This window comes from Mustela lutreola, chromosome 5 (assembly GCF_030435805.1).
Source record: "Mustela lutreola isolate mMusLut2 chromosome 5, mMusLut2.pri, whole genome shotgun sequence".
Taxonomy (NCBI): Eukaryota; Metazoa; Chordata; class Mammalia; order Carnivora; family Mustelidae; genus Mustela; species Mustela lutreola.
The window spans coordinates 88119976-88177280 of NC_081294.1; the positions used below are offsets into that span (position 1 = coordinate 88119976).

At 39.9% G+C, this 57305-nt stretch overlaps 1 long non-coding RNA gene across 1 annotated transcript; it reads left to right on the forward strand.

The window, feature by feature from the left end:
* Positions 1-747: 747 nt before the first annotated feature.
* On the forward strand, positions 748-53267 carry LOC131831384 (uncharacterized). Its single transcript, XR_009353626.1, has 4 exons — positions 748-803; positions 12501-12652; positions 51449-51596; positions 53075-53267. It is a non-coding gene; the product is annotated as an uncharacterized LOC131831384 (long non-coding RNA).
* Positions 53268-57305: the final 4038 nt, after the last annotated feature.

The window sequence follows — 57305 nt, forward strand, 5'->3', positions numbered from 1 at the left end:
GTGTCACTGTCCTAGAGCCAGCCTTGCCACACCCCCAAAACTAAACAACCCAACTCCTCACCCTGCCTGGTGGATTATTAAAAGTGGTGGGAAAAGCCTCCCGTGGTGGGCACAGATAGTCATCTCTTTATCATCTACTGTAGAATTGGGGGCCATCAGCCTCATCCCTTAGTCCCCCTCCTTTTATTTGATCAGCAGGCATTCACATTATCATTTTCATTTCTCTGCCCCCCCACTGTTGTCACGTTTGTCCAAGACATCATTATCTCTTGCCTCTGCCAATACATATGCTTGAGCCTTGAACAACAGGGCTCTGAACTCTGGGCCCGATTAAACACGGATGTTTTTCTCTGCAAACGCTTTGTGGATTCCGTTTGGCCTACGGCTTGGTCTGTCGTGTTCAGGGTGGCTGAACAGAGGCCCGGTGGCCGCAGGAAGAGGCTCGGGCAGAAGCCCTGACTTCAGGCCCGCACCACGGGGCCCCACGGAGCAAGAGTCCCGGTGACGCCCGAAGGGGAGCCGCGTGAGGTGACGTCTGGGGGCCGCCCGCGGAGGCGGACAGGCGGCGGCCATCTTCTCAGTCGGCGGCGCCTGCGCCACGAGGCTGAGCTCCGGAGGGCGGTCCGCTGAGTCGGCGTCTAGGGTTTGATCGCTCGCGTCAGCGCGACCTCCACACGCAAGTCCGGGAAGGGGCGCCGCCGGCCGCTTGGTTGGCGTCTTCAGGCGACGCCGAGGACCGCCCGCTGGCGGGAGCGGCGCCGACGGAGCCACGTGCTCCCCGCCGAGCCGCCGCCCGGAGAGAGGTCAGTGCAGGCGGCCCAGAGGGCCGGGCGTCCACGCGGCCTCCCCCTGAGTGGGATCAGGCGACGGTGGGAGCTCCTGCTGGGGCGCCGGGGGAGGGGCACTGCAGGGGCTACGTTCGCCCCGTGTTACTGGTTGTCCCAGGAGGCAGACTGTGGTTCCGAAGGCTGCGACCGGAAAAGAGGTTGCCGGGTGTGGGAGGCCGGAGGAAGGGGCGTCCCGGCGGCTGTTCTTCCACAGTATCGAAGCAAGAGACAGACCTGCACCACTGCCGCCCGCTGCGCTGACTATACCCAGACTCTTTACAGTATAATATTGTAAACGTATTTTCTCTTATCTTTGATTTTCCTAATAACATTTTGTTTTCTCTACACTGTCATGGCAATACAGTGTATAATACATATACCGTACAAAATGCTTTAATCAAGTGTTTATGTTATTGGTAAAGCTTCCAGTGAACACTAGGCTGTTAGTGTAAGTTTTGGGGGAGTCAGAATTTACAGACAGATTTTTGACTGCATGGGTTTTGGTGTCTCAGGGGCACCAAACTCCCATGCTGCTCAGAGGTAAACTGTACACCCTTGTGTTTGGCTTCACGGTACCCCCAGGCTAATCCGTTCTCCCCTGAGCAGTTTCTCACCTATTTGAAATGCTTCAGTGAGCTTTTAAATAAAACCTGCTGTACTTAACCGTACCTGCACCACATGACCCTTTATCCTGCTCTCCCTCTTGCTGGCTGTTTCTGGCTTCTCTGTTCTCCTTTTACTTGAAGATTCCAAATACTTTCTGGCCTCAGGGTTTTCACCTATGCTATGCCCCCTTTCTGGAACTTCAGCTAATATTCAGCCAGCATGCTCCCATTCAGTTACACAATTTGTGAAAACCGTGAAATAACGTCTCCACCTCATTGCTAAGCACTGCTACCATGTCCCATCACACTCTTGCATACACCTGCCCACCTTGTCCCTTTCCTGGAATCCCCTGGACTTCCAGGCTGCCCAGAAACTAAAGGAGTCATGCCTGGCTGGCCCTCTATGAGGTCTGCAAGACCCGGCATGAGATAGGACTCAGCTGGAGAAACAAAGCCAAGCAGAGATAGATGTTAGATTTGTTGCCAAGAATTGGATTAGGTAGTGTTGGGGGATGGCAAGGCAAGTCAGAAATCCATGGAGCAGGAAGGGCAGACTGGAAATTTCAGGTACCAGCTGCCACAGCACTTTGTTAGAGAATTTTTCTTCTGGGAAGCCTCAGTTCTGTTCTTAAGGCCTTCCACTTGACTGAATCAGGCCCACCAAGATGATATAGGATAATCTCCTTTACCTAAAGTCAAGTAATTGTGAACAGTAATTGCATCTACAAAATACCTTCACAGCATTACTGATGTTAGTGTTTGAATGACTAGGGATTGGTGACACATAAAACTGGCCATCAAAGATGTTGTTCCAGCAGCTTGTCTCCCTTATTGGTAGTTCAATATATTTAATTTCATCCGTCCCTAAACTGTCCCTTTCTCTCCTCCCTAGCTCTTTAGATGGTGAATACCTTTTCTCCTTTCCCTCCTTCAGGACCCCACTTTAAATACCATCTTCTCACCAACCATCTCCTCACCTCCTCATTATCCTCTGTGTAGGTACCTGCCCAACCCCAGAAGGACCTGTACTCTATTGTTTCTCTTCACTGAGCTTACCACAAGTTAACTATGTGTTCTGTTTGTTAACTGATTTTTGCCTCTTGTTGGCACAAAACCTTGTGTCCCATGAGTGCTGAGACTTCCATTTGTACCACACTGTTTGCCACAAGCTAAAACTGTCCTGACAGACCCATAGCAGGAGCTCCGTTAATATTTGTTAAATGAGTAAATGTAATCAGAGATGGCTGTGATTTGAGACACAAGGACCCAGCTTGATATCCATTTTTACATAGCCTTTTTGCCTTGTCCTGAAGCTAGCTTCTCTGTTCAAAGTCTCACTCACCAAAGTCATTGTTTTGGCGCAAGCAGAGGCTCAGGGCAAATACATGGGTGAATCATTGCTTTTAGAGAAAACCATGGAGAGCTGGCTGACAGAAATTAAAAGAGCCACGATGTGGGTTCCTTCAACAACCGTTTTTATTCACGTATACGGCCCTCAGTCTTCCCTCTGATGTCTGACCCAAGTCAGCTCCCACTAGAGGGTAATTGGTTGGAATTGCTGCTTTGGTAGTAATTAACTGCCAAGCAGAGTAGAGAGGACTCAAGAACTGATGTTAAGGAGATGGCCCTCCTTTTTTAGCAGGCCCTGAAGTAGGACATGATCAAATCGAAAGCTCAGATGTAGAACCTCAGTAACCGAAGTGGGCTCTCTTAACTACATCTCATCAAGAATCACGGAAGCATCTTCCAAATTGCTCAGAACTTCATCCGTTCTCTACTGTCCATCTTTTAAATCTTTTTCTTCTCTTCTGATCCAATGGCATATCTAATAGATATCAACCCTTAGCTTCCTTATTCTGTGTATGGGATATCGGATGGCAATGTGTGCTCTATCAGTGGACTTCCTCCTATGTGGAATAAAGGCTTTATGGCTTTCCTTGGTGAAGAGGATATTCCTCCCCCCACCACTTACTTGCTAACACATATAGGGATTCTGAGTCACCAGTGAAAAAGCCTTTAGGAGATTTGTGCATTTGATGGCCTTTGCCTCATTCTCATTTCATATGATAAAAAGAGGCAAATAGATGTTGTCTTAGAAGAGCTTTATATGTTGGAGCAAAAACAGACAATTTTAGAAAATGGTAAAACTATTTCTGTCCACAGTAAAATTGCATGGTTTTGTTTAAGTCGTCATGATGACTCTAGATCAGGGAGCGTGGAGTATGATTCAGAGTGTATCTGTGATACACTGTCCTATAGATGATCTAAAACAAGCCATTAAGCAAAAATATTCATACAAAATTCCCTCCATATTCCTAATTTTGTTCAGTTGCCCTTCTCATTCTGTTCACCTGCCATGAGAACATGAATAATATAATGTGATATGGCTAAGGTCAGTCAGGAGAATATGACATCTACTTGCAGGACATAGATACCTGCCCAAGACCAAACTGGGAAGTAGTTGAAGTTTAGAGTTGAGGCCTCCAGTCCAAATATAGACTTTTTTCACTTTAAGATTTTTTTTGTTTTTCTCCTCAGGAACCAAAAGTTCCTTGCTCTTTCTCTTTAAGACATAACTCAGATCCTTTATAATACTGCCCATAATCACATTGCCTGTCTCTAAATTCCTGTAACACAGTTGGCCACTCTTATGCCAACTTGTCCTGTTATTTTTCATTATAGATTAATTTCTTTGTTGCCAACTTAAATTATGAATTCCTGAAGGGCATGGCTCTATTTTCTCTGTCTTTGTTTCCAGGCACCCCATGGCATAGATATTTTGCCAGTTTCTTCTGGGCGAAAAATGAGGTTGTGGCAGAGAATACTTGGTTGTTCATCAAAATTTGCTTTTGCTTCTATCTAGATGCACAGCTAGACTGCATTTCCCAGCCTCCTCTGCAGGGAAGCTGAGCACTGTGGTGGTCTGTGCCACTTCTGGGCTTATTCCTAGAATTTATGTTTCCCTTCCCTGTGCTACTTTTTTTCTTCTTCTGGTAAAAAATGAGTTCTTAGGGATTGGCAAAACCACCAGATGGAAAGAGCTTAGGTCCTATAGTGATCTTGTTGAGTAAGCTGCCCACAGACCAGAAACATCTGCTTTGGACTTTTGGTGCCCATGAAATGAGCTGCGGTTTTGTGTGAGCTGTCATGTTTGTGGGTTTATTTTTTATAGTGGCTACCAGTCGTTCTCCTGCACCTAGTAATTTTAGTAGAAAGAGCTGGAACTTAGCTCTGCCACAATGACCAAACTATGTGATTTAAGGTAAGTTAATTAATTTCCCTGAGCCTCAACTTCATCACCTGTAAAATGTATGTGATTAAGCAACTGCCTCAATCAGTATGTTGTGAGAATTAGATATGTGAATGCGATCCCTTACAACAGTGCCTGGTACCTCATGGGCACTCAATGAATATTAGTTCAGTACCACTCTGATGTGTGCTTAGGATTAGAACTCTTGTATCTTCACCCCTAGCACAGATCTAAGATTTTAAGTTAGAGTATGCAAGGACTTCACATTAGGCCAAACTGTGTCTAAACAGATAATTAGAGATAATTATGCTGCTATTTAGGTCAAAGGCACTCTTCTTTCTAGGCTGAGCTATTCAGTACCTAAGGAGTAAGTCTGATCGTCCATTAGGTATTAATTAGGTATTAATGATTAAATGACATGTTGTTCACCTAATCATTGACTGCAGGAGAACTGGGGGAGGTAGACATTTGGTTGATTTGGTCAAGTTAAATTTAGAGGACTGAAATAGTTACCGTTTCTGCTGTTGGGTCCCCTGGACTCTTAAGGGTTCTCAAACACAGCAGTCTCTCATGCTGGATACAATAAGCAAGACTGAATACAGCAAAATTTAATTAGGCATATATTTGCAGGTTGAATAAATCCTTGATACCTACTTTTAGACAGTTTTAGGCTCTTGCATTAATGTGTTTATTCCTCTCTAGTTAACATCTGTCTTCATGTTCAAGGTTTGGACATATAACTTATTATAATCTCCAAAATCTATTCCTTTTATTTTCAGGAGATTTAACATTTTTTTGAAGATGGGATGTGGAGAGTAGGAGTCTCTAGTAATTTTTCCTAACACAAAAGTTGTATCTCAAAATAAAACTTTAAGATTTGAAGTCATGCTCTTCTTTGCTACAGTTTTCTCCTAAGAAAGTACCAGAGATTTGGCATTCTTTAATTTTTTATATAACGAAAAAATGAAAGGTTTTTTAAAGGCCAGTTTCTTAAGTCTATCACCCAAATCTGGAAACCAGGCCAGAAAAGATTTTTAAAACTGACCACATATAGGTGGATATTTACTATAGCATGACTTGTAGTTTAAAAAGCAGACAGCCTCCCCTCCACAATAAACCCATCTATTGTCCATGAAGAGGGAAATGGTTGGTTAAATTACACACATGCACCCACATGTAGTATAATTCCACATTTATAAAAACAAACAAAACCAAAATTCAAACAAAAACAAACTCCCTATATTTGTGATTATATACTTAATATAATTAGTAATATAATATATCTTTAGGGAAAACTATTTAAAAAACATAAAACTTTTCCTGTTGATTATTCAGGGCCATGGATAGTTAGGGCTTGTGACTGGAATGTGTTAACTTTTTTGTGGATTCCTACATTGTTTGACAGATACAATAGGAAGGTATTACTATTGCAATTTTAAATAATTTAGAACTCTTAAGAGGTCTTTAAATGTGAAAGGCATTCCTGAAATGTAGGAAGATATGAGTACCCACAGAAACTGCTATTTTAACACTTCTTAGGATTTTACAAAGCTTTAGTGTACTTACAAAGCTTTTGTGTACCAACTCATCCTGGAATCTACAGATTTTCACGTAACTGACCTTGTATCAGAAATAGACAATGCTAGGGATAGTCATGAAAGCAACAGTCATGTTCATTTTTTTTTTTTTTAATATTTTATTTATTGACAGAGAGAGAGAGAGATCACAAGTAGGCAGAGAGGCAAGCAGAGAGAGAGGAGAAAGCAGGAGGAGAGAGGAGGAAGCAGGCTCTCTGCTGAGCAGAGAGCCCGATGCGGGGCTCGATCCCAGGATCACTGAGATCATGACCTGAGCCGAAGGCAGAGGCTTAACCCACTGAGCCACCCAGGCGCCCCCAGTCATGTTCATTTAAAAAGCAATATGAAACAGGCAGAGTATGTTACAACTTTGAATATAAAAATAGCTTACAATGAGTTGATCTGAAATCAATTAAAATAAATCTTTGAGTTATTAGTAAGAAAAAGTATTCCACATTCCATTAATTGGAAGAAAGGAAAGGAGAGAAGAAGGAAAGGAGAAAAAAGAAGGAAAGAAGAAGGAAGGAAGGAAGGAAGGAAAGAAGGAAGGAAGGAAAGAAAGAAGGAAGGAAGGAAGAGGACAACTAATTTGGTAGCTTGACTGCCATTTCTGCTGCTGGTGATTGTAGGAGGTCTCAGGCATTGGGGTCAGAAGTAGAAGAGAAACAGATGTGATGGCAGCAGCCCAATGTTTCAGAGCATCTCATGAGGTACAACATAGAGCTGAGTTATCAGACTAAGTGGGATTTGAGGACTTGGCTATCCCCTCTTCCCTCATCAAATCATGATAAATTTAATTGGGACCAGGGCTCTCGAATTGCTGTAGCCTTTCAGTTGGGTTGGTCCACTTCCATGACCATTACAGATGAGCCACAACCCACGGGTATTGTGCATGCAATATACTGCCAGCTGAAGTGGAAAATTACACCCTGCCACAGAGGGGCCCAGGTGTCTTGTGAGTTCATGGAGTGACTGACTATGGATGTCTCACAGATGACATTCATCATCACTCCAAATTTATGAGCAGCTACCAATTAGAAGTAGGTACACAACACAGAATCCCTCCCCAGCATTGTGATGAGGAAGGGAATATAACCTGGATTGGGAAGCACAGAAGTTTAACATATACCAGGAATGGAAAGGCTAGAGAGGATAAGAGGAGTGGATCCCAAAGAGAAGGCACAGTTGTCCTGCCTATTCAAAATGGGCTGGAAAGTAGAAGAGAATATAAAATATAAATGATACCAGTTGGGAGGATGGTCTTAAGGAAACCATAGAGAAAGCAACATGATTAGAAGTGAGGATTATGATTCCATCCCTTAACTTTGGATTGTTTAAGAGAGAAGTACATTTTAAGAATAGGCCATGGAAGGGACTCTTTGTCCAAACAGATAATATCAAGAATTTGCATCGACTTTATTATCTTGGTGACGGACAGATGACTTTGTTAACCTAAAGAAAGTTAGGGCTTTTCAGGGCAGGCTGGCCAGAAATCCTGCCCCTCAGCAAGTTTAGATTTCCTCTCCAAATCTCACTTATTTGCTTAGGGCCAGATCCAACCTTTTGTTCTCAAACAATGTTCTATTCTAAAGTTCTTCTGAGGAGAATCCTGCCTCCTGGATGGGCCTGACATCTCAAAAAGCAAGTAAAAAAGACTTCCAAGGAGTCACACAGAGTGAGAATCTGGCCCATCAATTTTCTGGGTTGGTTGGTTTTTTGTTTTTTTAAACACAGCTTGTAAAGGAAGCCAGAGGCTGTGTAGCTCAGCCTAGCGTGCAGGACGGCTGGCTTCGAGCAAAGTCGCAGCCAGACTCAGGTGACCCTGTGCTCTTCCTGCAGCTTGCTGAAGTGAAGCCTTCCACTAAGGGTTCAAAGAGAGGGTATACCATTTTGATTTGGGCATTTGTTTAATGTTTCCTAATCACACATATATCTTTTAGCTGTCCACTTCAGACTTTTGTCTGAATTGCTTATTCTTACAGAGTATAAAGTACAGTTTTTTAACTTGTCTATTTAGAACCAGTGAAAATGCGGACCTAATATAAAAAATGGTGTGTGTGCATATATATACATCTTCATACATAAAATGACCATAATGTTACATGTTAACTAGATTTTTTATCTAAATGATAACAGATTGGAGAATAAAAATTCATCCAAGAGGTCACTCTGAAGTGGGAGAACCTGTAGGCAAACTAACATGGAGCAGAGACTGGAACTGGGTGCCTTAGTCAGTTAAGCATCCGGCTCTTGATTTCAGCTTAGGTCCTGATCTCAGGGTCATGAGATTGAGCCCTGTGTCAGGCTCTGAGTGTGGAGCCTGCTTAGGATTCTCTCTGTCCCTTTGTCCCTCCCCACTCTAACCACACACACACTCTTTCTCTCTTTAAAAAAAAAAAAAAATTGGAAATGCAAGAAAAAAATTAATAGGTGTAACTCTTACATTCTTTGCAATAAGTGCCTTCTCCACTTCCTCCTTCTTGGATTTCTCATCCTGAGTTCTTATAAATTTCTCCTAACATAAAACTGTTTTGAGTTGATGTCCTTAATTACACAAACTAGGAAGGCAAAGAAAGTTGAAGAACTATTTTAAGCTAAATTACTTTAAATTAAAATATTATGAATGAGTCTGAAAATATTTAAAACATCTAATGGTTTGAAACAAAGATTATGCATAGCTTTAGCACAATTAAAACTCAAAGAATTCCTCTAATTATTTTCCCATGTTAATGTAGGTGACCAGTCCAAGGTCTCTTATCTAGTTAGTTTGAACAGATTGGAAGTGAAGGATCTCCCAATTTTTAAGCTAATATTCTTTCTACTTAGCTCTGTGGTCTTGGGAATAGTTAATGAATCTTTTCATGCTTCAGTTTCCTCAACGGTGAAATGGGCATCATGATGATACATAATTCATAGAACTCTTGAGAATTAAGTAACATATATAAAGTCTAGAGAAGAGCACCTAATACATGATAGGCCCTCTATAAATATTAGCTATATTGCTTACCACCTTGCCTTTCTATTAGTTTACTATGAAAAACAGTGTTTGAAATTAATCCTTTTGAGTGTTTAGCTACTGGAAATATAGAATCAGTGATGACAGTATATCTTGGATGGGAATCAGATTTTTTTTGTTTCTTTTCTTTCCTATTCCCAAAAATGATTTTGTAGAGCATCTTCTTTATTCAAGCCTGATTACTTCTTAGATAATAAAAATTGTCATGATTAAATAGACAAAATGCGTGGGAGAAAGAATATGTTTTCTCTCTCCTCTCCTAAAGTAGACATTGAGTCCAGGGTGTGCTATTCACTGCCATCATAATTATCATGAAAGGTGATTTGGAATAAGTTGAGCCGACAAACCGAACTAGGGAAAAACACAGATCCATTATTCATAAATCACTCAAAATGCCACCTCCTCAGTGAAATGCTCTCCAATCCCACCATCAGAACGAATTGCTCCCTGGTCAGGGTTCCAGGCCATCTGTGTTTATACTTCACTTCTGGGACTCATCAGTTTTCCCTGTGCCTTGTTCTTCCATTGCACTGAAGTTTAGACTCACAAAAGCAGACTCTGTGCCATATCCATCTTTGTTTCCAGAATCAAGACTACCTCACAGCGCTTACAAGTATGCAGTCGTATCTATTGAATCAAATTCTTAGACCTTATTTTGAAATAAGTGAGCATATAAGCTTCTTTTATTTTTTTTAAGATTTATTTATTTATTAGAGAGAGCACGAGTTGGGGGGGGATAGAAGGAGAGGGAGAGGATCTCTAGCAGACTCTGTGCTGAGCACAGAACCCTGGCTCTGAGATCATGACCTGAGCAGAAACCAGAAGTCTGACACTTAACTGACTGCACCACCCAGATACTCTGAGAATATAAGCTTCTTTTAAAACTACTGTTATTTATTGAGCATGTATCATGGCTTCAAAACTGCTAAATTCATAATGACTGTGTTAAACATCATTATTTTCATTTAATAGATGAGAATAACTAAGGCTCAGGAAGGGTAAGGGCTTTGTTCAAGGTTATACTGTAAGTGGCAGAAACAGAATGTAAACGCCAATTCTGTCTAATACCGCTCCTTGGCAAGAAGAAAATAAGGATTGGACACTCCTTATTTTTAATACTTGATCCCTTATAATCCATCCTGAAGCAGGTTCCCACTATAGGAATGCTTTCTCTTTAGGACGGTCATTTTGCAATATTTTACCTCCATGTAACACCACATGTTTTATACGAACAGCACTAACACCAAGAAGACTGCCAGTCCCCTCCCCACTGGGCAATGCAGAACATCCAGGCATATGAGCCCTGTGAAAAGTTCTTGTGGACCGACATGATCTTTTGGATCGGTCTGACTTTGTTTTGTTGCTGTCAGTGACTTGCTCCTTCCTCTGTTTTGATACACCTTATGTAGGCTATCACAACAATGCCCATACCGGTAGAACTTGTCTGCATCTGCTCATGGGATTGGCTTCCAACGACTTCACCTCAGAGCTGCAACATAAACCAACTCTTTTCCAGCTGGAAACCTAACCAGCCCTGCACAAGTGTACTACACGCATATCTGAGACAAGTCTGTTCAACTCCACTTGACATTTCAAAGGCTATACTTTGAAAAGTGTACTGAACCCTTTAAATATGCTGCTTCCCTCAGTTTCTTCAATTACACAATTTTAAAGTTCTTCTTTTTAATCTTTTTCTTAAATTTTTATTTATTTACTTGAGAGAGACAGCAGAGAGACAGAGCATGCACACAAGCTGAGGGCAGGAGCAGAGGGAGAGGGAGAAGCAGGTTCTCCACCGAGCAGGGAGCCCGAAGTAGGGCTCAATCCCAGGACCTCAGGATCATGACATGAGCCAAAAGCAGATGCCTAACTAACTGAGCCACCCAGGTGTTCCTTCTTTTTAATCTCTTAGCCATTTTATAACTTTGTGTTGGATTATCCTTTGCAAGAGCATTTGCATTTAATTTTCTCACACTAATCAGAACGGTGTGCATTTTAGTTATGTGTGTGTCGGGAGTTAGGAAAGCCAATAAATTAACCACATATTAATAAGTAAATCAAAATAGAAAATATAGTAATGGAATATATGTCTTAAGATGATTTAGCCCCCTAATTCAATGCTACCCACTACCCCATCCAACTATAGCTTTCTTTTTTCTCTAAGTGCTGTGGCCACCCATGGGAAAACAAATAAATGTTGCGAATTAAAAAGAGACTTTTTCTTCCAACAAATAAAGACCAGAGCATCTCCTATTTTCAGTGTAGAATCAGTGTGAAATTAAGACGCTCACATTAACAGAGCAATAGAAGCTACCCTGGGGGAAATGAAAGATGACAGCCAGCCATCGAAAGCAACAGAGGGAATAGAAGTCCTTCATGGTAGAACCCAGCACGCAGCCCTTCCCTCCAAAGGCAAGCTCTGAGTGCAGGATCCTGGAGCAGGGGCGGTGGAGGGGTGGGGGGGGAGTGTCCGAATGTCCTGCCCCTCCCCCTGAGGAAGCCAGGGTCGGGTCTGCAGTTATCACTGCTCACAGCAGACAGGCAGCTTCCCTGCCAGGCCCACTCTTCATTCTCAGTGGGTTTGTTCAGCTCCATTTCCTGGAGAGAGCATCTCCTCACAGTAACTTCTATCACATGCTGTGAGCTTGCCTACGTTTGGGGCATGACATATTGATTTGCGGCACAATTATGTGGCCTGTCAAGGGGTGACCAGAGAATCCCGCAGATGCTTCCCTGCAGATCGCCCTTTCCAAACTCGCTGTTTCATAGACCAGCAAATCCCAGTGGAGTAAAGAGTTTAACACCAATGTGAATTTTCAAAGGAAAAGCATCAAAGGTGTTTCCTCTTCCTCATCTTCTTGTTCTCCTAAGTGTCTAAGTATAAGACAAGAACAAAGGGAGGAAGGGAGGAAACAGGAAAATAGGGACAGGACCTAAACTACAGACGCAGCCTCGCACAGGTAGCAGCAAGAAAGCCATGGTTCTGTGACCTCATAGAACACACCTGGCCTTGGTCATTCTCAGTCTGCCATAAATCTCAACAAATAAACTAGAAAGTTCTTCTTTCCTCAGGGTCCTATAGACTTAAAAAATATCACAGTTTGCTGAATCCTGGAAACATTGGTACTGCGAATGGCACAGCCCAACACAGTTGACAGGGCCAAAAGAAAGCAAGTCAGGTCTTGGTTTCTAATTATCCTTCTCTCCTTAATTTTTAATTGGCAGATCACTGTACAGGAGTAGTTCTCTTCATCTCTAAGAATGGACATGGCGAGTGCATTCCATTGGTATGGAGAGAGTGTGTGGGGGCATAAATTTGAGTTGTGTGAAGAATACATTCCATTGGGTGCATATCCGGACCATGAAGGATCGCTCTGGTGAGTCCTATGAAAATGTGGTGGTTGATTTTCTTACTGTGATGACTTTCAGTGTATAAAATTTAAAAGAGGTGATAAACTAGACTGCTTGCTGCTGGGATATGTGCATGCATGTTTTTATTATTCCATGTAATTCTGAGAGCCTCATAACGTTTTGTACAGACAGAGTTTAAATTATACCATTATGGTCTTTCTTCACCTTGACCTTAAATCTCCTTCATTCCCTCATGGGGCTGGTGTTTGCCTTGTCCCCATCCAGTCTGTCATGCGGCATAGCATTCTCTCTGTGTCTAGTGCACCCTGATCTCACAGTGTGAGGCCCCGTCACTCCACATTTTCATTTAATTTTTATTTCACTTTTAGTTAAAGATAGAGTTGCATTCATTTAATCCTGTTTAGGTTTGCCCAGTCTTCAACTTCAACCTCCCCCCTCATCTGCAGACTGCATGCTGTCTCCCAGCTGCCTTCCGCTGACATGGCCATGATATTAGGAGGCAGGTCAGAACACTACAGTTGTCACAGGGCATCTTTACTCAAAGGTGTCTGCTCTTGGCTATTTGGACCTGATATATTTCAGTGTATTCTTGGTATGTGGGAGCATTTAAGTTCCAGAGTGATCGATGTCATATGATTACATAAAGAGATCATTGATTTTTAAATAAGTTGCTACATTTTTCTTTCTTTTCCTTCCCTTTCCTTCCCTCCCCTCCCCTTTCTTTTCCTTTCTTTTCTCTTCCCTTCCTTTCCCTTCCTATCCTATCCTCTCTCTCTCTCTCTCTCTCATTTATCAGTACTGAGTTGGCTCCTCTTCAGACATCCATGTCATACTTGGTGAGCACGACAAGGGGCAGAGAACTCTGCTCTGGTAGACTCTGTTGCATGAGAAAGACTCATTAGAAATAGAAATGTGGGGGAGTGCCTCCTTGTCCTCACTGTCCCTGAGCTGTCCTGCCTAGCAGGTGCCACCTCCTACTCGATTGCAAACAAGAAGCTCACAATAGTTCTCCAGCAGCAACTCTGTTGTCATTATCACCAAGTGAGGTTTGGAGCCAGGCAGCCCAAATGCCATTCTAAGTTTGTAAAACATGCAAGGATACGTAAGACAGGGGTGAGTCTGCAGAACTCAGCACACGTGCTCTGAAAACAGGGAGGAAGCCCCAGGCAGAACTCATGAAAATGGACTGTGCAGGAAGTCCCTGAAAAATAATGAGGACCAGATGGATCTAATCATTTGGGAGAGGGAAGGGTGATGATCTTGAGCAGATTTATCCTCTTGATTCATCAGGTCACAAGGCCCGGCCACATTCTTTACAATATCTGTTGACCCATGCACCATCCCTTTTTGCAGTTCATATGCTGTTAGCTTTTTTTTTTTTTTTTTAAACATACTGTTTTAAGACTCACTTGGGCACCTTGGAGAGACAAACACCATGAACCATTTCACAGCTCAGCTTTCCAAAAATAAGCGCATGCAACTATGTGAAATTATTCTGAGTTTCTAAAAAGCAGATGAAAAGTACAAAAAGTATGAGGAGTGAAGGGTTGTTCTATTACCTTATGTACACTGTCACAGTGAAAATTCTTGCCATTTCACCATTTCGGTGGCTTTTGTTCCATTTGCAAAACTAACCAGCCCCATATATATAGTCTCTTGATTTATGGATGTATTTTGTCAACACTTTCATATTTTTAGAATCAGGTATACATTGCATAATTAAATGAAAAGCAACCTGCCAGCTCCCAGAAATATAAGTTGTCCTTTGTGGTAATTTCCTGAACATGTATCAGTGTAAGCATGTATAAAGGTAGCTGTCTGGATATTGCTGTCTCCAATAAGATGCTTGCTATTATTGTGCCACCTGTGGTTGAATTTCATTGAGAATTGTCATTCATTAATTGCCATATGAAATACCTTAAAAAAATTACTACGATCTAGCAGGGAAATGAGAAGTTATTAAATGCAGAAGGTTGTCATCTGCCAGACGGTTTAGAAACAGGCAGTGGGAACCACCAATCACTCAAAATAAAGCACAGATTTCATTTTTCTGCATGTGGCTGTCCAATTTTCCCAGCACCATTTATTGAAAAGGCTGTCTTTTTTCCATTGGACATTCTTTCCTGCTTTGTCGAAGATTAGTTGACCATAGATTTGAGGGTCTATTTCTGGGCTCTCTATTCTGTTCCATTGATCTATGTGTCTGTTTTTGTGCCAGTACCATGCTGTCTTGATGATGACAGCTTTGTAATAGAGCCTGAAGTCCGGAATTGTGATGCCACCAACGTTGGCTTTCTTTTTCAATATCCCTTTGGCTATTCGAGGTCTTTTCTGGTTCCATATAAATTGAAATTGGACCATTCCCTTACACCACACACAAAAATAGACTCAAAATGGATGAAGGACCTCAATGTACGAAAGGAATCCATCAAAATCCTTGAGGAGAACACGGGCAGCAACCTCTTCGACCTCTGCCGCAGCAACATCTTCCTAGGAACAACGCAAAAGGCAAGGGAAGCAAGGGAAAAAATGAACTACTGGGATTTCATCAAGATCAAAAGCTTTTGCACAGCAAAGGAAACAGTTAACAAAATCAAAAGACAACTGACAGAATGGGAGAAGATATTTGCAAACGACATATCAGATAAAGGACTAGTGTCCAGAATCTATAAAGAACTTAGCAAACTCAACACCCAAAGAACAAATAATCCAATCAAGAAATGGGCAGAGGACATGAACAGACATTTCTGCAAAGAAGACATCCAGATGGCGAACAGACACATGAAAAAGTGCTCCATATCACTCGGCATCAGGGAAATACAAATCAAAACCACAATGAGATATCACCTCACACCAGTCAGAATGGCTAAAATCAACAAGTCAGGAAATGACAGATGCTGGCGAGGATGCGGAGAAAGGGGAACCCTCCTACACTGTTGGTGGGAATGCAAGCTGGTGCAGCCACTCTGGAAAACAGCATGGAGGTTCCTCAAAATGTTGAAAATAGAACTGCCCTATGACCCAGCAATTGCACTATTGGGTATTTACCCTAAATATACAAATGTAGTGATCCAAAGGGGCACATGCACCCAAATGTTTATAGCAGCAATGTCCACAATAGCCAAACTATGGAAAGAACCTAGATGCCCATCAACAGATGAATGGATCAAGAAGATGTGGTATATATACACAATGGAATACTATGCAGCCATCAAAAGAAATGAAATCTTGCCATTTGCAACAACATGGATGGAACTAGAGCGTATCATGCTTAGCGAAATAAGTCAAGCAGAGAAAGACAACTATCATATGATCTCCCTGATATGAGGAAGTGGTGATACAACATGGAGGCTTAAGTGGGTAGAAGAAGAATAAATGAAACAAGATGGGATTGGGAGGGAGACAAACCATAAGTGACTCTTAATCTCACAAAACAAACTGAGGGTTGCCGGGGGGGAGGGGGTTTGGGAGAAGGGGGTGGGATTATGGACATTGGGGAGGGTATGTGATTTGGTGAGTGCTGTGAAGTGTGTAAACCTGGTGATTCACAGACCTGTACCCCTGGGGATAAAAATATATGTTTATAAAAAATAAAAAATTAAAAAAAAAAATAAATAAATAAATAAATAAATAAATACATGAAAAAAAAAAAAAAAAAAATAAAGCACAGATTTTCCAAAGCTTGGTTTGGAATGACATGATGCATTCAGGTGCTAGTTAGGATTATCACCAGGGGATTGACTGAGGCCAACAGCTTCTGACTAAAGTTAGAACGAAATTGGTGGATTCCTAAAATGTTGAAGTCAATTAAACAATACCAACTAACCACCTAGCAAGTTTAACAAGATAGGGGAAGCAGGTAAAATCACATGGATCTTCAGGTACTCCGAGTAAGTCCACAAGATGCTAAGAATTTCAGCGTTGTGATTGCAGGTTATAATAGATCTAGAGTAAGTTTTATAGTTGTTTTAGATCAATGATATTTGCAAATTCTTTCAGTTGTTGTTTGTCCTGGAAGCTTTTAATCTCTCCTTCTATTTAGATCAATGATACATCTTCAAGTCCTGTGGAAACAACAGAATTGAATGAGAGAATTCATTGATAATACCATGGTTGATGGTGGGAAAAACGACAAGATTATAATCTCACTTTTACTTTGGCACTGAACATGAGTTGGCAATGTTTTCTTTGGGCTATGACTGAGAATATATTTCTTTCATTATGTCTTTACATTCATCTCAGTAGAGCTAACTGAACTTGAATACCTCTAAAGACCTGTCTTACTCTTGCAGTGATGTCCCATGCTTTGGTAAATAAGCACAAATACTACAGGTTCCATTTATTTGTTGGCCTCACTCTTTCTTAGGCCAAGCAGCCAGAACAATTCATAGGCGTAGATTTCATTAAAAACAAAAGAAAAACAAAAACAAAAACAAAACTTGGTGCCATTGTTGAGGAGAAGATGCAATCTTTGGCCACACCTCTCATTTAAAATACATGTCTGGAGTACTGTGCCACGGCTCCCAGCCCATTTGCCCTTATGTAGGATGACCTACAGTTTCAATTTGCCTGGGGCAGTCTCAGTGTGTGTCTATGGTCCAAGTGTCCCTTCTACTTGAACCTTTTTCCAGACAAAAGCATCCCTTATTGGATAGTAAATAATACAATCACTCTACTCATGTATAACATGCTAAGGAGACTAAAGAAAAAAAAAAATTCTCAAGAAAACAGATGTCAGTCCACTAAAACTCCTCACATGTGTGGAGTCTACCAACTACCCAGAGAAAAATCAATACCAGTCTTGTACATTGTTCTGTCAAAGCAAAAAGCATCAATATAAAACCCGGCAGTATCCCCAGGACATGGCTTTAGTATATACTGATCAAACATCTGGTGACAGAACATGTACCTTGTTGTATGCTATGTGGAATTCAGGTTAGTGGACAAGGAAAATTACTATGTGTCATTATGCGGGTACTCCTTTCTCACAAAGCTCAAAGGTGCAACCTCAGCCTGACTGTGTGCATATAGGCCTGAGAACACACAGCCATCCAGGAGGCTGAACGTGGTGTAATCACGACTCACTCCCTCCTTCAGATGACACATGTTGAAAAAAGGCAGCAACAGAGTGCAAATCTGGCATATTCCTGCCTAAGGATGCTAAGTGTGCAGAAATGCATGGCCCACATACCTCTAACAGGTATTCTTGGAAAAGATGACATGCTTTGTTCTACTTAGAAGTATTAAAACATTCTGCTGTTAACAGTAATACCAGAAAGGTATCTTGTACAGTAGTTCATTTCTAAATGGAAACTCTTATCTAGAGTAGCTAGAAAACTCAAGTACAGAAAACTAATCCAGGCTTCTCTGATGGAAAGAGAGGAAAAGAATAGTGCAGAGCCTTCTCATTGCTTCAGGAGTTTCACTTCTCTCAGGGATCACATCACTTGACTGCGTTGTCCTTTCTTTTAATGCAAAAGTAAATTTAGGTACCACATTTCTGGTTTTTTGTTCCTAAGGTAATTTCATTTGTATACATTTACTTTCTTTTCTAGAGCTTTGTTGTAACATTAATTAGATTGCACAATTGTTTTCAAGTTTTTCTTTCACCTTTACCCCGTTACCAGTTATGATAATTGGAACTTGAAATTTTTATGCTCCTGGCAAATTTTAGATGTACCAGTTTAGTTTAACTGGGTGGCTGATGTTTGAAGAAGGCAAAAAGATTGACTGCCTCCTCTTCCCTCTGGAGAAAAATCTGGATTGCGAATGGGGCTGAGCATCCCAGCCTCCCATATACCCTTAGATCATGATTTTTATTAATCCCAGATCGAGATATATCTCTTTATGAGGAGAACTGGAAAGAAACAGACAGGACAAGATGGGCAGTTTTGTCAGTCTAAGACACCTCAGGTTTTTGGGTCTCTCCCTCCCCTCCCAATCCCAGATAACCCCACCCTCCACATCCACCCCAGCTTGGCATTTTTAATGTCTGTGGGATTTTCCATTTCCTGCGTGGCTGGTGCAGAGCTATGAGGTATCCAGTGGTGTCCTCATGACCTGAAAGGACTTAAGCATGAAGTCCAGGAAGGGACTAGAGAGACAGTTTCTCTCTCTTATGTACTGAGAAGCCATTTTACAGCAGATAAAATTAGATTCTCTCAAAGGATTTTTTAAAACCCAGAATTCTAGTTGGCAAGATTGTTGTAAATTTTCCATTTTCCTCTTTGATTCTCAAATAAGCATGCAAGATAGGGAGGCCTGTATAATCCCTTAAGATCATTTCAATTTGAAGATATATTGACACTCATAAATTTTCTACTTGGTGACTTTTCATTCAGTTGAGCATCTGATTATGCTAGATAGTTTTGATAATGCTGTGCTTTCCATATAAACCTGGGATCCATTTTTTAATAAGTAATTTCAGACTTGCAAACCAGAACCAGCATATGCAGAACTAAACAAACTCCTTTTGTCTGGTTAGCTGCAGTCCATGCTGAGTATGTTCTCTGCGCATGTTAACAAAGAACGCAGTAAGTTTTGAGCTGCGGTTATCTGCTAGTAGGCTCTGCACTGTATTGCTGCTAAACAGGAGACTGGAGGGCTATTTTCCAAGAGAGAGGAGACAAGAACAGAGAGAGAGAATGGCAAAGGAATTCTTCCTCAGAGGGTCATTATTCCAGATGTACCACATTCCTTAGCGTAGACTTGCTTCTTTCCTCAAACATTAACTCATCTTGTTTGATGTAGCAGACATTCCAAGTTAGTATTTCTCAACATCAGCACTATCAAGTTTTATTATTATTATTATTATTATTATTATTATTGGACTTGCACCTTGTAGACTGTTTAGTAGCACACACACCCCACCGCTACGCATGCCAATGGCCTCCCCATCCAGCTGTGACTATCAGAAATGACTCCAAATATCACCAGGGCATGTATAGTAACTGTGGACTGTATAGAGCATCGTGAGAGCACAGAAGACAGTTGAGGCCAAACTAGGGGAACAGGATGACCTGGGCCATAAAGGCAAGAAAGTGTGATATGAGAAAAGTGTTGGTGTGGCTGGCATCTATAAGTCAGGGCTACCTGTGATGAGGGAGAAAGGTGAAAGAGAGGCAGGCACCAGACCATGGAAGGCTAGTTTCTTCTGTTTGCTCCTTGAGAACTAAATTTAGCTCATATCCACACCTTAGTCATGCCATTTAAAAAACCTCACATAAAAGATTATTTTAAATCTTGGCAGCAGAATCATAGCAGCATTTTTGTAGAAGATGAATTAAGTCATATTTATGGATCAAGTTTATTCTGTTAGGGCCAAATACATATAGTTGAATTATTTTTTCCTAGTATTGGTAGTGCATTCTTTGAAAACTACTTGGAATATGTTCATATCCTCACTCTATCATAAATCCTTGCTCCAAATACTTTTTTTCTCAACAGGTGCATTGGCATCCATGTTGATTTCTAGCTGTGCTTGGTCTTACATCAAAATGCTGGCTTTGTCTGAGCAAGTCTGAGAGAAGAGATTTATCCTTCTGCATTCTATTTCAGGCAGAGCCATTGACTCAGGGAGTGAGACACTTGACCTACTTGTGGCTCACTTAAGCCCAGCAGGAGAGCTGCAAAAGTGGGGCCTCTGATTCTAATAGCATCAGCACTGACATTTCCTGGCAAAAGGAGATTTAAATTTAAATAGAATGGAACTCTAGCATCATCATTTTGTTACCTTCTCTTGGGTGAGTTAGTCCTGTGAAAGTTTTGTTAAAGCAAATGAAGTTTTAAAACCCATGATAAATTAGAGTCTAATGAGATTCTGAAACAATTTTCCTTTTCTTTCCACAAAAACCAAATGTCTGCTGGGAATGTGGTGTCTCCCTTTGGTCTCCTTCTTTGTTGAAGCATTTGGGAAAATTCCAGTTCACTTCTACATACACTTATGGCATCCCCTCTGAGCTAACCATTGGATCATGAATACAGCCTAATGAACAGAAGGTGAATGAAGACCTGATACACTGAAGAAAGAAACAGATCATTTTGAGTCAGTGTAGTAAATGCATGTCTGAGGGAAAAACAGAAAGAAATAACTAATCTAGTGGGAGTGGTTTGCAGTAGAGAATCTGTAGGAGGGAGAGGCAAGGCATCCTAGAAGAAATACTCTGGGAGCTGCCTGTGCAAAGTTGACAGGTAGCTGCCAGGTAACGAAGAGGGGCAGTTGTTCCTGCAGAGAGAAGAGCAAGAACTGGCAGATAGCAATGAATGCAGAGGATGGAAGCAAGAAGTGAGGAAGGCATGAGGGGCTGGGAATGAGGCCAGCAGCCCCCTCAAAACGAATGTGGACTGTATCCCATATGTGCTGGATCATAATATGATAAAATCAGAGTTTTGTTTTTTGTTTTTTGTTTTTTTTAAAGATTTTATTTTTAAGCGATTTCTTTTTTTTTTTTTTTTTTTAAAACAGATGAGCTATTTGCTTTATTTATTTATTTTTTTTTTACAGATTTTATTTATTTCTTTGACAGAGAGAAATCACAAGTAGATGGAGAGGCAGGCAGAGAGAAAGAGAGAGAGAGAGAGAGAGGGAAGCAGGCTCCCTGCTGAGCAGAGAGCCCGATGCGGGACTCGATCCCAGGACCCTGAGATCATGACCTGAGCTGAAGGCAGCGGCTTAACCCACTGAGCCACCCAGGCGCCCCTTTTAAGCGATTTCTACACCCAATGTGGGGCCTGTACTCACAACTCCAAGATCAAGAGTCACATGCTCTTCCAACTGAACCAGCCAGGCGCCCCTGGGTATTTTAGAGAAATCACTAGTAGGTAGGTGGAAAATAGGTTTGAAAGTGATATAGCCACACGTAAGGAAACTAGTTAATGGTTTGTCATTATTGCTGAGGTCACGTAAGTCTGTACTTACAAAGTGGCAGTGGGTTTAGATGGAATAGCTTCGAGAAACACTTAGGCAGGTTGGCTTGGTGACTAAATGAGCTTTAAGATCTTCGAAACTATTATTAAGAGGAAAGATGGAAAGTGTGTATTTTAAGGACACATTGAAGTTATTATAATTGCTCCACCTGCAAATAACCATCCATGATTTTTGATGAACACTCAGTCAAATAACTAGGAGTTAAAATAAAGTAACTTGAAATGGGGATGGGGAAGGTGGGCAAAGTTGGGAAAGAAAGGATAAGAAAGCATAAAAATAGGAGTAGAAGGCGAACTTAAAGTAACTTCCTACTGGTGCTATAAATATGATTTTTATTAGAATTGTCAAAGAAAGAAGCATAGAGCACATGTGTAAAGTTTGCTCCTTCTTTAAGTGAAATAGTCTCATGTCTGCTGAAGAACTGTGGGCATGGTAGTGCTTGATACATGATCATTGATTATAGACCTAATGGAAGGAAGGAGAGTGGGGAAAGGAGAGCAGAGTAACAAGATGAAATTATGCCCATAGGGAAACAGGCTCAGTAATAACAGGAATGCTTGAAGAAAGATTTAAAGAAACACTTCTCAAATAATGATGATCACACCCTGAAAAATCACAGTAGCCTCAGTGAAGTGGTCAAGAGCTGAGATCCTAGAGCCCTACTGCCTTTGTTGGAATCCTGAGTCTACAAGTTAATAGCTCTATGAACTTGAGCAACTCCCTTACCTACTCAGAGACTCAGTGTCCCCATATACAAAATAGGGGGACAGTTGGAAGAGTACCTGTATTATTAGGCTTCGTGAGGATGAAGTGTTTGCACATATAATGTGCTTAGAACAGCAGCTGGCACAAAGAACAGATCTGGCACAAAGCAAGATCTATTTAATATGGACTGTTTTATTAATAATATTCTTAGAGCTGAAATTGGTTGAATATGGCAGTACTTCTAATTTTTTGATTGTTTGGGAATCAGGGGAGGTGCAGATTCCAGTTCTTTGAGACCACGCCAGTGGTTTTGAGGTTCTTATCATTCTAAGGAATTGATTTATAAGCAAAGTCACCTGACAGTCTTGCCCATGACCTCCAATCACAAGGTACAGATATTTTAAAGTGACAGGCAATCCACCAAGAATGTAGCTTGCTCACAGTAGGGTTCATGATGCAATGGAGGCTGCCTGTTCTTCTGTAGGAAATCTACTTCCTTTCCAGTCATTTGGCAATTGCAGGACAGGGAAGGGTTGGGACACATTGTCTATAAGTGCCTGAGGTTTCCGAAAAGATGGTGTGATACTCCTCTAAACAGTCATTCAGAATACAATTACCATATATTTGTTGAATTGGACTTAGCCCAATTTAGCTCAGTTTCAAGAAAAGGAGATCATTTTTGGCAGCTGCAGACAGAGTACGAAATATTAGGACATACAAGACTAATTTCAATTCCATGGCATGGAATCTGCAAATTATCATTTGCTTTTGAAATGAGCTACTGGCTGAGTCCTGGAAATGGCTGCCAGACACATGCAAAATAACCCAATTCAAAGGGAATATTTTTGTACTGAAAGATTGAGGACATAAGTGTTTGCTTTACTGAGTATAATTGTCTTAAAGGAAGCAATGATGGGGAAGGAAAGCAGCCATTTTGCAGCATTTACAATCCACAACACAAGGGAAATTATGCTTTCCATCTAATGCTCCCTTTTAAACATAGGAAAAACAGGAGAATATACCTTTCCAACAGCAAATTGCCTTAGCTGTTGCATGCCTCGATTAATACAACTAGAAGAACACCTTCCAATAATGAGATTTTCACAAAGAACCAACTGCTTGTTTTGGCACACGTGTAAGTAAAGGCGTTGATCGAAGATTTCATTTTTGCCTGTTGACTGCGCTCCCACCTTCTCCCAAGTACTTGCCAACTGTGATGCCTTTAACTCCTAAAAGCCAGTGAGTTCCAGTTAACTGTAAAATGTCACATCCTTCTGCATTTCACTGAAGCTTTAGGGTATGTGTGCACGTGTGGTTTGATTTGTATTTGGTTTAAAGTAGCATCAAGTAGAATACCTTCTTTTAATATGACTGTTATCTTTTAGATAGGGGGACTATTGCAGGGCAGAAAAGAGAAGACTCAAATTGTGTGTGTGTGTGTGTGTGTATTGTCTGTGCAGCGTATGTTGGGCACTCCCACAGACTATCACAACAAAGGCATCGTGTACAATTAAACTACCTCCCAGCACTTATATTAGACTGCTGTTTTTGCAATAACTAATCCTTATTCTAAAGCATGCAACTACGGTTTTCCCCTCTATTAGGGCTCTTCTCTCTCTTTCAGCTCTGTGTCCCCTCCTCTTCTCTTACCCCCCAGCCCCGCAAATTCCTCCATCTTATGTCTATGCCCTGTTTTCGATATTCTTTGAACAGGGATGATTAAGAAGTATTTACTAATGTCATTTTACAGAGCTTTCCAAAGTCTAAATGATAAATAATGCTTATTTAGATCCACATCAGACCTGGCACTTCTCTAAGGAATAATCCTTAGGCTCAAGGTGTTTACAGACTGCAGAGAAAAATGAAACATATTTGAATCATAAACTCTGAGAATTGAAAGAAGCTGAGAAGCTATGTGATCAGCTTTCTTATTCCGTGGAGGTAATCTCTCCGCAGAATAAGAAACATAGTGATAAACTGTGACTCAACCCAGGCTCCTGGGGTTCCTAGGCTGGGGGAATGACTGCCATTGATCTAGTTAATGCACATTTCTCTTGAATCATGGGATAAAATTGGATTCTCACACTTTTTCCCACTGGCCCTAGTTTTGCTAAACTGATTTTTCTTCTGTATGTGAGCTCTTCAAATATTAGAAGTTTTCTTTTAATACCAGAGGTATGTCCTAGACTTTCTTCTCACTCTGTCCACTTCCCTAAGCAATCTTACCTGTTTGTAGTTTTATAACTCTCAGTATCATGGCGACTCTCAAATGTTTCTCTCCAGCTCAGTTCTCTCTCTTGAACATCAAGTCTGAGTGTTCACTTACTTGCTCTCTATGTCTCACAAGTCCCTCAAATTCTGTGGTCTTCAGCATCTCCCTCTGGTCCCAAAACTATCTTCTTCTGGGTCCCCTGTGTTAATGACACCCTGACCCACCTACGTGCTCAAACCAAAGAGTCGTCTTTGACTCCTTATTCCCTCTCCTCCCAGGAAAGAAACAGCCACTGAGGCTTTTTGAACTTAAGTGACATAATAAAATTGATTTTTTAAAAGAAAAATTCATTTGTAGTAGTATTTCAAATAGATTAGAAATTGATAGAATTGACATAAGGAAAGCAGAGCAAAAAAGCAGATTTTGTAGGAAGTAATAGAGAGGTGAATGGATGAGTGTTTGAACAAGAGATTGGAAAAATAAAAGCAGAAAGAGATAGATAACACATTATAAAGAAAGAAGCAGTAGGACAATTAATGTATTATATAATACAGTGATTTAAATTAAATCTGACTTGTTTAAAAACAGGGTGCAGAATCATCTACTTGAAATCTTATCATTAGCTACTTAGAGTGTTTTCTTCTGTGAAGAACTATCATTCATAGTCAACAACTTTTCATGCTCTGCTTCTATTTCTCCCAGGGATGGGAGATGTAAGAATGCATGAGTAGTGTTTTGCTCTTGTTTTCTGAGGATTTATACCAGGTTATTTTCTTTAGGGAGTGACTGGAGAGAGTCCTAGGCTAGTTTATGGGAAAGAAGCTTCAGTGATACTAATACTTCACTTTGGAGATAATTTCATATGCAAATAATTCTCATGGGTAGGAAATTCTGTTATGTATTTAAACTATAGCTTTCATGAGACTACATAATTACTGTGAACAAATAGCATTGGTTAACTTTGGGTGGGGTAATAATGATGATCCCTAATAGATGCATTATATTTACTAAAGGAGTCCTCAAAGCGGTATACAACAAAACTAAGAGCTGAGAATATTTTACAAGCTAAGAATAACAGAGTGGAGCTTGGTTGTTAATTGGTGTTGACAGGACAGGTACCAACTGGATATTTTAATTGTTGGTTGACCCTGCATTAGAAATAGGATTAATTCCCAAGGAACTGAAATGTAGCTGAGATGAGTTGGAAAAGACATTTTCACTTCTTTGAAGATCTGGGATTTGGGATTATTCTAATATTACATGCTCCATGCCTTGCAACATGAAAGTACAGTGTAGAATAAAAATAATGTAGCAACAGATAAATCAGAAGGGTCAAACCTAATGGGCATTTCAGGATACTACTTCACACTTTTAAGATGAGTTATTATTTTGACAGCTAGCTCTAACATAACAAGAAAGAATCCAGAACTCAATAATCTTATTTTTATCGAGAATATCCTATAAACTATCATAGGGCCAAGTGCTATGTGAAATGTGAACATTTGAATGATGCTCTAAAAACCTTTGATGTGAATTATTTTATTTGGACCTCACGACTCTCCTACAAAGTAGTTAAAGCAAATATTAAAAAATCCCAGCAAATATTAGAGAATCCCAATCACAAATGAATAAAAGAAGTTCAAAGGGTCCTATAACTTGCCCCAAACTCCAAAGTCAGTAAGTGGTGACATGAGGGCTTCCAATTGGATATTCTTTGCTTTTCTCTGAAGAACCTACTCTATCCCAAGCAAGCCAAGATTAACCCTTAACAAAAAAGTTCAAATGTTAATTTAGCATTTAAAATTGAGACACAACTCTGGAAAATAGTATGGAGTTTCCTCCAGATATGAAAAATAGAGCTACCCTATAACCCAGCAATTGCACTACCGGGTATTTATCCCAAAGATACAAATGTATTAATAAAAAGGGGCATCTGCACCCCAATATTCATAGCATCAATGCCCACAATAGCCAAACTATGGAAGAAATGAAATGTCCTTGGATAGATGAATGGATAAAGATATGGTCCATATATACAATAGAATATTACTCAGCCATCAGAAAGAATACTCACCATTTACATCGACATGGATGGAACTGGAGGGTATTATGCTGAGCAGAATAAGCCAATCAGAGAGAGACCATTATCATCTGGTTTCACTCATACATGGCATACAAGAATTAGTGCAAATGATCATAGGGGAAGGGCGGGAAAACTGAATGGGAAGTCATCAGAGAGGGAGAAAAACCACGAGAGATTCTTAACACTAGGAAACAAACCAAGGGGGCTTTGAGGGGAGCAGCAGTTTGGGAGGATGGGGGTAATTGAGTGATGGGCATCAAGGAAGGCTCGTGATGTGGTGAGCCCTGGGTATTAAAGCAACTGGTAAATTATTGAACACTGCATCTGAATCTAATGATGTACTATATGTTGGCCAGTTGAATCTAAATTAAAAAATAATAAAACTGGGACACAGGAAATAGAGGAATAAGAAAAAGAACAAGGCCAAATATTGTTAGCAGTAAAATAATTTTAATGCAGTGGTTCCAGTTCTTGTTTGGCTCCAAAACCTACATCATTTCCTCTACAGCACTCTGATCAAACCTAGGGTCATAATCTTCAGTCCTGCTTTACCTTATTCATATCACTCATATTTGACCATAACTTGTACTTGTATGTCCCTGGTATTCTCCTCTGCCAGAATCTGAGATCATCTTGGAAGTGGTGGCTAAGTGACTTGTCGAAGGACACACAGTTGAGCCTGACAGTACAGAGATTTGAAGCAGAGCTGACAGAATACAAAACCCATGCTTGTAACCACTACGCTGTACTATCTTTTTAGTCAATAATCAAATGCAGGCGTGATTTGTTTATGAAAATCCTCCAAGGATTTTTTAAAGATTTTATTTGTTTATTTGACACAGACAGCGAGAGAGGGAACACAAGCAGGGGCAGTGAGAGAGAGAAAGGAGGCTTTCTACTGAGCAGGGAGCCTAATGCAGGGCTCATTCTCAGGATCATGACCAGAGTCACCCAGGCACCCCGTTACTTGTTTATAAATGTTACAAAAAATAAAGAGTTATGACTCTTTTCTTACTGATTTTATTAAAAATAAATGAATCCTGCTGGATTCTCTTTAATAATATTTGAATAAATATATTCAGCCATCTTAAATTCTTTTTTTTTTTTTTTGTTCTTCTGTATGTTGTTTATTTTTAATTTTTTTTTTTTATTTTTAAATTTTTTTATTTTTTTTTTAATTTTTTATAAACATATATTTTTATCCCCAGGGGTACAGGTCTGTGAATCACCAGGTTTACACACTTCACAGCACTCACCAAATCACATGCCCTCCCCAATGTCCATAATCCCAACCCCTTCTCCCAAACCACCTCCCCCCGGCAACCCTCAGTTTGTTTTGTGAGATTAAGAGTTCTTAATCAGTAAACTAACTCATACATAGATTCTGCATTTACTTGGTGTAGAGATTATGCCCACTATTTGCCTTCAAAAGTTGACAAATAACTTACATTCAAAAGGTGATATTTATTATTTATCTTAAAAAGTAATTGAGATTGAGCCAGTTTAGGAAGAGGGAAGCGAAATAAAACAAAATTCCAGAATAGAATAAGATAAATGAAAGACAAATGAAAGCCAAGAAATTCATTTGTTCAGCTGCCTATTTTAAACTTTGTATAGAGACATAACCAACGGTGGGTTTCTTTTTCTTATATAAGACATGGTCTAGAAGTAGGCAGACTCAGGCTTTTACAGAGGTATGAAATGTCATAAGTGGTAGGAAGTTATTCGCAGTGTGAGACTTTTGTCTTCATGTGCTCAAGATGGCTGCTATATTGTTAGGCATTATGTATACATTTCAGGCAGGAAGAAGGGGGAAGGACAAAGGGCAAAAGAAAGGAGACCAAATGCATCTGTCCCTTTCAAAATACTCAAAAATCCCTATAAGATTTCTACTGATGATATGTTGGTCAGAAATATGTACCTTGCCACTTCTGCTAACAAAGGAATTTAGAAGATTTAGTTGGGTATGTGGCTTCAGTGAACAAAGTTAGGGGCGATCCTGCAGGAAGATAGTAAAAATGGATATAATGGAAACAAGCTTCATTATTTCCCTTAGAAGGACATTAACAAAGTTATCATTATTCACAGACAATAGGTTCATGCAATCAAAATCCAAAAGAACCTATAGAGAAACTGCTAGAACTAAAAATCCTTAATAAATAAATATATATGTATATATATATATAGTATGTATATATGTATGTATATATGCGTGTGGGGGGAGTACATACCTGAATTTCTATATACCAGCAACAATTTTAAAATATATTTACAAAATATCTACAGTAGCAACAAAATTTATTTTATACCTAGGTATATTTATACCTACCTATTTTATATCTTGATATATAAATCTAATAAAAGAAGCAGAGCTTATGGAGAAATATGTAAAAAATTTAAAAAATAAATACCTAAATAAATGGAGAGCTATATCATATATCATTTTATAAAGATTCCATATTATTGATATAGTAATTCACTCCGAGTTAGTCTGTAAATTCAAAACAATGAGAGTTTTGAATTATAGAGTTCTGTTTTATATGGACAGAAAACTGTCAAAGCTGATCATCAAATCCCCAAGGAATTGTATTGTGTTTTTCATTTTACAAATGTTACTGATTTTAATGCAGTCAAATCTGTCATTCTTTTCACTTAATGGTTTGTGATTTCTATAATTTTGAATATATTCTCTGCCACCCTGAGGCCATAAAGATAGTATCTATGTAACTTTTCAGAAGAATTTCTTTGCTTTTAGTCTGAACTGTGATTTCATGGCAGTTGGTGACATGTTCTAGATTATAAGATGGAAGTCTACAGAGCATGTAGACAGGACCTATCTGCTAAATGCCCCTTAAGAACGTGTGAGTAGAATAAAATGCAGCTGTTCAAAATGAGGTTCATGTGCTTGGTTGAGGCCACCAACATCAGTCCATGCCAGAAGAGCAGGAGTACCCCAATATATGTTTGGGTAGTTTCAAGGAAACTTCGATTCACAAAGATGTGCTTTGGAGGAACCTCTTCCATACCCCTTCAACTCTCCCTGGGAACTTTCTTTGTCATAAAGTATTCCTGAATTGGGACTTACTCTACCAGTTCCCATTTTAGTTTTTAACAAGTACTTGCTTTCACCTTAGTTTCCACAAACAGTACTTTTCTTATAATCCCTTAATATTTATCTAAGACTCAAATTTGGGTTTTTTTTTTTAAGATTTTATTTTAGAGAGAGAGTATGTAAGCTGGGGGAGGGGCAGAGAGAGATGATGAGAGAGAATCTTAAGCAGGTTCTTTGCTTAGCACAGAGCCTGATATAGAGTTGGATCTCATGACCCTGAGATCATGACCTGAGCTGAAATCAGGAGTCGGATGCTCAACCATCTGAGCCACCTAGGTGCCCCAAATTTTAACCTTCTTTTTAAATAACTTCCTTTCCTGGGTCTCTGAGAGATACAGAGTTCCCTTTAACTCTTCCCATCTTGACTTCTGGTGACAGTTATGGAAACAATGGCTACAGAGGCTATTACTAAAAGCTATTCAGAAACTTCCAGGCTTCTGGGAAACACTGAGGGGCAGAACTAGGTCTCAGCAAGTTTGATGAGAGTGGTTTTTTCATTTTCCCCCACCATGTTCCCCAGCACCTATCCCACACTCTGCTTCCACCGCCTCAGACCTCCCAATGGGCAGCTCTCAGCACCCACCTCTTGTCACCATGCCCTGGTCCAGCCCTCCAGTCCCCTCGTCTGGCCACCAGGCTCCACCTGATATGCCATCTGCATTGCTGAGGGGCACTGGTAGAATGGGTTTCTGTCAGAAACCCTGCTCTCCTCCTCCTCCTCCTCAATATGTTTGCATTTTAAGAGGAATTTTACTCAGTCCTAATCCAAATAACCTTAATGTGTATGGTGAGGATAGAATATCTCCTTCAGAGGAGTTTTGGGGAGGCTAACATCAGATCAGCTTATGTGACAAGTTTGTGGAAAAGAACAAAGCCCTAGGTGGATTGAAAGAGGGATTTTTTTTCTCTCTGTCACTGGCAGGCAAATGAGTGCGCTCTTTGCTCAGACTTCTTTTATGCCCCTTAAGGCCCATCCATCAGGTGCTATCTACTTTAAGCACAGCTGGGAATGCAAGGTGGTACTTGGGTTCCAGAAAAAGTGTAGCAATAAGAAAAATAAAAACAAGAAGGAAGATAGGACATGAGATCTATGCTGAGAGACCTTATATAGAAGTTTGGGTAGGAGATTTGAGAAAATTGGCAATTAAAAAAAAAGAAAGAAAGAAAAAGATTTTATTCATTTGAGAGAGAAAGAGAGCATGAGTAGGGGAGAGGGGCAGAGGGAGAGGGACAAGCAGACTCCCCCCTGAGAAGGGAGACTGATGTAGGCCTCTATCTAGGACCCTGGGATCATGACCCAAGCCGAAGGCAGATGTTTAAGCGCCTGAGCCACCCAGTCGCCCCTCCGCATGGTTTTATATTATAGATCACTACAGATATAAAAGAGGTCACCCAGGGGGCACCTGAGTGGCTCAGTAGGTTAAAGCCTCTGCCTTCGGCTCACATCATGATCCTAGGGTCCTAGGATCGAGCCCCGCATCCAGCTCTCTGCTCAGTGAGGAGCCTGCTTCCTCCTTTCTCTCTCTCTCTCTCTGCCTGCTTCTCCGTCTACTTGTGATCTTTCTATCCATGTCAAATAAACAAATAAAATCTTAAAAAAAAAAAAAAAAAAAAAAAAAAGAGGTCACCCGGGCAACACATTTAGGGAGAGCAGGGAAATGGCCTCAGGGCTGGGAGCTTGGGAAATATGCATAGGTGAGAATCAGGTCAGGCAAGAGTCTGCTGCAGAGGAGGTGGGAAAGAAACAGGAATCATGTCACTACCTCTGTCTCTTATATTTACTGGCACTTTCTATATGCTCGAACTTAAGTTAATCCTTCTGCATGCATTTTTTGCCCTATCATTATAATAGTGCTATAAGATAGAGATTATTATTATTATCTCTAAAACATAGACAAAACATAGAGTTAAGTACTGTAACCCGTCCACAGAGGTGAGAACAGTCCTGTGGGAATTCTATGGCAGATTAAGCTCTTGACCCCCCTTGTATGTGACTCCCTGTATCCATGCCCATTACTATTTGACTCTGTAGCCCTTCCTGCGGAGACAGAATGCCTCCCCACCTTTCAACTTTGGGCTCAGCTATTTGAATTTTATAGTCAAAGGAATGTGGGCAAAAATGACAGTGTACCTGTCCCAACCCAGGACTTAGGAGGCTCGCCATGCTCCCACTTGCTCTCTTGTGTTTCTGGCATCACTCCCAGCCTGCAGGCCTACTTAGCTTGCATCCTGGAATGATTAGGCAGGGAGTATACCTGAGTTCTGATTGCAGCTGGCTGGACCAACAGCTTCAGATACACTCGCTTAGCATACCTAGTCTAGATCCGCAGATCCCCCCTCCCGCCCCCCGCCCAGCAGAGGCAAAGAGATACGACTAAATCATCTGAGATCAGCAGAACCATCCCAGCTGATGAATGAGAAACAAATGCTTATTATAATCCATCAGGAGTGATGGTTGTTCATTACCCAGGGTTTTTGTGGGAAAAGAAAACTGATGTAGAAATGAACCCAGGAAGTATGATTCCAGAATCCTGTGCTCCTGTCTGACCTGAATGATGTCAGGGATATCAGAGGAGTTGCATTTCAAGAAAGAAAGAGTTTCCATCATGGCCAAATGCTGCAAGATTGAATAAGATAATTATAAAACATAGCATTTCAGAGTATTGTCTCCACAAATAGGTTTGATTACAATGTGGTACCTCAGCCAAGCCACAGACAAACAGCAGGCACAAAAGTTTCACACAAGAACAGTCAGGTGACAGATAAGCAGATATCTGCAGAAAGAAAACTCCATTTAGACAACTGGCAGATGGGATATTGTGGCTGCAAGCACAGCATGCCTTTGGCATGGCCATAGATTCCAGCTCTAATGCTGAAACACCTGGTAAAGAAACCTTGGGGGAGGCAGCTAAGTAGCACCAGATGTAGAATTCAGGCATGGGTTCATTTGTTGTACCTTAATGCTGCCCAGAAAATCCACCTTTGGTAAAGAAGATCCATGTTTATCATCGTAGAGAGCAAGGCATAAACATAATAAGGCCATTTAAGGTCTTCTTAGTCTTTTCTTTTTATTAGTCCATCATGTTATCAGATATAGTAATATAATGATGGTTTTGAATTTACTATAATTTTATAAAAATTTAGTAAGTTTGTTATTAATTTAAGACATTGCCAAAATAGATAATTTCCTTTTGATCTAGAGGGAATATATGCATATTTGGTCTTAACTAAGGCCAGATCATAGTGGAAATACAAACAGAGAATATGTCAGGACACTTGGGCTTAAGTATTGGCCAAGTCACCAAAGAGCGCTGTGGCCTGACTCTACTCCCTAAATTACAGATATCTCATCTATGAAAGAGAACAAGACAATTGTAGTAGTTGCTTCAAACTTGTATTACTTATGCAACGGCTTCTCAACTCTAAAATTACAGAAAGTTAATAACTATAGCATTGAATTCTTTGGACTAAGTAAACATCTTAAAACATTTTACTGGAAGAACGTGTGAATTTATAAGGATGTTTATAATTCCCGATGAGATTATACTACAAGGAAACTTCCAGCCAAAAGAGACCAAAGAAAAATTTTAAAGATTTTTTTAAAAATTTATTTATTTCACAGACAGAGATCGTAAGTAGGCATAGAGGCAGGCCAAGGTGGGGTAGGGGGAAGCAGGCTCCCTGCCTAGCAGAGACCCCCAATATGGGGCTTGATCCTAGGACCCTGAGATCATGACCTGAGCCAAAGGCAGAGGCTTTAACCCACCGAGCCACCCAGGTGCCCTGCCAAAGAAAAAATTTAAAAGTGAAACGTTTCATCAGAATTTGAACTAAGGAACTAGGGCAGTGCCTTACCACAGAATTTTGGTTCGATATAGTGGATTTAAAACAATATCAAAGGCCACTGATTCATAAGTCCTTTTCCCATGAGAATGGGAGAACATTGTAGAGAATAAGTAAAGGAAGTCCTGGGAATGGGAGCCCTGGAAGAATATTCCAGAAAACCTTACTTGGAGAACTTGGCTGAGTCCTAGAAACACTGGAAAATCAGGCATCACTGTAGTAGGAGCCTCTGCCCACCATGGATTTAGGAGCAAGCTGAGTGTCCAGGAGCAGGGCTTCGAGAGAAAACAGCAGCTCTACCTAACACACACCTTGAGGGCAGTATGAGTTTTCAAAAAATCCAGCTTCTCGGTGGAGTCAGGAGCCGACTCCAACATGAGATTGCACTTTTTGAAATGAAGAAGAATCCCCTGATCTAAAGAGGAAAGGGCTAGAGGTGATTCTGTACTGTTGAAAGAGGAGTTTCATTTTACTCAGAACTGCTACAGATGAAGAGCAACCAGAAACAGCTTCTGCTGGAGGGAGAGCGAGGCCAGTGCTTGCCTGTGGCTGAACTTCCTGTCACTGCGGCCAGTTACCCCTGACCTGGTTTAAAAGGAACACTTTTAAAGCTAGAGGCATCCCTGATATGAAACAGAGTGAAACAGGCTTCATCTGGAAGTCTACAGCATCATGAAGGAAGTACCCAAGGACATAACCACACTTTGTATCTGAAGTAGAGATGAGGCCAAATTGAAAGAGACAGAAAGCTGGTCCACAGTGCAGCAGTACCAATGAAGAAAGAAAACCGGATGAAGAAAAAATTGTCCTCCTCCAGCTCTAGCCCCATCCCTGCTGACATGTGCCTTCTAACTATCAACACCACTCTTTGAAATAGTAAAATAATTTTTTTCCTTATTCTTTATTCAAGATTGGAGGTTAATTTCTAGAAGGAGCACCCTGATGAAGCTCAGAAAAACCAGGAAGAAAACCCCAAGGACCACTAGCAGAGTTTGTTTTATTGCACCTTCCAAATAGCCCAGAGAGGCTGGTCCTTATTCAAGAGTGAATAAGCAGAAGAATAAATAAATACCACCACTGAGGTCTGAAGAGCTTCTGCAGTATGAAAGGATACAAATGTGGCATGGAAGGACCAGGTAAAGAGCCTACTTCTGAAGATTCACTCCAGGAAACAGAAGAAATTTGTTTAGGTAAAAAATACTTGTTTTTTTTTTTTGAAAAATCTTTAAGAAAATACGGTACAATGAAAAGGAATATGATAAAGGAAGGACTTTAGGTAAACTGAGGGCTGACAGAGCTAAGGCAAAGGTTTAAAGGGTACAGCTACTGAAGGATTAAATTAATATTAAAGATAACAGTTTATTTGCATAAAATTGAATTGTTGGTAAATACTGTTTTGAAAATAGTCATGTTTCAGAAGAAGATAAAGAGATGAGACCATCAGAATATGATAGAGATAACAAAAAAGTACAATATAGAAATAATTTTTCTAAAAAGATTTTAGAGTAAATGGCATGAAGATAATACTTAAAAGTGTGAGAGAAGGGTGCCTATGTGGCTCAGTTGGTTAAGTGTATGCCTTCTGATCTGGTCATGATCCCAGGGTCCTGGAATTGAACCCTGCACCTGGCTCCCAGCTGAGGAGGGGCTTCTCACTCTTCCTGTGCTTCTTGCTCTCTCTGCACCTGCCATTCCCCCTGCTGGCACGTGCACTCTCTCTCTGTCAAATAAATAAGTGATATCTTAGAAAAACAAACTATGAGATAATCATACCTCCGAATCTGAAGAAACAATTATTGTGTTGAAGGGACTCTCCCTATCATCAGAGGGGAAATGAAATAGAGACATCTCATACAGAACATTAGATACAACAAATACCCAAGCAATACAAACAATAGATGAATATGCAGAGTTTTAAAAAGAAAAGATTAAACTAAAAATCTTATATCCACTCAAGGTATACCTCCTGTATAAAAGCAATGGAAGGACTTTACTTTCAAAGACTAGAAGACTAATCCAAACTCCAGCCTAAAAAGTGAATAAAATTGAGAGCTCGCTCCCAGATAACATAGTTGTTGAAGAGCTAGTGGTGAGCAAAGGAACTATGTAATTTACCTTAAAAAATATAGCTGCAAAGAGAAAGTACTCACATATTTTTTTATAAACAGAGTAAAAATTTAAAACTTAGAACAGTGTAGCAATAATGAATTGCAACAAACATTCTAGAGTTTATAAAAACCCAAAACTGGGAGGCAAGCATGTGAGGAAGAGATGAGGCCTTCGCAGAGAGCATTTCTTTCCTGGCATTGATAAATTCAGTCATTCAGATGAGTAGATGATGGAACTGTTTTCTTTTGTACTTGTGTTCTCTTTCTTTGGTAAAGATGATAAAGTGATTAACTTTTGCATTTGTCTTCTAGAATGTAGCATGTTCTAGACCAAGAATAAAATTTCCACCCTGAAACTTGAAATCAGCTTCTTGAAAAACGTGAATAAGGCATAATGTCTGATTACTTTAAGAAGACAAACTTTGTTATCATTACCATTAATTTTCAAGGCATGGAAAAATCCAAGTATTTTTGAAGTTCTCTAATTATTCCTCATGTACTTACTGGAAAGAGATTGAGGTTAATCTAGAAAACCAGGAGGTAGGATGAAAGTAGTGAAAGTGGGATTACTGAAGATATAAATTCCGTGTTTGCCCTTAATAGAAACTTGCCTTTAATACTGACCTACCAGGTTTTTCAGAATCTCAGATGAAACCTTCCCACTTTTCCTGTCTAGTTATGGCATTTAGAGAAGGTTGATGTAAAATAAGAGGGATAAGCTACTGGCATTCCCAGCTTTTGGTCTTTGGACTATGACATGTCAGGGTCAGCCAACAGGCCCAGTACAGGGTCTCACAGCAATTCATGAGGTGATTCCCACTCTAAACCAGGTTTCACTCCTCCATACTTCCCTAAGCACACTTAGCCTGAAACCAAGCTTTAACAATTAGCCTTACGAATATGTCTGGGAGCATCTGTTCCATAGCAGCTGGTCCTATTGCTTTAGGTATTAACCTTTAGGGAAAAACTTCTGCTAACAAGCAACCCTAACCAGAGATCAGAAGCAAGAAATAATTCACTCTGAGTTACAGGAAGTGGGTAACTGGAGAACACTAACCCTGGCACTCTCTTCTACCCATAGACAGCGCTAGAAGGGAAGTGAATTGGGAGAAGGGATGGAGGGCTACTGTGACTGTGGAGTGTCACTTTCAAAATACTGATAGACCTGGATCGATGAAGGAACATGAAGCATCGAGAGGTTAACTTGTCCAGGTTGACAAGGTGAGTGGAGGCACTGGGATTTCAATCCAAGTCTGACAGCAAAGCCTGGCACTTTGCATTATAACCTCCTGCTGCTTGGATTTGCTGAAAGTGGCAATTGAGAAAAGTCAAAGAGATAAATCATTCCTATGCCCTGCTATATGTATATAAATTTGACTTAAACATCCTTCAACTTAGAAATTATATGGTTTGTACCTGCATTGAAATTTTAAAATGGGCTATTTGACACATCTAGTGTTTAACACTATTCACTCATCAAAACTGTGCATTCATCCACAAGTAAGGGGCAGATTCAGAACTCAGTTATATCAAAGCAGACACCAAAGAGGCCATTATTGCCCCAAATTGCAAGGGAATTTCTGAATTCTGTCTTAGGGAACTTTATTGTCTACCACATTGATAAAAGAACTAAATAACCATGAACTTGCTACTTCATTTTGGAGGCACAGACCACGTGCCATCATCCCTGACTGGCCTCATAGGGCCTGCACAGGATCATTTTGTTTTCTTACATCTGGTTGAGAACCAAGTCACATCCTTTTAATTCTGTATGTGTACATCTATATTCACATTCACTGTCTTCTCTCTTCTTAACTGTAGTAATATTCTCCCAATTTTTCTTCCTATAATCACTCTTGCATTCTCTCTAATTCATCTTCAATATCATAGAAAGATAATATTTATAAAGGAAAATATGATTATATCATCCTCATGCTTAACATATATTAAAGTCCTTAAGAAAAAACAAACAGGGGTGTCTGGGTGGCTCAGTGGGTTAAGGCTTCTGCCTTTGGTTCGGGTCGTGGTCCCAGGGTCCTGGGATCGAGCCCCGCATTGGGCTCTCTGCTTGGCGGGGAGCCTGCTTCCTCTCTCACTCTGCCTGCCTTTCTGCCTACTTGTGACCTTTGTCTGTCAAATAAATAAATAAAATCTTAAAAAAAAAAAAAAAAAAGAAAAGAAAAGAAGAAGGAACAAACAAGCTCTGTAACCCCCTCCTCATTGCCTGGCTAACACTTTCAGTTCTCAGATTTCTTATGGGAAGCCTTTCCTTCATTCTAGAAGTTAAATCCCTGCTACACATTCCCAGAGTAGGAATGTGCCTTCTGCACTGGTGGCTTTTAAAATAGTGATTATGACTTGCTCACTGTTTGTCTTCCACACTAGACTTTAGGCTCCAAGAGGCAAGGGACTGTTGGGTCTTGTTCACTGACCTATTTTCAGCCCTTAAGACAACAATATCTAAGTAGATATTTTCTGATTTGCTTATTCAGTTATAGGTATATTTGCGATTTATACTAATTTGAGAATAGACAGGTGAATGTTAGCTACTATAGTCATTGAAAACATCAAGGGAGTCTTATTTTTTTTTTAAGATTTTATTTATTTATTTGACAGAGAGAAATCACAAGTAGATGGAGAGGCAGGCAGAGAGAGAGAGGAAAGCAGCCTCCCTGCTGAACAGAGAGCCCGATGTGGGACTCGATCCCAGGACCCTGAGATCATGACCTGAGCCGAAGGCAGCGGCTTAACCCACTGAGCCACCCAGGTGCCCCAAGGGAGTCTTATTTTTTAAGAAGAGTGGTCAACACTTATTGTGGGCTAGTAATGCAGTAGGATGTCAGGTGTCATAAAAATCAAGGGTGTAAATAATTACCTACTGAGGAACTGTTGAAATCCCATGTTAACTGCACAGTTTTATTCAAGGGACCAACACACTTACAGCCACTTCAGGAAAAATTTACCTGTGCCAATCATTAAATTAAAGGAACTATTTCCAGAGTGTTAAGGCTCTGCATGCCCTCTGACTCCTGCCAGGAATTGATCATTCCAAAAGAACTGTTTGTTCTGAAGAGGAGCATGGATTCTCTGATATGTGCTTAGACCAGATGGTGGAGAACAAACAAGCCATCATCCAGGTCACGGCCCCTACTTTTTCCATTTGGGCTGTTGACCTTCCAGTGTTTCACCTACAGGTTTTGTGAATTTATAAATTTCTCTGAGACATGTCATGCCACAGTTCCCTTAGAAAACATGCTGTTGTACCATGAATAAGATATGCATGTCAGAATTCTCACATTTTTCTTGCTGTGGAGTGGGAACTGCGAAGAAGCACAGAATGGAATTAACTATATCCTATCTGTTTGTGGTAGCAAGGAGGAACATCGATTCAGAGGATGTAACACCAAGGAGAGTTTGCCCATTAGTTTTGGAGTGGCCCTTTACCTCCCTAACCCTTTGGTAGGTGGCCTTACTCGTTGCCCAGCAGCCAGTTCATGTAATAAAGTGACACACATCACCTGACCTTGTCTCAAAGCCCAGAGCTGGCTTCTTCCCTCCAGTTAGTTGCAGGCTGAGTGTGGATTCTGGCCAGTCATCTCTTAGTTCCAAAGAGATATTGATTGACTATTCAATTTATTTATGTTGCCAGGTACTCTCACAGGTTGTATTGATATGATCCCCTGAACAATCCCAAATTTTATAAGTTGGTTCTATCTCAGAAATGGGCCTAAGTGATAGGTCCCAGATCACAGTGGGTTTCAGAGAGAGAGAGCCAGGATTGGCACCCAGACCTTGGACTTGGTCAAACCATGACTACTCTAGATGGTACAATAGTCTACCCTGAGTGTGAACCTCTGCTCTCTGACTCTCACAGATCCTTAGAGCAGGTGGCATTCTTAGGGATTGGCTCAGAGGACTGAGAAGATTGATGACAGAGGTGAGGATCAGGGAATGGGAGCCCAGGCAGGAAGGAGGACTCTTACGTGTCTGTCGCTGAAGAAGGGAAAGAACTTCCTCCTGCTCCTGGTTCTGGAGCCTCCACAGGGCTCTCATGCTTGCGTGACTCCCAGGGACTAGAACCACCCCTTTTCTCTGGCTCTGCTGGCTTTGTTTTTCCCTTGCTCTGACTACAGATCCCTCCTCAAGCACTTCTCAGTGAGTCCCTTTCCCTTTTACCAGGCCACTGAAAACAGTCTGAAGAGAGCAAGTGGTTGGGCCCAAGCCCTGACTTAGAAGAAGTATGAGAAGGAAAAAATGACTTTCTTCTCCATTATGAGGTTCCTTCTCTAGAACTGGACTCCCCTCAAATTTTGAATTTCATGGATGTAGGGCTTATGAATAGGGATCGAGAGGATTGATCATCAAAATGCCCATGAGTTTCTAGGCCAGCAGGGTGCTTTGTCTTTGTGTTTCCGTTCATGCAACATGATGACTATGAAAAAGTTTTGAACTACATCAACAAATAAATACTTATGTTAATGTGCTCAAGTTGTAGAATTTTATGACAGATAGCTTGTATGAACTATATATGAAAAAGAGAACAGAAAGCAGATGATGATTTTGTTTTGTCCCATTTCCTCTTTTTCCCTTGCAAAGTCCTCTTCTCTCACTCCCTCTGGGCTTACACTCAGTGGTCCCAGAACTGGTGTCACTGTGTTTCTGGTAGAGAGCAAGATCCCAGAATGGCATTGCTGCTGGGGGTGTGGTTACATGTATGAATCTGGCATAGAGGTGAAGAGGTAGGGCAAAAGGAGAGTGACTAATACAGATGTAGAAATTGCGGGAAAAAAGAATAAGAATCTGCAGAAAGAAGGCAAACTCTTGTCTTTTGTTGTTCATCACTTGTTAGTTCATTTTGCCAACTCTCTTTTTTAAAGCTGTTTGTTTTACTTTATCTGTAGTGTAGTCATAGAAAATAAACTCTTTACTCGTGATGGGTAATTAAAAATATTTCTTGGTTCTTTACTTTTGTGCTAGCCAGAGTGGTAGAAGTGACCCAGAGCTCCCTTGAATGAAAAGGAAGGAATTATAAGTTAGAGATAAACATCCTGACTCTAATTAGACCACTAACCCAAATCCAACCCAGGATCAAGAGTCTTACGAAGTTGTGTTTCAGTTTTATTTTCAAATACTGCTCCTTTGCCAGTCCCTGAGCTCGAGTCTTAGAGAAAAATCATAGAAAGTTAAGTGATTTTATGTTTCTTTGTCATTAAGCAAGTGGCAATTTGAAATGTATATAAACCCTGCTGGCTACTCCTAACACTTACATTTCCTTTAAAGAACATATGACATACAACAGAATGATTACTTTTAGAGGTCCTCTTTCCATAATATAGTAGCGTTTGCCTTTAGGTAATCGGTATGCCTTAGCTAACCCCATTAGGCTAATTTTGAGACCTGTTCATTCAGGGTAAGAGAACATGATGGATTTAAGGGCACTAAATTGGACAGCTGCAGAGAGTGCCATGTCCTTGGAAGACTTCAGGTCTCTAAAAAATGTATTCAATAAATTTCTTTATAGTTTTGTACAACTTCCTGTGAAGGGAGCCCAACTTGTTTATAAGATCCCTTTCCCAAAATTCTTCATTTGGAATATAATCCATTTAAACCATCAGCATGATTATCTAGTACTGGAAATTCTTAACACTATTTTTTCCTTGCATACAGATAGAGGAGATAATTAGTATTAGAGGTTCCTCTTGACTTCCTAAAAGTCTGACTTCTATGAAGAGCATTGGCCATCAGTAGAGGAGAAAATATATTCTGTATATTCTGTAAGAACTATAGAAACAATTCTATTCTTCTAGGAATAATTCCTGGGAGGAAGGCTTTGACAAGTAGTCCCCAAATTGGGCATTCTTTTGTATGTATTTATGCATTTGTTTGTTCTGGAGGACACCATTGTGGATGAGTTCATCTTGCCCACTCAGCCAGAAGGATGACAGCTGGGTCAGTGACCCAGACAGCCATTCAGAGACCTGAGGGCTGTTTCTCATACATCTTTCAGGCACTAAGAGGAAATACAGTTCATTATAATTACTGTGCCTCCAGAGAGCAAGATAGATACAGTCTGCTTTTGCCTATCCAAATGAAATTTAAACATTTACAAATCACAAAGCCTTGTTAAGTTATGAGTAGGAAGTCACTGCAGAACTGTACCTGAGTAATGAGACAGGTCAGGACATGAATCAGTGAAAATGATACAGATATCTTAGTGCTGAAATTTTAGGTAGAAAGATGTGACATGGATACACAGCTATTGTGTAAATATATAGGTCTAGAGCCCTTAACAGTATCTTTGGTTTAAAAAAAAAAAATTACATATGCCCAGACTGAAACCTTGTAGGTGCATGATAGTAATAAGGATGTCTTATTCTCTACCTGACTACCCTAAAAAAAAAAAAAAAAAAAAAAAAAAAAGCCTGTATGGGTTTATGCTTTAATTCCAACAAAACGTTTCTTATCTAACACATTCTCATTCTTTAAATTTTTCATTGGTCTGATATAAGCCATTAATTGCACTTGATATTCAATACCAAAAATTAAAAGTAGTGTGAACCTAAGAAAGGGAAGGTGCTTATTTCATGAAACCTAAGAGTTCGGCTATAAATTTTAAATCTGCAGAACTAGGTAGCATATGAGGTTTTTTTTGTTTTGTTTTGTTTTTAACAGAATATATTCTTTTCTGTGTTTTTTGTCTAATGACATCTCAAAGACAGCCACCATTTGCATGAAAGTGTCTGCAGTTATTGTCAGATTGCAAAAATGTCCTTCTCTGGGTTTGGCCCAACAAGTACAAATGAAGTATGATTACCACAATAGAAAATGCGACATTTTACTTTCTTTTAGTTTTTAATTACTTGAAGAGGTTTGAACAAAAAATTTGCTTGTGAAAATAAGGTTTCTTGTGTAGTGTCATTTTGATTGAGAACAGACTGTCTGCCAACTAGAAATACCTAAGCCCCACCCAAGGGTAATCATCACTTTGCAGTTGACACAGTGTTTTACTGGAAAGATGATTATCTACTTCAGGGAACAGCCTTTTTAAAGTGTGGATTGTACATGGCCTTATGTACAGAAGTCCAACCATTTCAACAGCCTGCGATTTAAAAGAACTCAAGTAACGTTATTAAATCAAGTGCAACTACCAAAGGCACTGGCTAGCATTTGGCAAACAGGGAGAGAAGTGGGCATATTCTAGCTTTGCAAAGACTTGGCTATTCCATTCAGGATAGAAACTTATAATCAATTTATAAATTTATAATGGGGGAGATTGTTATGGATATAGTTCCCCCCGTCCACACTACAAAACAGAATCTGGGAGGAGAGCTTTTCAGATCTCTTAGAAATAATGAGATTTCCTGGGGATGGTTTCTTTAAAGCAAGGAAAGGGAAACTGGTTAGTATCCTCATGGATTGACTTTGGCAAGCTCAGGGGCCCTCGCTTGCCAGGGACCTTCAGCATTGCCTGCCTGTGCAGGCAGTTGCTGACTTCAGTGAGGAAATAAGATAATGCCTACAGCAGGGAAAGAACCAGCTCTTCTTTCTTTCTCCCTTCTTCCTCTGTTTCCACTCCCTTCTCCTTTCTCTACTTTCTCCGTTGCCAAGAAAAGCATGTGCATGAGGCAAGAATAAAGTAACTCTGTGACCGGGGTGAGAGTGGCCATTGTGGGTGTGGATATGTTAGGGAAAAAGAAGTTGTACAATACTAGTGTCCTAGAACCTTGCTACTTCCCCTTCAACCAGAAATATTCAGAATAAAACATCTGTTTTAATCCCTAAATAAAAAAGGTAATTGCTGTACTATGCAAAGTACCCAAACCCACCAAGAGGACACCTTCCACAATGGGTCCCAAGAAGAGCAACCTTGTGAGATATCAGCATGTAAGTTTGCATCTGTTAAACTCTTCTTCTGAGCTTAGTTTAGGTGATGGGACCCTGTGTCTCAATATCAGAAGATCTGGTCTTCATTTTACTTTCAACATATCTTGTGTTATTTTGATTGTGTTTACTTAAGACATCGTAAGTGTTGACAGTGGATTGAGCACTCTGCAGAGCACCTCTGTCCTTCCCCATCTGATGAGCTCATATGTTTGTTGGATCACAGTTTGAAGACCTGACTTCATTTTGCCATTATGTGACCTGGGGTACATTTCTTTTGTGTCTATGTGATCAGTCACGTAGTGTCAAAGTTTTTAAGACATTCATCACCAACTCTTTGATTCCATGAAAATTAAGTAATATTAATTCCTCTCTTTGAAAATTAAATAATTCTATGGGGTTTTATTATGGGAAAGTCCTATCAGAGACAAATTTGTGAAGCTAAGGGGGACACAAAGGATCATGCGAATGGCCTAGAATTCTAAAGGTACTCCATGAGGCAGGAATTGATGCCAGATCTGGGTTTTGTTATCCAGATCACATGTTGCCCAGTATTCTTGGAATCAAAATTCCTTAACATCCAAGTTTCTAATGGTGGAATGTCAGGTCTGACAGGTGTGACTGGAAGAGGTCTTACCTGGAATTCCGGAAGACCTACAAAAAGACAGCTGCCTACTCCATCTAACTGAAGGGTGCAACCCTGCTTTGCAGTCCTGCTTTGCAAGATTATGGTGGAAATCAAAGCTCTTTTGTCTGCAGTGAAATCTGAATCACTGGAGAAAATGTCTTTGTCAAGAGGTGTCTAAGGACTCATCTTGGTGACCAATACTCATCTGTTTTGCAAATCCTGTTCAAACTAGAAGGTTGGGGAAGAGCTTATTACCATATTTCATGTTCTTCTTTTGAGTAAGCAAAAATTGGGGAACATTAGGTGCAACCTCCTTTCTCTAAGCATTATTTCAGGGAGATTGCTAATGTGATTATAGTGGTTACCTTTCTATTCCCATGTATACACCATGTTACACCCTGTGTGAAGACCTAAAAACAATCATACTAATAACATTTTATACAGTTGGAGTCATATTTTAAATGCTTTAGAGAATCTCACTGTTTAAGAGAATCTTGCTGAAAAACTTTTCTCAGGAAGGTAGAGGATTCCCTAATTCATCAGTTTTTCCATTTTAGATTTCCTTGTGTTGTGTTTTGGTTAAAGGGAATTATTAATACTGCATAGACTCTACACCTACTCTGAATTTTACTCAGAGGATGACTCCAAGATACACAGTTTCTTATGTCAGACTGGAAGCATTTCTTTAGCAAATAATTTATGTGAAAGATTTTCTTGGTTTTTCCTCTTAGGATTTTATTTATTTGTTTATTTGACAGGCAGAGATCACAAGTAGGCAGTGAGGCAGGCAGAGAGAGAGAGAGAGAGGTGGAAAGCAGGCTCCCCGCTGAGCAGAGAGCCCGATGCGGGGCTTGATCTCAGGTCCCTCGGATCAAGACCTGAGCAGAGGCTTTAACCCACTGAGCCACCCAAGCATCCCAGTCTTTCCTCTTCATTAAGAAATAGTAGGTAATATTGGCAGCTATATACTATAGTGTAACTACAGAAACTTTGCAAAACTAAGAGAGATTACTCAGTGCAGTATCAGCACAAGGGCACAAGGGCGGGGGGGAATTAGGGATTGGAATGTGGGGCTGTGGCTGGAGGATGAAAGGCTGGGAAAGGAGGACGGTTGGAAGGATCTTTGTCATGGGGAATCCAGTGAAGAGCAAGGGTGCATCTGGGCTGAAGGTCACAGCAGAACTGGAAACATGTATTTTCCATCTAAAATTGTAACCATCCTCTTTCATATTAATGTATATCCATAAGTGAAGTGATATTCTTTCTATTGATGAAAGAATGTTCTTCCAGCCAGCCAGTCTTGTGACCTTTGAGTCATCCTTGAGTCAAAGATGCATGGAATTTTAGAGCTGGATAAAGTCTTAAAAGATATATAATCCAAGCAAGACCACACAGTTCAAAGGAAAAACTGAATAGTTTTTACAAATTCAGTTTACAAGCAACACAGCCAGCCTTAATGCTTAGTTTCCTAAATCCCTACTGAATGTTTCTTCCACTGCTCTACCTGGCTCTTCCCTTTCTTTCATCTGTTCTTCAGCCAGATACCAAATCCTACCGACTCTTCTTTTGGAACTTTTCTTACCTCTGTATCTTTCCTTTGCGGATCAACCTAGTCTAGGCTCTGCTTACAGTTACTTCCTAAAAATGCTCCCTGTCTCTGGTCTCTCTGCTCTAGTCCATTGTACTCACCAGAATTATTTTAATCTTCCTCAGGCATTAATCCCATCATGTTTCTCAAGAACCCACTTGTTAAAATCTGACGACACGGGATAATAAAAAGTGATTAGATTTGGGGATCAGATAAATTTGGGTTCAAATCCTTGATCTACCCTTAAATTTAGGTGAGTTATTTAACTTCCCTGAAATTCATTTTCCTCATCAGTAAAATGGGAATTATAGGTATAAATAAAAACCATGAAAAATAGTGGTTATTATAAGAATGGAATGGCCTCGGGTATATTACATTGCCCAGCAAATAAAAGATATTAAAAAATGTGAATCGCCATTCTAGAATTCTCACCTGTCTGCAGTGTGACTCCTACCTACCTTCAGTCTTGGCTTCCACTGTCCCACAGGACAAGCTTTTTGCCTTAGCCAGTGGGTGTGGTTCCTGAGCACAGTCTCGTTCCCTGGAGTTATCTCCACTTCCTGAAGATGTTCATCTCCTTCGTTTGTACAAATCCTTCTGTTTCATGATAGCCTGTCTCCTAGGCTCTCATTCCTGTTTTCCAGGAAAAAAAGGCAGGGGATATGGGGTGTTGTGTTCAAACAGAGGTGTAGGAAACCATCCAAAGTCTTCAGCTCTGAACTCCCAAACAGGCCTCTCTTGGGGCAGGGACCTTTGAACCCATGCTCACCTGGAGTGTTCCAGGTCACCGCCTCCACTGGTGCCCCCATGCTTGCTGCTGTGCTATGACAGACTCACTTCCCAGCCATTGGTGCTGTGTGACACTTGGGGCACTGTTTGCCCAGGTGACATCCTTTGATCCCCAACATGGTCCTCAGCACTGCTTTCCCATTGTGTCCCTTGTTCACAGTCCTATCTGATGACGCTAAATAATCCTGGGTGACTTTGGCCTTTGTGGATGACTTAAGAATACAACATATGCTCCTCAGATCTTCATGCTATCAGGTCTAGGTACATCAATGTATCTAAAGAAAAAGATGGTTCCAGGTGACACAACCCTGAATAATCTGTAAATGTCTCATCATCCTCTTGCTGAGGCTTTTGGTAACTGTTATTACACCACTTTTATTAGGCTTGCTTTCCTAGTTTGTCACAAACCCTTCTCCTTCCCTCCCATGGTTGTAAACTCTAGGGCTGAGCTGGGAGACTGGGAAGCACTTTCAGGGGCTCTGTTAACCATCTCATACAAATACCAGGGTATCTAAATTCATGGAAGGCAGTTTTCTCCTCCTAAGCCACATTCTCAGCCCACCTGGGATGTGTCAGGAAACTAGGACGTCCCTGGCCCCCGTTCTCCCCTTGTGAGTTACTTAAGCTCACTGTGCTTTTGATAATAACTCCCAAATCATGGAGGTCTTGCCCCCACAATCTAGTTCATCCACATAAAGTACTTCATACTACACATGGATGTGTACATTGTACCATGAACAAAGATTTCTTGCTGAGGAAGCAAGAAGGGACTAAAATCTAGCCATATGCTATTCCCTAAGCCTGAGCCTGGATATGGGACTGTGTCTGCCTAGAGGATGAAACAGGACCTTATGTATGTATGTATTTATGTATGTGTTTATAACTTAAAAAATGTTTTAAAGTATAATTGTCATACAATTTCATATTAGTTTCAGGTACACAACATGGTGGCTCCAGTGATGCCGTGCTCATCACTATAAATGTACTTACACACATACAACCATCATTACAATATTACTGTTTTCCCTGTGCTGTTCTGTTCATCTCCATGATTTATTTATTCTGTAACTGGAAGTTCTTAACGTTTAATCCCCTTCCATTATTTTACCCATCCCCCCACCCTTCCCCTCTGGCAACTACCAGCTTGTTCTCATAATATATTTATGAGTCCGTTTCCACTTTTTGTTTATTTGTATGTGTTTTGGTTTTTAGATTTTACATATGAGTGAAATCATATAGTCTTTGTCTTTCTGTGATTGACTGATTTCATTTAACACAATATTTTCTGCATCATCCATGTTGTTGCAAATGGCAAGATCTCCTTCTTTTTGATGGACAAGTAATATTCCAGTGTGTATGTCTAGGTCTGTGTGTCTATACACAGCATATCTATGTCTGTTCATCTATCAGTGAATACTTGGATTACTTCTATATCTTAGCAACAGTAAGTGATGGTTCAATGAATGAACATAAGAGCACATATTATCTTTTCAAGTTAGTGTTTTAATTTTCTTTGGAAAATACCTAGTAGGGAATTACTGAGTCATAGACATTTCTATTTTCAATTTATTTGAGCAACTTCCATACTGTTTTCCACAGTGGTTGCATCAATTTACATTCCTACCCACAGTGCAGGAGGGTTCCCTTTTCTCCACGTCCTCACCAACAGCTGTCATTTCTTCTCTTTTTGATACTAGTCATTCTGACAGGTGTGAGGTCATATCTCATTGTAGTTTTGATTAGCATTTCCCTGGTGATGAGTGATGTTGAATATCTTTTCATGTGTCTACTGACCATCTATAGATTATCTTTGAAGAACTTTCTCTTCAGGTCTTCTGCCCATTATTTTAGGCAGTCTTTTTATGTTGAATTATTTAAATTATTTAACACCTTATAAGATATATCATTTGCAAATATCTTCGTCCATTTAGTAGGTTGCCTTTTTGTTTCATTGGTGGTTTCCTTTACTGTGCAAAAGCTTTTATTTTTATATACTCCAGTAGTTTATTTTTTATTTTGTTTCCTTTGCCTCAGGAAACTTATCCATAAATATGTTTCCAGGGGCAAGGTCTAAGAGATTACAGCCTATGTTTTCTTTTAGTTCCATGGTTCCAGGTCTCACATTAGGTCTTTAATCTATTTGCATTTCTTTTGGGGGAAGTATCTTTAAATCTGTACAAGAGTACCATTGCTTGTTAAGCCCTGTGCCCACCACCTGAGAGGCTTTTTCTAAGTTATTTTAAGATTCTGTATAGGCCAGTGCAGGCCATGGGTGGACTTAACACAAGCCCAGTAAATCCTAGTTACTATAACTATTACTGACACCAAATATTGACCATCCCCAGAGAATATCTCAGAACAAATTAATAAGATACTAAGTATAAACGGCTGTAAGTTGATGGAAACATTGAGCATGCAACCAAAGGAAGCCATTGTAATGTAATTAAACATTCTCTCATTGATCTTATTTGTATTGTTCATGTGTATATTGTTCATATATATATTATTCAGCAGAAATAATTCCTTGGTATAGTTGACCTTGTGCAAACCTTAAAAGCAGAAATCTTCCTTTAAAAGAAAGGCTCTGCCTTATTTTTACTTTGAAACATAATATGTCTGACTTAGTTATCCACCACGTTACATAGTATAGTCCTATAGGGCTCTTTGTAGAGTAAGGATGAGACATAGTACATATTTATTTTAGAGGTAGCATGATGTTTTATTCAGAGACAAACAAGGGGAGGGGGGAGTCCTTTCCTCCCCATTGTCAGTGCTGTACAATGAAATTCTCAGACATGACATCATCAGTTTCTGTTTTCACAATGAGGAATCTTAGTCTATAGAGCTGGTCTGGGGAGAATGAAGAGCATATGCAACCAGTAGCAGAAAAGGTGAGTTTAGCATTTAAAATTTTTAAACTCTACAGACCTATTACTTTTTTTAAAAAGTATCCAGTTGTAATAAACTCTGGCAACTGTAGAATCTTTTTGTGAGAACAAAGGGGTGCTTCAAGTGGTAGGTTTAAAAAAAAGCAAGGTATTCAGTGTGCTCTAACTTATAATAGGTGATTATAATAAAAATATGGAATACTGTATTCCCACATGAGGCTTTGTTTTAGCTTCAAAGAAATTAAAGTATCAAACAGATTTAAAGAAATGCCTAAAGTTAATTGTTTGTGAACATTTCTAGGTAAATGGTACCACTTTCAGAGTAGCTAAAGAAAACAGATACAAATATTTGATCTTCAAAAAGTGCTATAAGACATTCAGGGTAACATACACTTTCAGAGTCAAGGATTTGGGGAAACGTTGAGGGACTGACTACAAAGCTGCAAGACAGGTACAGATGAAGCACGCATCAGGGGATAGAGACTTCAAGTTTACTGTTCACAGTATGTACGTGACTTAAAGAATATGGACCCCCATTCTATGTGCATGCCGTTTGTGAAGAAAACTCAGGAAAGAAACACTAATATCAAGAGTATAAGTTCCTCCAAGTTATTGAACAACAGATGCCAATGCTTTCTGCAAATTGCACAAGGGTTTCTATTTACTGTATCCTAAGAGCATCACAGAAAGGCCACAGGTAGGTCACCTTTGGGAAATATCAGTACCTGTACCAGGAATGTATTTTTCATAAATACAGAGAAGAAAAATATTATATCAATGATATGTTAGTAATTAAAACATCCACCAGTAAAATATATCCATGTAATTCATAGAGCAATAAAGCATAGCCACAAACTAACATATGAATTAGATATTCCATCTTACTCACTAAAGAGATGTAAGATTTAAGGACTTTTTTTTCCCTATGAAATAGGCTCCAGACTTCTTAAACCTGTCAAAGTTGGATGAAACTGCTGAAGCTATTGCGAGCCCAGCAAGCTGCATACACACCACTGGCAGGATTAAAATTCCACTCTGTCTCTCCGAAAGGCATTTCGTAGTATGTAAACATAGCTGTAACTCTAGTCCAGAAGGTTCATTTCTAGTAATTGGTCCTAAGAAAATATTCAGAACTAACAGAAGCGTGAAATGTACATATAATCATTGTTCGTTACTGTGTTGTTTATAATGGCCAAATATCAAATCAAGTAAAATATCCATCTACAGTGAATTGTAAAAAATAAAATATAGTTTGTAATATAGTACAATATGATGCAGACACTAAAACAAATCATAGTTTAAAGACTGTAGAAGAGAGACTTGTTCACTTCATAATGTGAACCCTTGGCAGGATACAAAGCTGAATGTAGGGGCGTCTGGGTGGCTCAGTGGGTTAAGCGTCTGCCTTTGGCCCAGGTCATGATTTCAGCATCCTGAGATCAAGGGCCATACCAGGCTCTCTGCTCAGCAGAGAGCCTGCTTCCCCCGCCCCCCCTGCTTATTTGTGATCTCAGTCTGTGAAATAACTAAATAAAAATATTAAAAAAAAAAAAACGCTAAATGTACATTAAGATTTTAAGCAGGTGAGTGGGGATATAATGCTTATGTCTGTCTCCATATGTATCTAGGAGGTCATGCTGTTAAGAGTTAACAGTGATTAGCTCTGCATGGTAGAATTAAAAAATTATTTTTTAATGGAGAAAACATGCAACTATCCTATATGTCCATTGAAATAGTATGAAATGTTCCTAATTTGGCAGTGAATGTATTTGCTTAAACACTTGTGACTACATCAACTGCTTGAGCTGAGGAAATGCAGTCACTATAGCTCTAAGCCACTTGAATGGATTTGAAGAAACATTGGTGACCTAATAAACAAAAAAGGTGTAGCGGGAACCAAAGTGGAAAATCAGGGTCCTAGACACAACCTTATAGCATGTCCTCTCTAATGGGACACATGAAGCCAACCTCAACCAAAAAACATTAAAAACTGTGGGAGGCTAACCCTGACTAAAAAGATTCTAATGTCTCACTACAGAGTCAGAAGCAGAAAATGAGGAGCCATGTTCTTCTTGACCTCTAGGTGAAAAGGAGAGCCATTTCTTTTTCCTCATTTGAGCACAACAGAACTCCCCTGTACATCTGCCATGAATACACCTGCTTCAAGCCACAGAAACTTCAAGAAGGTAATGGCTTAAGGTTTTATTTTCTTTGCAGAACATGTCCAGCAGCCCATGGTGGGTCTTGTATCTCCACGGTCTCAAGTACCTGGGCTCCTTCTTCCCTTCTGGTTCAGTCATTTTAGCAGATGGCTCTCACCCTTGTTCTTCTTGCTCAGTGGTTGCAAGATGGCTCTATCCAAGCAGAAAGGGCAAAGGGAGACGGGAGAAGGGCAAGAGTCATGTGAAAGGAAGCTGCCACCTTCAAGAGCTTTCCCATGTGAAAGGAAGCTGCCACCTTCAAGAGCTTTCCCACATAGCAGGAAATATAAATCCTTATTGGTTAAGGATTACTGGATTTTCTGTTCTGCATTGCCACTAAATGCTTCTCTGATTACAAATAGTTGATGTCCAAAAGGGCCTTTCTGAGAATTCTCAACTAAGCCCTCCTGAGAGAACAGAGTCTAGCAAAGATTATGCAATATCATGTGGTTATTGCAAGGACTGTCCACTTTTTCTTTTTAACCTGGACTCTGCTTGGGGTTGAATGCTGGCTGTTACCCTTACTATTAAATGATTTTGGACAATTTTTTTGACTTATCTAGAAACTTCCTCATCTATAAAATGGGAAACACAGTACTTCTACCTTACATGGTTTTTATGAGCCTTAAATGAAATTATGAATGTATCACATTCAGCTGGTGTGCCGATTTAAATTATTGATAGCTGATTTATAAACTAATTTTAATAGTTATCCCAGTTCTCTATTCTGTAAGACACCCAGTGTTTAAGGAATCACAGGTATCCTGGTATTAAGCACAGAATGAAAAAAATCTATTTTGGTTTTCTATGAAAGAGTATTTTTAATACTTTATATTTGGAAGCTTCATCTTTTAAAATTCTGCCTCCTCCAAACCTTATTCACCTGGAAAATTGGTTTTGCCTTTCTCACCTTGAAAATAAATCTTGGTGTCCCCGTATTTCCATGTATCCATTTCTACTTCATCTTCTTTACCTTTAGCTATATTATTCAATAATAAATTATTTAGTCAACAATATTCATTGATCATCTATATTCAGCAAAATTTTAAAGGAGCTAAGGGGAAAAAAAAAAAAAAAAACTAGAAGCATTTTCATTCTTCCCTGAGAAAGAAACCAGAATTCAGTAGATGACTCTTCTACCAACAGAGGTTGGCAGTCTGACAGCTGACATTCCAGGAGTCTGACGATTTTGAGACCAGATAGTTTTATAATTTATAAATTTGTGGAATTTTAGAGTGATGTACATTGCATACACTATATATTGCATGTAGCTCATCAGAGATCTGGGGCATTGCCTTATAATTACCATATTACTACAGTAAAATGTATTAATAGTCACCCTAAGAAGAATCAGTGCTATAAAAAGACTCACATTAATTGAAGTCAACTGTTGCTACTAAATAATTCAGACCAAGTGAGGTTTTGTCACCAAATGAGTCACAAAAATCTTTTCACTTTTTCAGGATTTTTGAATTTCAGAATTGAAGAAAAGGCATCGTAGACTTTCTGTGAAATGTCATGCAATCTAGTTAGACAAACAAGCCTGAATGGCTTCTCTCTCAATAGCCTTTTGATTATATAAACGAATCAAAAAACAGACATGTATGTTCTCAGACCCCTTTCCAAACTGTAGAGAATAAACCAGAAAGATCTTTAGAGCTATCCAGTATTCTGTCCTGTGATTTCAAATTTCAACTTTGGAAAATCCCAGCTACCACAGATTGGAGGGAAAGCCTGTGCTTTTTTAGGAGGAGAATGTGTAAATAAATGGGACAGAGATTCTAGTCTTAGTATTGTAGAAGAAGTCAAAGAAATATTTTTTCTTTCTTATTTATGGTTTTGAGATTGTGGCTTCTTTGAGTAGAGCAGTTGGCTGTGGAAGCCTGAAGTTCTTTTACATGAGAGATATGTGTCTATTCTAAGTCAGACTTAAGTAAGTAAAGCATTTGGGTAAAAATATGTGACATCGGACTTTTCCTGTGAGAATATCATAAAAGAGGGATAAAGCTTCATTGGCCATCTGAGAGGAAAGGGATATGGAATAAGGGAAGAAGGGAGCATTAAGAAAGACCCAGGGATACCAGTGATGTCTTCATAATCACCTTCGACCAACACAGTTGAAGGCAGGATCATCATGCTTTTGAAGGAGCATTCCTTCCACCCAACATAGTGAGTTATTACTAATGTTTCTGTCCCCTCACATACTCCCGGAAGTAGTTTTTCTACATTTCTGTAGTTATAGTTTTAATCCGGAATAATGAGGACCGCTGCACAAGTTGCCTCTGAAAGACATCCAGTTGCACAGATAGAGCGATCCATTATTCCATCTATTAACTCTTAACTACATTGACCTTTTTCAAGGTCGTGACAAAAATAAATAAATAAAAAGAGCAGAATAAGTTCATGACCAGAGAATGTCAGTGCTAGCTAGTGTCTTTCTCAGAATTTCCCAAATAGTACCTCTATAAATAGTCACCCTCTACCCAGCAGAATTTGATTTGGAAATTAACAGCTGCCTCAGTGAAGAATTTTAGCCCCACAGGAAAAAAAAAGTTTATTAGAGAAGCAGCTGTTAATTGCACTACTGCACTTCCCAAATGTCAGACTGCTTCTGAACCACAAGAGACTGTTCTTTCTTGTATACAAAATGGCCATTCCAAAAGGAGAACATTACATCCTTAAGGTGACTTCAGTGTTGTTTTAAAATACAGTCTCATCATATAAGTCAGTGGAACTACAAGGCCAGCTCCCTGCTGCAGTGACTTGTCTTCAGTGCTCTCAGAGTACTAGTGCTAGGTTTCTTCTATTAGTGAATCCACACACGGCACTTTCCTTTTCTTTCCTGCGGTTTTGCCCACCCATGGAAGTGGAGACAGCACACGGGTCCTAAGTACTTCCTAAGCCATTACAGGTGTCTGGGCGAGAGGCTGCCTTTCTCTTAATGGTAGAAACTGTGGGAAAGCCATCACCACAAGGTTGCTATTCATTCTCTGTAGGGAATTCAACATTTAAATGTTTCAGTTTTATTGAAAATGTGTCTTTTTATTGAGAGATTTTAATTGCTTTTTAGAAGAGGTTGAATAAACCACTCAATTTTTATTTGTGCGAATGATTCTTCTTTTTCTCTCTGCGCCTCAGAGTTTAGGGTTTGCTCCATTGTAAATTGCTATTCATATCAAATAATAAATGATGAAAAAATAGGAATGGGATACATTAATACACTTTCAATAAACATGTGGTGAGAATCTCTTATGTGGCTGATGCTGTTTTAAACTTCGAGAGTTTTATGTCTAGTAAGAGAGCTAATCCACATTCATAAATGGCTACAATGTAAAATTTTATGTAAGAAGTTTCAAAAAACAGGTATATAAGGAGGGTTTAGAGAAGTGACTGGCACAATAATGAAAGCAGTCAAGAAAAACGTGATGTATTTTGTCTCTTGTCAAATTGGAACACTTTCTCTGTTCTCTGTGTAGTTCCTCTGCATCATAGGGACTAAAAGGCTGGGAGCAACATTTCCATGAAACCCTTGTTAGTTACATTTTGGGAAAGATTCTGTCAATGAGAGTCTTACACAGAACTTGGAGGCAAAGGAGACACAAAACCATATTATTGTTCCTTTGACAGCAGTAATCCGATGTGTGAGCTACAGCATAGTTCAGGGCTTTTTGTGACTTTTGGCATTTTCCTACTTGCATGCTCAAGGTAGCTGTGAACATCGATGGCAATTTCCCATAGTTGTTTGAACTTTCTGATTCTGTGAATGTCAGTGGCAAACCTAAGAACTAGCAGAGGCTTCCCTGACCTTTGTTTTCAACAGTCCTTTCAAGTACCTGTATCCTTGTGTTAAATCCTTTCCTACATGCACTTCCCACACATGGTCCCCAAGCTGACTTTGTGGCATTGAGGAGGCTTGAGTATGGGAGGCTGAGTGGGAGGTAACCAGGCTTGTCTCGAGGTTGGTGTGAGCACCACTTCACCATTTCACCGTCATTGGTATCACCGTCATCATTGCCAGTATTTACAGGGTGCTTGCTGTGGGCCAGGTACTCTTCTAAGTATGTATTAATTCAATCCTTAAAATGACTAATCTAGCTGATATCATTGTAAAAATGAAGATATTAATGTCAAGAGGAGTTAATTAAACTTGCCTAAGGTCATGGAACTACAAAGTGGTGAAACCAGATTTCATCGTGTTTGGAGAGTAAAGGGTACATATTAAAAAAAAATTAAAGATATGGCCAAAGAAATTAAGCCAAAGCATTGATAGATAGTCTTGAATAGTGTAAGTTACTAATTTTGTTAAAAATTCTTATTTTAAAATATTTATAAACTCACAGGAGGTTGGAAAAAGGCAACAGAGAGGTCCTATGTACCTTTTCCCCATTGTCCCCGAGTAATAACATCTTACATAACTATAGTACAATATCAAGCAGGATATTAACATGAGTATGATACTATAAACTAGGCTACAGATCATATTCTGATATCACCAGTTTTTATATGTGTTTTGTGTGTATGTGTGTGTGTATGTGTGATCAAATAAACTACAGTGTTTGAGCTTAAGAACTTCATAATTTTAATAGACCCTAATATATTTTCAAAAAGAAAAAGCTTTGCTTGATATAAACTCAGTGTGAGTAAATAATATAATGTGATCCCTGAGAATGGCCTTAGGCTGTTTTAATAGAAATGCAGTGCCCAGACCCTCAGTGGTAAGAGCTCTGTTGTGCTATAAGCTGCTTAGACCCCATCTGGGCACCTGGTGGTTGTGCTCGCCCACCCTAGAAGAGACAAGACAAACTTGGCCTCCAGAGAGAGGCAAAAGGATATTGCAAAGTGACAAAGAAGGGTCTGAAGCCATTGCCATTCAGAGGAGGATGGAGAGAATAGGCACTATTTATCCACGAGCAGAACTGATCTAGGCGAATGTGGTGTCAAGTTGCTCATCAAAGCCCGTGTCTCACTTATACACATGACACTCAGTTAAGCCAAGTACCCACTGAAGCAGGAACATCCATACCTTTCTCATTTGGGAAGATCTCTTGTCAGAAAGACTTCCCTGATTTTTATTAATCCTTTCTTGAATATACAGAGCATTTACCAAATGACCCACCTAATTTAGCCTATTGGTTATCAAAGTGGTTATCAAAGTGTGATCCAGAATCAGCACCCTCAGAAATCCCTGGAAATTTGGTTGAAGTACAAATTCTTGAACATCTCAGACTCACTGTGTCAGGAACTCTGAGGGTAGGACCCAGAAATCTTTACTGTAACAAGCCATCCATCAGGTAAGCTAATGCATACTAAGGCTCCAAATCTGTAGTGTTACCCTTAATACCTCGGGCCTTATTGTACTGAATGCGAATATCTTCTCTGCCCAACCACTGCTCTGTGAGGGAAGGCTCTAGGTCTTCTTCTGTATCTCTCCAGTTGTGACCAGAACAAAACTAAGCAGACTAAGATTGATCTAGGAGACTTAGTCTATTTTGTTTGGAGAATTGGGTCTTTATGATGTATATCTGGCGTCAACATCTATCCTAGAATGAGAGCTTTCTTTGATTTTCTAGGATTTGATGTAGTTCACTATCAAAGCCAATATTATTAAAATTATGATATAGATCAACAACTGTCAGTGTTGTGGATACATTTTTTAGTGCCAAAATAAGAGCACAGACTTTGACTTTCCCTTAG